Genomic DNA, 72,089 nt, shown 5'->3' on the forward strand with positions numbered 1-72,089 from the left:
CTTCTAGTTAGTAACTAGTACACTTATAGTGAGTATCTAGTACACTTATAGTGAGTATCTTGTAAACCTATAGTGAGTATCTAGTACACTAATAGTTAGTATCTAGTACATTTATAGTTATTATCTATTACACTTATAGTTGGTAATTGTACACTTATAGTGAGTATCTAGAACACTTACAGTTAGTATATAGTAAACTTACAGTAAGAATCTAGAACACTTATAGTAAGTATCTAGGACACTTATAGTGAATATCTAGTACACTTATAGTGAGTACCTACTGCACTTATAGTGAGTATCTAGTACACTTATAGTGAGTATCTAGTACACTTATAGTAAGAATCTAGAACACTTATAGTAAGTATCTAGTACACTTACAGTGAGTATCTAGTACACTTATAGTTAATACCTAATACACTTATAGTTAGTATCTAGTACACTTACAGTGAGTATCTAGTACACTTATAGTTAATACCTAATACACTTATAGTTAGTATCTAGTACACTTATAGTGAGTACCTACTGCACTTATAGTGAGTACCTACTGCACTTATAGTGAGTATCTAGTACACTTATACTGAGTATCTAGTACACTTATAGTGAGTATCTAGTACACTTACAGTAAGTATCTAGTACACTTACAGTTAGTATCTAGTACACTTATAATTAGTATCAAGTACACTTATAGTTAGTACCTAGTACACTTATAGTTAGTATCAAGTACACTTATAGTTAGTATATAGTACACTTATAGTAATTATCTAGTACACTTACAGTTAGTATCTAGTACACTTATAGTAAGTATCTAATACACTTATAGTTAGTACCTAATGCATATATAGTTAGTATCTAGAACACTTATAGTGAATACCTAGTACACTTATAGTGAGTATCTAGTACACTTATAGTGAGTATATAGTACACTTATAGTGAGTATATAGTACACTTATAGTGAGTATATAGTACACTTATAGCGAGTATCTAGTACACTTATAGTTAGTATCTAGTACACTTGTAGTGAGTATCTAGTACACTTATAGTGAGTATCTAGTACACTTACAGTAAGTATCTAGTACACTTACAGTTAGTATCTAGTAATAATTATCTAGTACTCTTATAGTTAGTACCAAGTTACACTTATAGTGAGTATCTAGTACTCTTATAGTTATTATCTAGTACTCTTATAGTAAGTATCTAGTACACTTATAGTGAGTATCTATTACACTTATAGTTAGTATCTAGTACACTTATAGTGAGTACCTAATACATATATAGTTAGTATCTAGTACACTTATAGTGAGTACCTACTGCACTTTTAGTGAGTATCCAGTACACTTACAGTAAGTATCTAGTACACTTATAGTAAGTATCTAGTACACTTATAGTGAGTATCTAGTACACTTATAGTTAGTATCTAGTACACTTATAGTTAGTATCTTGTACACTTAAAGTGAGTACCTAATACATATATAGTTAGTATATAGTACACTTATAGTGAGTATCTAAAACACTTATAGTGAGTATCTAGTACGCTTATAGTGAGTATCTAGTACACTTATAGTTAGTATATAGTACACTTATAGTGATTACCTTGTACACTTATAGTGAGTACCTAATACATATATAGTTAGTATCTAGTACACTTATAGTGAGTACCTAGTACACTTATAGTGAGTATCTAGTACACTTATAGTTAGTATCTAGTACATTTATAGTGAGTATCTATTACACTTTCTAAAATAGTGAGTCCGAGGTACACTTGCAGTAACCAATATATATATATATATTTATATATTGTATCTAGTGAACTTATAGTATTGAATACACATTTGATATATCGTACAGTTTGAGTGTCTACTAAACTTTAGAGTGAGGTTCTAGTACACGAATAGCATGTGGTACACATAAGTGAGTATCTAGTAAACTTTCAGTTCCCTTTGTATTAATGCTACCTCACTTAACTTGAGTTTCTGGTATACATATAATGAGCTTATGAATATTCAGCAAGTCTCTGGTACACTTCAAATTAGCTTCTTGTTGAACCTGACACTTCATTGTACCACAAACTTAGATAGTCTGGTGAGGTCTGATTTCACTTATTAATGAGTTTTATATGCATTTCTATCAACAAATCATTTGAGTTTATAATGTATAATTCTAGTAACTTCCAATATACTACCGGACTTCTCGTCCAATTTTATGAGCTTGCAGTACACACCTAGCGAAATCCTCATACGCTCTGCGGTTAGTGCTCTCCACTGAATGAGGCACTCTCTGTTATATGTTGGCCACAAGCGGTGTGGAAACTGGAAGTGACATAGTTCACTGACTTAAGTGAACATTTATCATCACTGAGTGTAAAAACGGAGACCTTAAAATGAAACCACGTGTGAGTTTGAGTTACTGTGGTAACATGTGACCAGGACACAACTTTTATAACACGTGGACCTCCCACATCAGTAGTACGTACCAGTGGGAGGGATCGTAAACAGTGTCAACGTTTACTTCATAAAACATGTGTCCGTTTTAACAAAGTATACACGATTAGGACTGAACTCCTGGGTTATAGTGTAGTTTCGTGTATGTCACTATTTGGTAGGCTGTGTGACAAGTCGTATGTTTAGACTGACACGTACACATGTCACAAGGGAAACCCACTTCTTGCAGGCAAGTCATGTCATGTAATTATATATTTAGTTCAGTTGATTCCTGGCATTATACTCTACCAAAAAAAAGATGGGCGCGTTCGGAATTGCAAAATGTCCTTTGTGTCAATTGACTTCCGGTTTCGCTGTTTTTCGCTTTAATTCTATTTCCACTGACTTAGATAGCAATCTAATTCCTTGCTTTTCCTACATTTTTTCTGTTAATACTTTATAGAGTGAAAATAGGTTAGCGTTTGGTACGACTATTCCAATGATAATTTGCAACATAATTACTACGAAAGCATTGCCGAGTCCGTCAGAGAATCCTAGCAAAGACTACTCCCGCACTCAACCACAATGTACGTGTAAATATCGTGCGCTCCGGAAACATTGTAGTACCCCTATAGGATAACGTTCTACTCCAATGTAAGTAAGACATGCAATGTTGTTGGTGTTTTTTGTCAACTCACTACTGACTACAAATCATTTGCAATTGCACAAAAAAAAATAAAGATCAAAATATCGAAACAATTTAGAGCGCATGTTCTGTAGTCCAAGAAAACAACTTAAAGAATTGACATAAAGTGATGCCGACATGTCATCTAAAATAATATAAGCTATGACATTCTTTTGTCTAAGACTGTGTACGTCATGACATTCTTTTGTCTAACTAAGACCGTGTACGTTATGACGATATGTTGTCTAAGACAGTGTACGTTATGACGATCTGTCGTCTAAGACTGTTTACGTTATGACGATCTGTCGTCTAAGACTGTGTACGTTATGACGATATGTTGTCTAAGACTGTGTACGTTATGACGATCTGTTGTCTAAGACTGTGTACGTTATGACGATCTGTCGTCTAAGACTGTGTACGTTAAGGCGATGTGTCGTCTAAGACTGTGTACGTTATGACGATCTGTCGTCTAAGACTGCGTACGTTATGACGATCTCTCGTCTAAGACAGTGTACGTTATGACGATCTGTCGTCTAAGACAGTGTACGTTATGACGATCTGTCGTCTAAGACAGTGTACGTTATGACAATCTGTCGTCTAAGACTGTGTACGTTATGACGATCTGTCGTCTAAGACTGTGTACGTTATGACGATCTGTCGTCTAAGACTGTGTACGTTATGACGATCTGTCGTCTAAGACTGTGTACGTTATGACGATCTGTCGTCTAAGACAGTGTACGTTATGACGATCTCTCGTCTAAGACAGTGTTCGTTATGACGATCTGTCGTCTAAGACAGTGTACGTTATGACGATCCCTCGTCTAAGACAGTGTTCGTTATGACGATCTGTCGTCTAAGACAGTGTGCGTTATGACGATCTGTCGTCTAAGACTGTGTACGTTATGACGATCTGTCGTCTAAGACTGCGTACGTTATGACGATCTGTCGTCTAAGACAGTGAACGTTTTCGAGATCAGTCGTTTTTTCAAAATTGAAGGTTGTTGTGGTGTTTCGTCTAACGAAAGGTCAGGACGGTTGTAGATCCGCTGGGTAATGAGTGACAGAGCCCAACGAAGTTGGAACATGTTTTAATGGCAATAAGAACAATTAGTTACAATGTCTTTGATATCTAGGTAAGTGATACAGACCCTTTGGGCATGTTGTTGAGATCTTGATCGAAATAGCAAGCGGGTTTTTACAAGTCTTACATAATTTTGATAAATTCTTATATAATTTTATTTTAATCGTCGAGACATCGCGGGAAAAAATAGTTTGTAAATAGTTTTCTCTTAACAAGTTTAATACTAGTCAAAGCTTTTGGTTTGTATTTCAACATAGAAATCAGAGAAATCAAAGAAAATGAGATAGACTGTACGTATTTTCTATTCACAAAAACTCAAATTTGACACTGGTGCTGTAGATCCTTATTTTGCAATGTCACACATTTGTACAACAGATTTGGCATTATTGTAGTAGATTATTATAATACAGTGTAAAATGTTTACGCTAAATTTGACATTAATGTAGTAGATCTTTATTTTACAATGCTACATGTTTTCGCTAAATTTGACATTAGCGTAGTAGATCTTTATTTTCAATGCTGCATTTTTTCGCTAAATTTGACATTAGCGTAGTAGATCTTTATTTTCAATGCTGCATTTTTCACACTAAATTTGACATTAGTGCAGTAGATCTTTATTTTACAATACCGCATTTTGACGCTAAATTTGACATAAGTGTAGTAGATCTTCATTTTCAGTGCTGCATTTTAACGCTAAATTTGACATAAGTGTAGTAGATCTCTATTATCAATGCTACATTTTTACGCTAGATTTGACATTAGCGTAGATAAATCTTTATTTTACAATGCTGCATTTTTACGCTAAAATTGTACAGTATTACACTATTGTTCGCTACACGTACATTCCCAGTAATTGTACAGTATTACATGTTTGTACACCACACGTACCTTCCCAGTAATTGTACAGTATTACATGTTTGTACAGTACACGTACATTTCCAGTTATTGTACAGTATTACACTTTTGTACACCACATGTACATTTCCATTAATTGTACAGTGTTACATTTCTGTACAGTACACTTACATTCCCAGTAATTGTACAGTGTAACACTTGTGTGCGCTACACGTACATTCCCAGTATTGTACAGTATTACCTTTTTGTACACCACACGTACATTCCCAGTACTTGTACAGTATTACATTTTTGTACACCACATGTACATTCCCAGTAATTGTACAGTATTACCCTTTTGTACACCACACGTAAATTCCCAGTAATTGTACAGTGTTACATTTCTGTACAGCACACGTGCATTCACAGTAATTGTACAGTATTACCCTTTTGTACACCACACGTAAATTCCAAGTAATTGTACAGTGTTACATTTTTGTACACCATATGTACATTTCCAGTAATTGTACAGTATTACACTTTTGTACACCACATGTACATTTCCAGTAATTGTACAGTGTTACACTTGTGTGCGCTACACGTACATTCCCAGTATTGTACAGTATTACCTTTTTGTACACTACACGTACATTCACAGTAATTGTACAGTATAACCCTTTTGTACACCACACGTACATTCCAAGTAATTGTACAGTGTTACATTTCTGTACAGCACACGTACATTCACAGTAATTGTACAGTATCACCCTTTTGTACACCACACGTACATTCCCAGTACTTGTACAGTATTACATTTTTGTACATCACATGTACATTCCCAGTAATTGTACAGTATTACCTTTTTGTACACCACACGTACATTCCAAGTAATTGTACAGTGTTACATTTCTGTACAGCACACTTACATTTCCAGTAATTGTACAGTATTACACTTTTATCACCATACGTACATTCCCAGTAATAGTACAGTGTTACATTTCTGTACAGCACACTTACATTTCCAGTAATTGTACAGTATTACACTTTTGTACACCATACGTACATTCCCAGTAATTGTACAGTATTACATTTTTGTACACCACACGTACATTACTAGTAATTGTACAGTATTGCATTTTTGTACACCACACGTACATTCCCAGTATTTGTACAGTATTACACTTTTGTACACCACACGTACATTCCCAGTAATTGTACAGTGTTACATTTTTGTACACCACAAGTACATTTCCAGTAATTGTACAGTATTACACTTTTGTACACCACACGTACATTCCCAGTAATTGTACAGTATAACATTTTTGTACACCACACGTACATTTCCAGTAATTGTACAGTATTACATTTTTGTACACCACACGTACATTCCCAGTAATTGTACAGTATCACATTTTTGTACACCACACGTACATTTCCAGTAATTGTACAGTATTACATTTTTGTACACCACACGTACATTCCCAGTAATTGTACAGTGTTACATTTTTGTACACCACACGTACATTTCCAGTAATTGTACAGTATTACACTTTTGTACACCACACGTACATTTCCAGTAATTGTACAGTGTAACATTTCTGTACACCACACGTACATTCCCAGTAATAGTACAGTATGACACTTTTTGTACAGTACACGTACATTCCCAGTAATTGTACAGTATTACATTTTTGTACACCACACGTACCTTCCCAGTAATTGAACAGTAATACACCTTTGTACGTTACACTTTTGCGTGTTTGTACTTTTGAACGTTATTAACTACAATTTGTTATCAACTGCAAGTACAATAGTGCACTTGTATGTTACACCACAGTGTTACGATATAGTGTTTCAGTATCTATAGAGCCGCATACTCAATTAAAACAGAAATACTATACCTGGCCGCTAATACAAATAGCATAAAGCTTTAATTAATTCAATATTTCGAATTTATTTTCAAACATATGATTTTATATAAAGTTTGAGTAAGAATTGACATCGGATCGAACTGTGAGTTTCCATTCTGTGTGTCACTTGGTCCCAATGAAACAAAGCCAGATACCCGCCCATTAGGCGTGTTGCCCGGTAAACCATTCATAATCCCCAAGGTATTGCATATATGCAACTTGTTTGACAATACAGGGATCGAATTTCGCCTCTGACGGGCAAAACTATGCGAGCGACCGGTTTGACGTTCGGAACTTAATTAAAATAGAGGAAACCTGATCGTTCCGGAATGTTAGTCAATTTCCCCTGCACCAATTGCACATCAAGGTTTCCGAAGTTTCGACAACATTACATTCCGGGCGTTGTAAATATCGCCGAAGAATGTCGGAGAGCCGTAACAACGTCCAATGTTCCAGGGCAAATTGTCTTTACTAGATTAATTCGTTACATTATTTTGAGAGACGGGACCGAAAAATTTAGGATTTTACGGACAATAAAATAAGCTTGGTAATGAAAGCCATCGGTGCTGCTAGAAGGGTCCCATTGGAGGGAGAAGGAGAGTACATGAGGGATCCCAGGGGAGGGGGAGGAGGGATGGGGGGGGGGGGGACGTACGTGTGGTACCTCATTCGTCACGGTCAGTATCACAAATCGGCCATGACCCCACATCTGTGGCAGCGCGTTCAGATTCCAGTGCTTACTTGCAATCTGTCATGGGGGACGGATGGATCTGAAAACGGACTTGCTTTACGTATTGAGAAGTTCAAGAAACTCGCCGGTGGTGAAGTAAGGGATGGACGAAGGAGGGGGGGGGGGGGTTTAATACATAAGATGTAATTAGTTATGGCACTGATCATACTGTGATGCATCACATAGCTGCGATTTATAATTATCCTTATTATCTAGACAGGAAATTCAAGTAAGAAAGGGAGGACATGACGAATTGGCACTTAATTTTAAATAAACATTCAATATTTCCTCCAAAAAACAAACCGCAAAACTAAAATAACACCGGATCAGAAGCAATCACGTTTATATCCAGTGAAAATTTCGTTTTAAAGATTGTTTCCAGCTATTGTGATTAAATTTCCAGTTATGGACATCGTGTGGTATCCAATGTAGCTTTTATTGTGATTGTTCTCGATATAGCATTTTAGTTTTGTATGCGGTATAATTTTCGCTTTTGAGATTCAGATCAATTTGCGATCAGATGTAACTTTTTATTCCGGAGATCATACAGTACAGTTTATTTTTTATTTTTTTTTGGGGGGGGGGGGGGGATACCTATTCGGAGTGGGTGAGTGGGGGATATACCCATCGCTAAATTGAAAGAAATTCCAGTTCCTGTGTCAAATTAATTCACTTAAACACTTACCATCGTAACCTTTGTTTTTCTTCAAATGAAATACAATTTCAAATAATGATATTTTTTACGAAGTATTCTCTATTGTATATCGGAAGAAGATTTATTTTACCAATTACGGGAAATGGGGATTTCGGCAATAACTCAACACGAAAATGATCCGTGTTTTAAGCGATATCCGTAGTAAGATCACCCAGGGATCAAATGTGATCCCTTATAAAATGGAAATTCACACGATACAAACTTGTTATCACGGACTTTCTTAGATAATAAATGCTTTTAACTCACAAGATATACTACCGCGCTGAACACGTGGTTGATTGTTATCGTTTGTCCCTGTTTTACACATTAATTGTGTAGTTGGTATAATCATCATCATCATCATCATCATCATCATCTCATCATCAACAGCATCACTATAATCATTCATATATAACACCATCATAATCATCCATATATATTATCGTCATCCGTAGTTTCTTTCCTGATACAATGAACTTATGGAACTTATTAGATTATTCTATAACATCTGCTAATTCCCTTACTTCGTTCAAATATAAACTTAACAACTATTATAATAATCAAGTAGATAATGTTCCCCTGATCTTTAAACAGTGCAATCCTAGGAATCTTAATATAATACCTTGTCAAATCAGGCACAAAGCTAGTGACTACTTCGGTAAATGTACTGAACACCTTATTTAAGATGGCAGTTGTTCTTGTGGAGCACCGCGTGAAGATGCTGATCATTTTCCTGTCCAAATTATTCTGATTTAATATACCTTAATATACCTTGTTATTCTGTGTATATATGTTGTACCGGTTCAGGAGAAGACTTATATAGGCACTGCCTGTTGTCTAATCCTTTTGTAAATACAATAAAGTTTCATCATCATCATCCATACATCATCATCATCATTATCATCTGAAATATACATGTACAATTGATACATTCAACAAAACACAAATGTTAGATACTTTCATACATAGAGAGACAGGACAAAGATAGAGCCATAACATGATAAAAGGAAGGCATAGTCCCACATGATATATATAATAGTTTCAGCCCCAGAATCACAAAGTATTAAGAGTGGAGATATAGCTAAACGAGTTTTAAATAAGAACGAGTTTGTTGTCAGAATATGGTGATTCACTCTATACCGAAACCATTTTGTGATTTTAGTTATAGCAAAGGGAAGTTTGAATATCTTATGCCAACTGGAACTATTTAAATCAAAGATATCATTCCATTTTTCTGTCCTGTTAGAACTATCATGGTGTTTTTTCATAAAAAAAATATTATAGAAGTGTTTGGAACCTTTAGGCTTTCTCATGCGTCATTCCAAGATTATAGGAATAATAGGGTATGTAACTTTTACATCAGGAAAGACTGGATTAGAATTTGATTTCTTTACTGCAGAGAGAACACTATGATAATGGAGAAAATTAGTCTGTATTTGATATTTTTGGGAGAATTCATGGAAAGTATAAAATTTACCAGAATGGTTATCATTAAATAGGTCATTTATGAGAGGTAATTAATCTAATAAGACTTTGTTTTGTATGTGGTGTCATGCAACTTAATGTGGAATAAAATAAAGTTAATATTAATCTTATAAGAATACAATTAATGTTTTTCTAAGAAAAAAAAGTTTTGTGGTTTTTTCCGCGAACAAGAATATTTTACATATATAAAAGAACTCATTCACTCATTCTCACATCCACACATTCATTAAAGTGAACTACAAAACACAAAACGCAGACACTTGCATCTTTTGATGACATGTTTCTGATCTCAGAACAAATCTCATGATTTCTGCGTCCTGACACTCACTCATACATCCCTATCTCAACAAAAATATCACATGTTTCTGTATTATTAAAACAAGATTTGTTTGTATAAAATTTGGGGAATAAATCCCTGGTTATCTCAATATTCATACAAAACTGAATTAACCAGCAAAGTAAATAGTTTTAATATACCATGAACGCCAGCTGTGATCTAATGTGTCATGGGAGATTAAATCTGACGTCCTTCTAATGGTAATGGTTTGTTTTTAAACGTTTTAACACGCAAATGACCAATTAAGGTCAAAGGTCTAGTCGAATCAAAAGGTCACATTAAATACAATGATAATTCATCTTTAATTGCGCATAAACAAAATATAACCGAAACAGATTTGGTGCCAAGAGAGTTACGGATTATAACTGTACACGTAATCCGGATTACCATTACACAGCGTAGAAACCTGTCTGTAGGTGTTAAACAGATCAACTCACTTCCCTGTCCACAGTCCCCTTCCTTATCCTTTTATTTGGGTAATAACAAACACTTAAACAAATTTCGTGTGCTTTTTTAGCGCCCGAGGGCGTGTCCTTACAACTGCCGTTTCCTCGCCATATCAATATTTATCTGCCGACGTCAATCAAATGGTTGACCCCTGATCAGACGGTACCTTTGATGTCCAGCAACACCTGTTCCGTGTGATTGAATTTGTAACTAACCGCAGTCGGACACAATTGAACAATACCGTAAACTAAGCTTCGTGAGGCAAGGATCCCATTGGAACTTTTTAAGAACGTGAACAGATATGCGAGTATTGTTTTGTGATTGATTTTGGGAAAATTTAGGATTTACATATTTTTTTTTATATATATATATACAATTATAACCACTGAAGCCAGAACGATATTATATGTTAGCTCACGGAATTAGATTAGCTATCTAAGATCAGACTTTAGATTCTTTACTATATTTTCATATATTTAACATGAGAATAAAAATAAAACAGCATAGGAATAGATTTCCGTCTTCGTCGTGTCTTCGTCGTGTGTACACTATATTAACATAGATGTGAACCAGGGGTACCGATTTCAGAATTATATGTCATACGTTCATGGAGTTGAACCACAGAATTCGATTTAAAACCCGAAGATTGATTAGCCGATGAATACTTAGAATTATTACATATAATATAACATTTGAGTAATGACCACTTCACGCTAGGCAGAGACGTAATATAAATACGTCTTAAACGTCTCTGCGCCAATTATACACAATCTACTTCCAATGAAAAAGGTTACAAAGGAGATAGTACGAACTCATCATGAGGCGTCATGTATTTTTTCTCACTTGTTCGTGTACATTTACGTCACTGCTTCACCATTGTGTATGATGTCACAACAATCAACCTATATTATATCAGTGACATATCGATGAATTTGAACTATCATTACTAATCCCTTTTGTCGTCTGTCCGTGTGACCTTGTCGCTTAGGTCAATATTGAACTTGGCGACACGGAGCACTCGGCTACTCAGCATTGCCTGTCATAGTCGAACACAGGCCCTGGTCCGGGTTAGTGCAAGTGCTTGACAGGGGAGCAAGTCTGTGAGAACGATGGGGAGGGTGGCGTGTGTCTGTTGTTGTTGTTGTTGTGTGTGTGTGTTGGGTGGGGGTGGGTTAAGGGTTACCCACGCATGTGTGATCATGGAGAGTTAAAATCATTATTTGCGTATTTTATGAGATAAGTGAATTCTTTTCACAGACGTTTAATAAAATATATATACTACAGTCGATTTTTTTCTAGTTCGTGCTCAGCAATACTTACCGTTTATTGCATTATAAGGCTTGTTGGAACCTTGACTGTAATGGATAAAAAAACTAATATACTTTCTTCAATTTGTTTCAATAAATCACTCATGGAAAAAATATTCATCAAAAGACAAAGTAGTTGCAACAAAACATCCTCATTTCAGATCTAAAATAAAACTGGACTCAGAATAAAAACGTTTGCATAACTGTTATTTTTGTCGTCACACACGCTTAGGAAAATCACAGACGCGACCTCAAGTAAACCCTCCGATAACTAATTCAACAAATTATACGCTGGTGTCCCTAATTCCTTTCTTACCTCTTTTGCTGTTACCTCATCTTTAACTTTAAAATGAACTATTTTCGCTATTGCGCGACACACTAGTTTTGTGTATATTTATTTGTTATGTAAAGGACGTCAGTATTAACTTTTGTCACATCCATTGGTCTTTTGTTTGCAATACAATTGATTTGAACTAAACAGACAATTATACCTGTATTAATGTCGTCAAACGGGCACGTGCTTGTATTTAGGATGTCACACAAGCATGCACTTGTATGTGTATGGTCCTGTGGGATCAAACATTTATATTGATTGGGGTCATTTTCGGATTTTTTTTTTACCAAACTTGTGGTCACAAAACACGTGTGAAATTTATATGATATCCACTAAAATATTTTAATTTAAAGAATACATATGTAGTTATTCATTTTATACCTTTTTTACGCCATATATTTTTTAAACCATATTTTTGTATGATATACATTATTATACACTATGCGTTACTTTACATCATTGATACTTTTCGAAAAGAAGTGTTTATAACTTGACATAGACTTACTAATTAGTACTGTATGATAGAATGTTGATAGACGATGACTCAAAGTGCTATGAAATTACTTATGTACCAATACAAATCTATCGGTAGCGGAGTTTAAATTTACAGATTTGATTGATGCTGAATAGACACCAAAGAAAGTTTATGACACAGGTGCCAATTGTGTTCCATGGCCTCCAAATTTTCGACAACCCTTTTCAGAATTTCGGAGACTAGTATAGCGTGCTGTAGATTTAATTGAGGACACGGATGAAAGTCTGTAAAAAAAAATCATTTATGAAAATAATACCTCACATCTTATTAATATTCATTATGTTATTTAGTTCAAATCCGTACATTTATGTTAATTTATTATACGGTAATCCTAAATCATAAGCATAGAAAGAGCGCGCTACAGCGTGATATATATATATATATGTCCATAACGGGCACCTGCTATGTCCAATTAAACTTTTTCGGTGAATATCATGTGTCTGTATGAAAGCGCATGTGCGACTAACACACGTTTAAACGTTTAAAGGTGAGTAAAATTATCTGGACTGCAGTGCAGTTTTGCAACTTGTAGCGCCCGCCGGTATGAGTCATACCTTACTAGCTCAGAACACAACAAACCGCGTAAAATGAAAACACATGCCACAAGTGTCCAGGGGGGAAAAATCACCTTGTGTGTTGGGAGAATTTAACATATGTGTGTCGCAATTTTCTAATATGTTTTCACTTGTTGAGGTAACAAACAGAAATATATAGAACGAACATCAAATATGTATTAATTTTTCATATACATTATCTTACATTGACACTTTTTATCACTTTGTATATATATAATGTTAAAACAAAGAAACCTGTGCATATATTTCTCCTGATTGATGCCTAGGTCCACCCCTGCGCGAAGTATATGCGCAGCTGTCACCTACGTTGTCTAGATTCTTTGTGCCATTCCACGCATACCACGGAGTGTGTCCTTTTTGAGTTTAAATTTTGAATTTTAACTTAAAAAGTATATTGAAAGTCTGGATAAGTTATAAACAGGTAAGTAATTGTGTGATTTGCCAGTGATTTGGCGAAATTCTGTCAAGTATGGCCGGTATTCGTACGGCATGGCTAAAATGTCGGTACGGGTTTTGAATCCCTCGAATATTTGTCATAGTTTTAGGAACAACTTCCGGCCAATGCAAAGTTTGCCAGGTGATTGGAGAATCATTTGAGAATCGTGCATATTGTCAACTGTGACAGTACAGCATGTCCAGGGAATTGTTGTTTCAACATGATAGAATTGTTATGGAGGGTGAGGGTGACCTACATTCGGCACCCAAAAACTATTCATGGCGCTACGGTACAGAGGTAAGCTTGTTGAATATGGCCACATTCAGGCACAGGAGGATATCAGCTCGAGCGGTTTGGGTCAGTCGGTCGGCTTCAAAACTAGGCAAAATCATGTTCGTTCTTTGGGTTTTTCTTATCATTTTAATGAGATATGATATACATAAGTTTGTGATTACATATTCGACATAACTAACGTTTCGAGTAAAGAGTGAACCAGGTAAACGGTGTGATAGTAACACGCCATTTTCGTCCCATATCACGGGATATCCTATAGGCCCGCGAGGAGGATCTAGAACTGGTATTTTGTTGAAGCAAGCTTCCAAAATACTTTTAAATTTAAATTCGATTTCGAGAAAGCTTGAGTAGAAATGGGGGTTTGAAATGATGTAGGTGTATATATTATTTTCCGTAGGCATATTTTAAGGCGGTGTTAGTGACATCAGATAAGATGGTTTATGTATCTGTCACACGCTACCTGCTTTGTTTACATAATTCACTTCTGTCTTGGTTGCAATAACAACAGATGTCATAGTCTGGGATGTCTGTCTGAGGTTTAAATATGACAAGATAGTCACCCAAATAATGAAAAATCTGAGTCTGGATATCCATTTTAAAACTAATCTTTAAGACGGAATTTAGCATATATATATATTTTTTAGAATAATCATGCCATAAGTTTTCTAATACTATAAATCAGAGAAATAAAAATTCTGGTACTTGCCCAAACTGACATAATAGAATGCTTACCATTTAAACTGTTTTATAATTATTAAATGCTAACAAATATTATGATCGATGTGCACTTTTGTATGATGTATGCTCCTGAAAATAGGGATCTGACAATATACAGTGTAGTGTTCCACTACAATAGTGTTACTAAAAACATGCTTATTTTTTATTCATTCTTATTCCAAGAAAATAAGTTACAATTGATTATCCAAGAAAATCATAATTAAATTATCTTTTGTCTTTTAACATTTACTTGGTACTATAACTGTGATGTATTATTATTTTCATTGGTGTATATTTTTAAGGACATAACAAAGTATACAATGATTCCAAGAAAGGGTTTCAATGTGTTCATTTTTGCAGTAGATTTAAAAGTTTAAAGTAAGGCGAAAGAAGTCACAATTTCTTCAGTATTTGGTCAAATTACATTTCATATCTAAAACTTCTAAATTACACTAGGAATTAGTTTTTAAGCCTTCAAATGTGCTCCGCAAGTATAACTGTTTTGTTGCTGTCGGTGAACTTTGTAAAATTGACAGCATATTCCAGAAAGTGCTTGATCATGAGCTACATGTTTTTATATATATATTGGAAGGTTGTGCCAGTCTTTCTGTACAATTATTACTCTTCATAGTTATTTGTATTGAAGTCTGATGTATCATGATGTTGTCATCCTGGTTTGCATTGTTGTAATGTAGAAAATGCCAAGCCATTGCATTGCCGGCCATAAATTGCTGTCAACAGTCTCAAATTATTGCAGAGCATTTGTTAGCAACTTCATAAACCAATGTCCCAACACCAGCGTAGACTTAATTTTATATCATGTCAGCAGATTTCTGATAAGAACCCAAAATTTGATAAATTATCATAATACAGGAAAAATGCTTTTTCAACAAGCTTCAGGGGATCCAAACTATTTTGATATGGATAAAAGTTGGATCTGTTTGATATCTTCAGACATATTTTCCTTGCCAAGGGACATAACTTTGTAGAAATTTAGCACAAATTTAAAGCAATCCTCTTTGGTTGTATGTATCTTGCCAAAGGCATGCTTAAATAATCGACTTTAACACTCATCTTGTATACTTCTGTAAATTAAGATCTGTTATATGACATGTACGTCCTCATCATTACAATATTGGATGCTGGCACTGACATTAGATATAGTAACTGTATGGACAGGCAGACCCACTGTCGCTGACATTTTCAATCACTTTGGTCATTATCTGTCAGCTGGAAATGTCACTGTTGCTCTGTCTTGTTGGCATAGCTATTATCAGGCTGAACAATATTTAACTGATTTATACAGAACTGTTGATGTCCGCTTTCTGTCTAAATCATCACAGCTTACATATAGGTCAAAATTGATGTGATGGCACCAAGGATGTAGAGGTTTACACAAAAAATGGATAATACATTTTTTTAGCAATTAGTTTAGCAGCCGTTTAGGGGTTTATCTCCCTTTAACAGGTCAAGATCCTTGATCCTTAATCCAGTTAGAAAGAAAGGGTTGAAACTTGGAACTAATGTTTAATTCAATCGGGAATTTTTAATAACAAACATTTCGTAGCTAGTACAACATAATAGTTCTACGACGACAATAATATTATGACATTCCAAGGATCCATAGCAACAGTTTAGGTCAGGATCCCAAATTTTAGCGGCAAGGTACAGTCAATCCTTGATCCAGTGCTTCATACAATGTTGAACTTTTTATGTATTGTATCTACAAATGTTATCATTTTCTCTTGTATTCAAGTGCATGCATGTCCATCTACAAAACATACAATTTTTCTGAATTTCATGATTTATGAAAATATTACAAATCAATGTTATAAAGCCATATATACAGTAGAAAACTTGTTATAAAGTCGGTTCTTATACAAAAGGTAACTGTGGATGCCTAAACTGACTGATACATTTATATATTTGTATTGACAGCGGCGCAAATATGTAACAATAAAGATGTATAGGAATAATTGAACAATTCAAACTACATAATATACATTTTTAATAAGCTATTATTCATAATATATATACTGATAACCTAACATTTCATTATCAGCATTACTTAATTAAAAGTGCTTTTCTACATGATATTGACAGTTGAAAATAATGATAATGACACCAGTAAAAATTTGATATTAATAGGCCTGGTTTTTAATTATTGTAGGTTAGAGGCAGATGACTTCCACATGGTCTAGTGATGACCTGTCCGCAGGAGCTAGCGGGATGACCAAGGCAGAAGAGGACCCTGATAGTCCAACCAATGATGATCTATCAAATGATGCGGAGGGAGTTTGGTCACCAGACATCGAACAGAGCTTCCAGGAGGCACTTGCCATTTACCCACCTTGTGGCAGAAGAAAAATCATCCTGTCAGATGAGGGCAAGATGTATGGTAAGGATCAATAGGGGCAAAATTCATATTAAAGCTCAGAGAAAAGAAAATGAATAGGGGTCAATGAGGGGTAGGTGCATGGTAGCTTTATATAAGGATCAAGGAGTTTGAGGGGCACAATGATAAGTATTAGTCCCACTGTCCCGTGTGAAGATTGTGGGTAGAAATTATCCTTGTGTTCCCTGCCTGCCTGCGCATTGAACCAAAAATAAGGATTGCTGTATAGGTCAATATAGTTAAGGAATCAGTTGGTAACTTTAACAACACATTTGGGAATATAACGAACATTTGTACCGATTCTTGTAAATTATTGATCGTAATATCCTTCTGAAACAAAACATTGAAACTTGGTGAAGCTGTCATCATTTTATGTCATACATAATCAAAGAAAATATCACTAGTAATTTGAAAGGTTGATTACCGGGCAAGTAACTAAGTTTTATCGAAAAGTTTTACTTCAAATATATTAGATATCAAATGCATTGGCATGATCAATAAATTACACAACAGTAGTCATATCTGTACATTCATGTTGCATTCCTGTGTTACTGACAATATCATATAGATGAAATATGAATAGAAGGGGCCATGGAGAAAATATGTATGGCAGAGGCCAATGCTTAAAGGAAATGTGATATAGGGATCATGGATTTGGCACCTTTTGTTCTGTCATTAAGGAAACATTCTACGTAGTAGATTATTTCAAGTCCAGTTTGTACAAGCTAGTAGTATTTTTTTTCTAAAGTGTAGAACTATTTAACTGGTTTGGTGGTAATATAGGTTAAAGCTGTAAAACTGCATCAAACTATGTTTGTGTGCAGTACTTGAAAAATAATGTGCGTAAAATAGTCAAAATTACATAATTTGTATTGATATTTCTTACCGGTAGACAAATACCAGTGTAATATGAAATGTAAACAAGGGTACCCTGTTGAAATATTCAAGTTATGTCAAAAATGATAATCATGAAGGAAGGGAAGGTTTGGCATTTTTGAAATTGTGACTATTGTAGTCTCTGCATGGGGAAGTATAGGTACACATATACTACTACAGGTACACAACATATCTGCCAGGTGAGATATATTTAACCTGAAATAAGGTTACCTACATGTACGTTCACAAAGCCTGTGTTCAAGGTAAATGTACCTGCTAAACATACACATCAGGATTACAGTAAATACACACCGCACTCACAGAATCACTGATCTGTAGCACAGAAAAGAACTTGACCTGGGGGCCGCAAATAGGGTAATACAAATGACTTGTCTTGTAAATCTGTTCTTATGTTTTTCTGCCGGGTGTGGCATAAATGCATAATTTATTGATGAGACTGTACTCCTTCAAAAGTGATGGTCATCACAGATGAATTTAATTATGTTTAGTTATTGGATAATCTAAGATTTTAAGTTCACATAAGAATAATTGTAAGTTGTATGATGTTTTGGCACTTAATTTATAATGTGTAAGTGATGCTAGTGCTTCAAATAGGATGGAGACTGAAAGATATTTATGTATTACATACACTGAATGTCTGCTGTGATCTGAAGATATCTATGTACAATTATACTCTAGATCTCTGCTGAGATCTGAAGATATCTATGTAAAATGTATTATACTCTGGATGTCTGCTGAGATCTGAAGATATCTATGTACAATGTATTATACTCTAGATCTCTACTGAGATCTGAAGATATCTATGTACAATATATTTTACTCTAGATCTCTGCTGGATCTGAAGATATCTATGTACTATGTATTATATTATGGATGTCTGCTGAGAGTTCAAGATATATGTGCACAATATATTATAAGGTGTATACTTGCTGAAACCTAGAAATCCATATATTACACTCTTGATATCTGCTGGCATGAAAACCTGATGATATCTTTAACAGACTCTAGGTGTATGTTGAGATAGAAATTTGAAGATATCTACATATTTTAGTCTAGAAGTCTGTTTTGATGGAAACTTGTAAATATTTAGAGTCTCTATGGTAGCTAAGGTCTAAAGATATCCATATGTGTTATACCTTATATGTTTGCTTAGACCTGAAGATATCTCCATGTGTGTATTTATCTTTTTGTCAGCTAAGCACATATTAATGGAAACATATAGAAAATATTGAATTTTCTGTATCTGCATTTACCCCAATTCAGAGAAAATAAGCTCCCAAGAGACAGACAGGCCTAGGTTTTTCCACTCAAAGGCAGACAGGTTTGGTCATTGTGTTATTTTCCTAATCTTAAGCCTGTTTTTTCCTTGACATTCAAGTGTATTATGGAAAGAACAGACCAGATTGCACCTCTGCCATATAAAGTTTATAAACCCAGTAGTAAATAGTCTATTGTGTTTTCATTGTTCAGAGTTCTACAATAAAACTTAAGAATGATATCATTGGGACTTATGCCTTTTATCAAGTTTTTCATATGTAGGCGTATTGATTGAATGTGTTATTTTTAGACATGATATAAGCCTGCCCACTCATTTGTCCACTGTCATCTTATATTACCTATACGTTTAACCACAGTATTTACATACATATATATATTAAAACTTAACTAAAACACTAACTTTCATAGATAAAAACCTGTGAAAATAAGGAATACCTGGTACGTGGGCACTTTAGGCACACCTTGCTATTTAAAAGTGAACACGTAGTGAACATTGAAAAATGTAAACTTTACCACAAAACTAATAAATAGTGACATTTAATTTTTTGAGAAAAGAGACATTGACAGAGTAATTGATTGGTTCTTTGAAAATATGTATAGTACGATTCCTACCTTTAGCTGAAAAGCAGTCAAGTTTTTTTTCTCAATTTCTAGAGGTAATGAGGGTGAAAGGTCAGCGTAACTTGATACGGTAAAGAGCAGAGAAGTAGTTTTATATATATCTAATCTAGATTAGGGCAGCGAGTACAAGACATTGGTAATTAAGTCCCCCAAACATGGTTTGGGGACTTGTTTTGAATTACAGTTCTTCTTTTTGTATACATATATGCAGAATAATAAATTTACAACTGAATGAAATACAAAGAAAGAAGACATGGCTGAACTGGATATTTGTATAGGGGTGTAAAATGTTCCAAATGCAGAGGATGAGTCATTTGTGTGACTAAGCTGAGCGGCCTACAGAGATAGGTTGTGTATGCTCAAGGTATACATACAGGGCCCTAGACACGTTACCTCTGACAAATTACCCCAGGCCACTATGTATCATAGGGTGACATTTTAGTCAACACTGAATTTTAAAAGGGATACACTTTAAAACTGCAGTCTATAAACCAAAAGATGGAGGTAATGGCCTAACAGTTGTAATCATCTTTTTTTCTTTTTCTTCTGTAAATTTTGTTAAAAGTTGTGTCGTTGACATGACTTCCTGTGCACAGCCAAATGTAAACATGTATTTAGCATAATCTTGCAGGATAATTACATTTAAATTTCATTTGAAGCTTTTTCTTGGTCAACTTTTACAAGTTCTTTGCCTTTAATTTGACAGCTGACAAGTTAAAGAGTGGTCATTACATATCATACTACAGCTTTATAGAAAAAATGTAGACAGCAAAGGAGATTGCTTACTGTGATTTCTTGGGTGAAAATACCTGGATAATATATCACCATTTCAATCAATGCTGACAAGACTTGTCAGAATAGACAGTTTTTAAAACAGATAGGGTGTGTCAATGGTTGTAGACCCAATGTGTCGCTCCGGTAACTATCAAGGTCCACTGGCAATCCCTGATAGGGAGGATTATGGACACAAGATAGGGTACGTGTACCCGGACAGGCATGGCAGGGTGTCACCTGTAATCGATGCAGACATAGTATTGTTACCAAACACCTCGCCAGGCTTCTCTTGTTTTTAAACCAAATCATTGATTACCTGTGTACCCTGGTCATCCGTGGTTGATAACTGTCCAGACTAGGGTGATCTTTCCTGTGACTGGTCATGTCTGTCACTTAAGCCGTGTACAGATAATACTTCATACTTGACCGTGTCAATCTAGAGTCTATAAATTAAGATTATTGGGGAATTTATTTTGACTTCAAAACATTTGCAGCAGTCATTTTTTTCTGGAAAAAATATTTATTGATCTTAACTATATATAAAAAGGTGTAATATCAAGGTTTTACTGTAGGTAACCTTTCCTGAGCATAAATTATTGCAATTTTGTCAACACTATGAGCAAAAAATAACAATGACACTCAAGTTTTACCATTAAGATAACGCAAGAAAATGAAGTCAAATACACATTTTTTTTATCCAAAACATGAAAGAAAAGAAATGTATTCAATGTAAGAAAGATGTATGCATTTTGAGATAAGAGTAACTGTCTTGCTTCATCATGTACATTTGTACTAGAATGTTGTATAATTGGAATTGGCTTTGGTGGAGATTATACCTGTACATCCAACAAGTTGATGTATGATCTAGATCGTCTATGCTACTGATGGGCTGTATCAGTGCTTCACTTCAAACCGGACCAGGTTTTACAAAAAGAATCTCTGAATTGATAACCAAATTCATTATAGATATCAGTTATGTAATTTTTTATCATCTCCTGTTTAAATTTTGGATCGTTGAATGTAAATGTTGGGGTTGTGTGTACATTTGTACCTCCCTCATTAATATCTATCATATGTACTGAGGGTAAGTGCAGAGGAGATGTGGGCAGAGAATGCTTCAGTGTTGGCTAGCTGCTGGCCCAGTTTTATGAACATAACATTCCTAGTAACTGAAGTTTTCCACCGGAAAGCATTATTTGTGATAGAAAGTTTTGTTAAGAAATACTCTTTAACCTAGCCTACGTATATTGAATTTATGTTATACATGTATGTTGGTTATGCCCTTGAACAAGACCAGTTTCCCCTGATCCCAGAACAAGAAATCCAGTGCCATCTCATATACAAGTGCTGGCTCGCCAAAATCCAAAGAGATTCAGGCACCTACCTGTATAATTATTACCACTATGATGAGAGCATTAAATATAATCCTGGTAAACACTGACAGTCATTGTCTCACGGTCATGAAAAAGTTAAAAATCTTCACTGCATTTTCTTCCGATTTTTGTTTTCAAATTATTTAACCTTGCTTACTCTATGTAGTCATTGTTATTATTTTGAAGGAAATAATAAATAACTATCACCTGGGAGTTAGTTTTATGAGACAGTGCATCTAATTCTTTTAATAGTATTAAGTCACCTGACAGCTGATTGACATTAGTGCACCATATGCCATATGCTGAAATCTGCATTTGTTATTGAATATTACAGATGCTAAAAGTACAAAATAAAAAAGGGGAAAATATGATACAATGCTATACATGATACTTTTGCTTTTTTTACAGGCCGAAATGAATTAATAGCCAGATATATCAAACTAAGAACTGGAAAAACCAGAACAAGGAAACAAGTGTCATCTCACATACAAGTGCTAGCCCGCCGAAAAGCCAAAGAGATTCAGGCGCAACTCAAGGTACCGCATGTACGGATCAAAGTGACTTATTTTTTTGGGGGAGATGGGAGACAACTCATCTAACTACACTAATATTTACTTTATATATTACTAAATAACTAATACTTTTGACCTTTGTTATTTAATCATCAAGGGTCTAAACAGAAGGTATTAACATGAAGACAATGATATTAACAACCGAATCTGCATTTAAAAGTAATTGGAATCTTCATTGAGATAAATTCTATTGTTTAGTGAAACCTGTCTAATCCAAACAACCCTGTGACCAATATTTTGTCAGATATTCTGATATAATACAAAGGATCTAGAAAGATGTACTAAAAACTGGTTTACAAATTCTGTTTAGACAGGTATACATAGTATGTTTAGACAGGTTTACAAATTCTGTTTAGACAGGTATACATAGTATGTTTAGACAAGTTTAAAAATGCTGTTTAGACAGGTATACAAATTCTGTTTAGATGGGTTTACATAGTCTGTTTAGACAAGTTTACAAATGCTGTTTAGCAGATTTAAAAATTATGTTAAGACTGGTTTATATATTCTTTTAAGACAGGTTTACAAGTTCTGTTTAGATAGCTATATATATAGGAATACAAATTCTATTTAGGTATGTTTCCTTTTTCTGCAATGTTTTAGAATCTTACATTGTTTAGGAATCATATAGTTTTATAAAATATGATATGTTTTTTATTAGCATGATCCATACTGAGGTGACAAAATTGCATGTTGTGTATGGTTTATATATATAGATCTTGGTATAATACAGGTAACCAGCTTACCTGACAGGTGTCAGTATTGTTGATTTTATTGATACACATTTCTTTAGTTACATTATATGCTTCTAATCAGAAACAATTTTCATCAGAAATTTCAGAATCATGGTAATCTATCTGCTGTACTGTGTATTGATAATTATTTGAGATTCATGCGTAAAAATTGTTTCGCTTAATGAATGAAAATATCAAATTTGACACCCATAAATGTTCCATGTTAAGATCAGTTGATAGAAACACTATGACAATGCCTGAATCACCTGTATTAGCATGACAAGAATAAAGTCTTAATTGTTCTACCTGTAATCAACTTGTTCATATTCAGTGCACGTCTGTATTTCCTGTGTTACCTGTCAAAGTAAAGCGTCATATGACCCACAAGTGACAGGTGCCTCGGGACTAAAATACATACCCCTTGTAACTCAACACATCAGGTGCTTTACAGCTCTCTGGAAAGTTAAAATCTTTAGAGCAAAAAGTTCATAAGACATATATTTGTACTAACATGCATCAAGTTGTGTGCAGATTCTACTCATGCATCTGTGGATATACGATGGCTAAATTAACAAAGATATATTTGTTTTCTGTTATACATATATATCTTTATTACTTGTATCAATAGAATATGTAACTTACTCTGAATTATATGTGCCAGTATACAAGATCGTATTCTGTAACAGGTGAAGTAATAATTTTATTTTGGGAATTCCAAATTGACAGCAATATGTTAAGATTTGAGAAATGTGACATTGTAATTTCACTATAAATATAAATCAATGTTTTCCTTTATAAGTAATTACTAGAATACATGTACATTTTGTATATGACGATATGTTCTGAAACCAACTATCTCTGAACTCATAAAGGTTCAATAGGTTTCAAGCTACAAGCATACATGTAGATAGAACCACAGAATTAGATTAGATTAGGTTATCTAAGTCCGTGATAGAACCAAAAAAACTAATTGAAATATTTTGAAGTTTTAAAAATTATTTTCTCACTTTAGTTAGGTTTTGATTTTGAGCACAGAATCCGAGATTGAGCATGACAGCAGTTTTACAAATACTTGCCATGTTTTACTTGTTTTATACTATAAGCTAGGAATACATCACATGTACAGTCACATATTGTTCATTGTGAGGTATATTGACTTGGCTGTATATATACTGTAGTCATAGTAGCATGTTTTATCCTAGGTGTAATATAATTTGTAGCATATTGTGTGGTACACTACACCAGCACTTCTACCAACTTCTCCTTCAGATATCAGCATTGAAATTATCTTCTTCTTTTTAGAAATAAATAAGATACAAATAAATGTTATTGAATTGTTGAAATTGCCTATTTTGTAATAGACTGACAGAAAGAATCACACTGAAAGTGATAAGTACTTTTGGAAATTTTATTGGATATTGTTAAATTAAAAGGAAAACTAGAAAATATACTCGCTGTTTATCGCAGTACTGGCCACAAAAAAAATGTAAAAAGACAATGCATGGACTTTTCTATATTGTAGAAAAGATAGATGATGAAATATTTGTCGGAGAGGTTGCTGAGGTTGGTATAATCTGTATGCTCACCCTTATGTGTATATATATATATGCCTCTTGGTTAACAATCTGCTTTAATGTGTTTACCAGACTATTCCTATGCAGGATCAGGCAGCGAAGGACAAAGCCCTACAAAGCATGGCCTCCATGTCTTCTGCCCAAATAGTGTCTGCTAGTGCTATACACAACAAGGCCTTGGCACAGGGGCTTGGAATCGTCCAAAATATGGGAGGGGTCAGGCCATCCTACCCCTCCCCCGGGGGACCACAGGTAACATATCCTTCCATCCTGGCCACATAGCACTCAACAGGTGTCTTATCTACCTCTCAGTACACTCAACAGGGCGGCTGTCTTATCTCATCCATAGGAGACTCAACAAGACTCCTGGTTTTAACATATCTCATGTACACTCAACAAGACTTCTTGCCTTAACCACCTTCAAAGTTGGCTCGAAAAGACTACTTGCTCACTTCTTGTCTTGTCTTTCTCCAAAGTAGACTCAGTGCGCTCTTGTCATTTCAAATCCAGAGTAGGCTCAATGATTTTTTTCCATTTCCAAGTAGAATATACATGGCTTTTTTCCTTTTTATCACTCTTCAAAGTAGACTTGACAAGGTTTCTTGTCATCCACCTTCAAATAAGACTTGGAAAAACTCCTTGTCTGATCCACCTCCAGAGTATGCTCAATCAAATTCCTTGTCTGATCCACCTCCTGAGTGTGCTCAATCAAATTCCTTGTCTGATCCACCTCCAGAGTACGCTCAATCAAATTCCTTGTCTTATCCACCTCCAGAGTATGCTCAATCAAATTCCTTATCTTATCCACCTCCAGAGTATGCTCAATCAAATTGCTTGTCTGATCCACCTCCAGAGTATGCTCAATCAAATTCCTTGTCTGATCCTCCTCCAGAGTACGCTCAATCAAATTCCTTGTCTCATCCCCCTCCAGAGTATGCTCAATCAAATTCCTTGTCTTATCCACCTTCAGAGTACGCTCAATCAAATTCCTTGTCTGATCCACCTCCAGAATACGCTCAATCAAATTCCTTATCTTATCCACCTCCAGAGTACACTCAATCAAATTCCTTGTCTGATCCACTTCCAGAGTATGCTCAATCAAATTCCTTGTCTGACCCACCTCCAGAGTATGCTCAATCAAATTCCTTGTCTTATCCACCTTCAGAGTACGCTCAATCAAATTCCTTGTCTGATCCACCTCCAGAGTACGCTCAATCAAATTCCTTATCTTATCCACCTCCAGAGTATGCTCAATCAAATTCCTTATCTTATCCACCTCCAGAGTACACTCAATCAAATTCCTTGTCTGATCCACTTCCAGAGTATGCTCAATCAAATTCCTTGTCTGATCCCCCTCCAGAGTATGCTCAATCAAATTCCTTGTCTTATCCACCTCCGGAGTATGCTCAATCAAATTCCTTGTCTGATCCACCTCGAGAGTATGCTCAATCAAATTCCTTGTCTTATCCACTTCCAGAGTATGCTCAATCAAATTCCTTGTCTGATCCCCCTCCAGAGTATGCTCAATCAAATTCCTTGTCTTATCCACTTCCAGAGTACGCTCAATAAAATTCCTTGTCTTATCACACCCAAGGTAGACTTCGTTAACTTTATCCACTTCTGAATAGACTGAACATGGATAAATGATTTTTTTATCTTCCTCCAAAGTAGACTTGACAAGGATCTTGCCTCATCCACCTTCAAAATAGTCTCAATAAGGTTCCTGGTCTATTTCATATGTCGGAGGTAGACTGCAACTTCTTATATTATCCACCTCCAAACTAGAATTGAAAAAGCTCTAAGGTCTTGCACTTCAAGTTGTTGTCAATCTTTAAAATAACAAGCTCTGATGATTAGTATTTAGTTTGAAATATATTTTGGTCTCAAAACAGTTAATGATATCTGTCAATTCTATCCATCTCTCTAAAAAAAAATTGGTTTCAACAAGATGTTTAATTTCATTTGAGTTTGTTTTGAGCTTTGATAGAATATTTACCTTCATCTAAGTAGTATTCAGTAAGTCGAGAGTAATGTCAGCTTGAGGCACTAAATTGTTTTGGTATATTTTTCTTGATAGATGGCAATGACTTGTCATGTATTGGGTAAAGCTTGGGACTAGTTTCGTTTTTCATATTATAAACGTACAGAAGTGTGAGAAAGAAAAATTGGAGAGTTGAGGCACTGCTGACTTGAGTGTGTACTTAAGGTACGTCAGACTACTGTTGGTGGTGTTTCGGCAGTAACAATGCTCTAGCGTAGCACTTCATTATTTAATGGTTTAAATTTCATTCTTTATGGTATCAAAACATTTTATGTTATCATTTCAATGTTATGTATTTTGTAATTTTTATGGTAGGTAACGCATGAATGATTTTCGTTGTAACTTATCTTTGATTTGACATTCAGCCAAGGGAGCTAACTAGGCATCAATAAGTACAGAAATTCCATATCGGATTTCCAAGATGAATTTTTACTTTTCATTGGAAACCGTTTCCTATCAGTTTCACTGAAGTTATAACGGAACAGAACTAGGTAGAAGTTATGATATGGATATTTTGTGAATAACAAACTTTAATTAATGTACTTAATTGTAACATGAAAAATAATTAATTAATCCTATTTTTGCATCAATGTTTTTTATTAAAGATCCATGTGTTGAGTTCAAACATATTTTCCTTCCTCCATCATGCATGACCGTATTGTCAACATTTCAGAGTATATTTTCACACCTTGTCATATACCTGTGTTTCAACCAAAATATTTCTGGCACAGCTGAGGTCCTCATTAGATAAAAAAAAAAATGTGAAAGTCTGCTTGCTGTCCGAGTAATTCCTGTGAAATGTAACAATAAAGGTGCACACCTTCAGTCCCAGCTTTGTCCTTCTGGAAATACTTGTAATATAGTTCACTTACTGGTGTTTGATAGATGTAATGTCCTAGTACAGATGTCTTTTCTGACTCTTACGATTAACATAACTGTAAAAGGTAACTGTGGATGAAAGATTGGTTGATGATTTCAGTATGACAAGTTTTGAAGTATAGACTGATATTATTGCATGTTTATTAAACAATTATGGTTTTGGAGATTAATTGTCAGTTATATGTGATTTTGAGTTTGAGTTTTTAGGTTTTAGTTTCCTTTATTATGTTGCTGTCCTTGATTTTTCAGTTTTGGCATCAGAATTCTCTGGGACCCCAAGCTGAGTAAGTAGCACCATTGTGACTAGGTGTGTCACATGTGTGTAACTGTGACATGTAGTCTTGACTGGTACAGTCATAACGTGTCTGTAGTTATCAGATATAGCACATTTAGAAGAATGGTGTGACATTTCACGGTATCTGTATGTTGTATCACTGTAAATGTAAAATTATCAAGACATACACAGCCAAATATCTCCACACTCTTTTGTGTGATCACACGTTTCTTAAATTTTGATAAGTAATATTCCTTAATTGTTATACATTCATTGTCAGATGGTCAAGGCTTTTACAGTACCAGGTCAGATAGTACATGATGATTAATGAAACATGTTGGTATTTTATGCACAGTCGGTTAGACTAAATACACATGCTTACCTCCCCTGTTATTATTCTAAGTGACATGACGGCCATCTGCTCCTAAATATGTACTATGATACTGTACGTATAATGACATCAGACACCCTTATCTAACCAGATCTAAGTTTAACAAGTGTTCCTTGATTTAACACCACCAATATTTATCAAGTTTCTTTTGAATGGCCGCAGAGTTAACACTCTTATGAAGAATAGGACTAGCCGGTTTAACTGGTTTGTGTCCTTTGGGAAAAAAGGCTATCCACTTTTACTGAGTTAATGACAACAGAACTAGGCAACTTTACTGATTTGTGACACAATACCTTGCACAGTGCACAAATCATGCACTAGTTTTTTTCACAATGTTGAAAGTAACAAACCTCATAAATGTATTTTTAAATGGACCAGTATCTGTTTATTTTCTATTGTCTGTTTGTACATACAGTTCACATTTCCATTTGTGATAATTATTTGAGGTTGCTTAAGTAAAGAAAATCTGTTACAAGGTCGGTCCATAAGTAGTGGAAACTGTCCTACGTTTGGTAGTGAAGAACCTTCCCGAGCTGGACATTTATACTGACATATTAGGCAGATATACATTGTAGCCCTTAGAGAAAGTCATTTTATTTCTGTATATGCTGATAAGACTGGTCACTAGATCTATCTGTTCCAATTAACTCATCTGCTAATCACTGAACTGGTAGATATGTTGTGACATTTCAAATTTGAATTTTCATGCACGAACTATAGATTTGTCAGTTGTGTATTTAAAGCATAGTTGCTAAAGCAACACTCCATCATTTCCTGTATCATCAAATAGTTATCGTCATTGACATTATTTAAGATGAAAACCAAATTGAAATTATGTATTAATAAAAGTGAAATATTAAAAAGATGGTGGTGAAAATAATAATTTTGTAAAAAAAAATAATGATTTAAGCAAATTTGAGGAGAAAAGAATATTTGGTAGTCTTTAAAGTCACAGGTGTAATACGATTCTCATATAGAAGTAATAAATGTAGTAATAACAGTTTATACAGTGACAGGTTTCAAAATTTGACCTGTCCCTCATTCTATATTGCAGTGTGAAGCCCCCTTTTGGTGCCTCAGGCTATATAGATGCCAAGCCACCAAACTCCATGAACAATGAGATGGTTGCCCCTGCGTGGCAAGGGCGCTCTATAGCTGGGCCTAAGGTTCGCCTCGTCGAGTTCTCCGCTTTCCTGGAACAGCAGAGAGATCCAGATTCGGTAAGACAAAGTTCAAACATACAAAAAACATTTTGACTTGGTTAACATAGTTCCTTGATATTGCTTTCTTGAAATTTATTTTGATAAACCAATTGATAGAGAGGTTCCATATTTTACATTAAAAATTTTGATATGATATTTTATGGTGTTACCTTTATCTGTGTTAATGGGGTGTGTAGGCAAAGTAGTCAGGATACTGGCCTAGCTATTTCTCTGATGGTCCGAGTCCCACTTCTTGTAATTGTCAAATAGTTGAATGCCAACCATAGAGCTGTACTTATAACTAGCATAGTCTATGGTATAAGACTCCAAGACATAGGTACTGGTTTTCAGTGCACATGACAAGTGTAGGTATGAATTGTAGCAAAAGTAGGCAACAGTTGTGTGATTAAGGAACTTATTTATTCATAAAGACCACCACATGGATTTATTAATTTTGCAACCAAAACCTTCTTTTTCTGTACTAATTCTCCGTTCAGTTCTGTACCAATTCTCTGTTTCATTTGCAGTACAATAAACATCTATTTGTCCACATTGGTTCCAACCCTACATATTCTGACCCCATGCTGGAGGCTATTGACATTCGACAGATTTACGACAAATTTCCGGAGAAAAAAGGTGGATTGAAAGAACTGTATGACAAAGGACCACAGTCAGCATTCTTCCTCGTTAAGTTCTGGGTGAGTTCACAAGCATGTTTTGGTTATATGCCTTAAACATCCTGACAATTTCAGGACTAGAAGTATCTATATTTTCCATCTTTTCCATCTCATCAAATTCTGGATGAATTTTCAGCGGAAGGTTTATGCGTCTTTTCTTTTGAAGATTATTCTTTTAAGAAGATGTTATAATGATATATTTGTAATGGATCTGAGTTTTAGTAACACTGTTGGGTCCCAGACTGACAGCCTGCTGACCTGGAAAAAACCTGGCTACCTGGTTTAGTGGACTTGTCTTCACTGTTTGATGATTTTGTGTTTCAGGCCGACATCAACACAAACGTTCAGGATGAGGCTGGAGCGTTTTATGGGGTTACGAGTCAGTATGAGAGTAATGAAAATATGACCATCACATGTTCAACCAAAGTGTGTTCATTTGGGAAACAGGTCGTAGAAAAGGTGGAGGTAGGTGAACCAATCTTTGTTAGGATATTTTACATCATCCTTGTGTAAACGCTTACAGTATGTTTTAAATAAAATGTAGATCAAGAAATTGTCCTTTCCATCTATTTTGTTCCAAGAAAATTGCTCCTTTGAACATGAATGGCTCTTTACTAGCTCAAATTGGACATATTTACGTATTTTGTATGGTGTACATAATCTACAGATAATCCTTCCATCAGTATATTTAATTCTTTATTTCTTTAACGAGGATTGCATACAGCCAGGAGGCTACTAGATGCTTTCCTCAAATATAAGTGTTAAAGGTTTACCAATGCTTCCTCTCATTGACACTGGGAGTTACTTATGTCGGCCTGTGTTGTGTTTCAGACGGAATATCCACGGTTTGAGAGTGGTCGTTTTGTATACAGAATCCACAGATCTCCCATGTGTGAATACATGATCAATTTCATCCACAAACTTAAACACCTACCTGAAAAATACATGATGAACAGTGTCCTTGAAAACTTCACAATTCTACAGGTGAGTTACCCAAGTAACTAAATTGTGCAGTTGATTATAATGTGGTGAATACTTTCTTTCACGGTTTAAATTGATGCACAAGCAATCTTACAGCTAATGGCACCATGTGAAATTAAGTGGTTTACAAGTTTACTGAATAACATTTGTAATTTGATTGTTTCAGCTAAAAACACACACACAAATAGTTTAATGTTATTAAGTAAGTGAATTCATTAAAGAGTAATTATAAACAGATTGTTCATGTTGCTATTTTTTTCTTGTGTAGGTGGTCAGCAACAGAGAGACTCAAGAGACACTGTTATGTACAGCCTATGTGTTTGAGGTGTCGACTAGTGAACATGGCGCCCAACACCACATATACAGACTGGTCAAGGACTGACCTCCTCAAGTGATACTGACACTTAGTGAACATTTCACTTTAACTACAGCATTTAAGTGCAACAGTCTGCAATGACTGCTTCAGAGTTGTCTCCTCTTGACTTCCTGTTGAGAAACATATCTGGAAAACATTGCCTCAGAGTTATTTCCTCGTTACTTCCTGTAGCTTTGAGAAACACAGTTATCTGTCCTTAAAGAAGGGTCACATGTGAGTGAAAGGTCACACAAGAGTGACATGTGTTCATACATACCTTGTGCCCTCTGGGACATAATAGGAAGAGAAATTTGGGTTGTATCTCTGATCCAAAGTCCAACATCTGGACACTGTCGGAGCTCTTCAAACACCTGGAACAAAAAGCTACATGGAGTTGTATAAAGAAATATTTTATCAAAGGTTGTAAAATGTAAGCTGCAAGCAAAGTAGTTTTTTATAGACATACAGTTACACAAGTCTAGTTCTTGTGTAGGGATATGTTATCAGTGAGGAAGTTCCTGCTTAGGGATATCTGACCCATGATGAAGTTCCTGTGTACGGATATCTGACCCATGATGGAAGTTCTTGTGTAAGGATATCTGACCAATGATCAAGTTCCTGTGTAAAGATATCTGACCTATGATGAAGTTCCTGTGTAAAGATATCTGACCTATGATGAATTTCCTGCATAAGGATATCTGACCGTGATGAAGTTCCTGAGTAAAGATATCTGACTGTAATGAAGTTCCTGCGTAAGGATATCTGACCGTGATGAAGTTCCTGAGTAAAGATGTCTGACCGTGATGAAGTTCCTGCATAAGGATATCTGACCCATGATAAAGTTCCTGTGTAAGGATATCTGATGGTGATGAAGTTTCTGCATATGGATATCTGACCCATGAGGAAGTTCCTGCGTAAGGATATCTGACGGTGATGAAGTTCCTGCGTAAGGATATCTGACCCATGAGGAAGTTCCTACATAAGGATATCTGACCGTGATGAAGTTCCTGCATAAAGATATCTGACTGTAATGAAGTTCCTGCGTAATGATGTCTGACCAAGATGAAGTTCCTGCGTAAGGATATCTGACCGTGATGAAGTTCCTGCGTAAGGATATCTGACCGTGATGACGTTTCTGCATTGGGTGATAGCTCTGATGAGGATCCAATAGTTATGTTGTGATGCAATAATATTACGCACATGTAATGTGTAATGTCGCAAGAAGGCAACATCTTTTTATAACATATGGGCCCTGGTTGTTCAAAACATTGCTCACTTAACTATTTTTCCTATTTCTATAAAATATCATTTTTATTTCTACGAAACAAAATTAATTATATTGAAAGGATACCTTAAGCAATAACGATTTATTTTGTTAACTTAGATATTGTATTTATAAATTTATAAATTCATGTTTTTTGTGTTGTGAGGAAAGATTTACTGCAATATTTCTGTTATTCATAAAGATAGCCAGAGACCTTTTACTTCGAGTGAGTGATGTTTTGAACAACTTGGCTCAGGTGAATTATAGACCTCCCACCAATTTTATAAAATCAAATATATATTTTTGTTAGCAGTGATTGTATAGACGGCATCAGAGGCCCATGTTATTGTAGTTTATTTGTTATTATGAGAATTATTGCGTGAATTATAAATACATCATTTGAAATCATAAATAATAATGGTTACTTATGCATATTGAGCAGTCACAATGGGTTATTGTTATTTGATTTGTTTATGAGAGAGAAAAATGTTATTTTTAACAAAATACGTTGGATGTCGGTGCTTTAAAAAGAGGACTATGTAATGGTGAGAAATATTCACCTGTTATTGATCTCAGATTTATCATAATGTATCGGATCATACCCCTAGTGTAGTAGATTAAAGGTATGGTATACCGGACCACAACTTCCCATCTCATGGAATTTTAATAGGAAAATGCAAATACCTTTTTTCATTGTATTCAATTGATTGAAATAGTAATTTCTATTATTATATGTAGAGGAATACATTAAAAAACATAAGATACATATATAGTTGATTGACCGTACTTAAATACAAAAAAGTGAATAATAAGGGAGTTGTGTTTTATGCATGAAATGGGTTAACACTGGATTGAATGATCGTTTTGTAGACATGCATATGTTATGAAATGAATATCACAATGATAATGCATTTATTGTAAAAAACGGATTGATGTGTTTAAATACTGTCATAATAAGGTGAGTTTGTGGTCAGGTATATATACTGTTAATCACATTGATATAGGTGTTCCAGTGCTGATACAGGCAATAAAGTCGTACACAAAATACACATTATTTAGTGTATTTAATAAATCATTTACATTTCTTAAAAAAAGCAAAGTAAAGATCCTGTGATTGATATTTCTCACAAGAAAATAGAGTTATTTTGTCTCCTCACTAGTCTGCACTGGTACTTTTTAACATGACTTAAATGTACATGTATATCATTCATAATATTTAGTGGTTTCAGTAGACAGTGAAAGTTTGTTTGAGATAAAAGTTTGTAAACAGAACATTGTTAAGTCATGGATGCTATATATAGTACCCACAATTCTTTCATATTGTACAGTATTATAGCTAAAAACTTGTTACGAACCTCCTGGTCAGAAATTCATTGTTCAGTCATAGTTCATGAAAACAGAATTAATTCCTCCTTTTTTCAGTGTGGTGAATGTTTTAATCAATGGTGTGGTGAATAATGAGGCTACACTGTAGCAGGGTATGATAACTGAGGACGTGAGACATTTTTTATAGTGAAACATACATTTTATGCAAAAACCTTAATATTTTGAAAAAACCTTGATGATCTGATTTTAAAATGTTGAAAAAACCGACATTATGAACTAAAAATGTTTTTTTAGTATCATAGTTTTGTTCAGCTCTGCCATTGTTATATAACATCATTTTACCACTACATGTCTGTCTTAATCATCCTGTATTATTCCTAATGTAATCCATTTTAAATTTGCTTGTCTTAAGGTGGGGTTTTTTATTAATCATGATTATTATGGAGATCAAGCCAAAGGTGTCTTTTATTTTAAATTGTAATTTTTGTTTCAAGGAAATCTATGACATGAAGGATATCGATGAAGTACTGCTTATACCAATATCATATATATGCACTTTTTACTGGCTAAACCTGTTCTAAATGTTTATTCTTAAATGAACATAACTGATGGAAATTTTACCTTTCCTTTTGATCTGTGTCTTACAACTGATGAATGCAACCCAACTTGATACATATAGGTGTTGTGTGTGTACTGAGGAATATTGTAACTGCCTTATGAATAATCCGCCCACCTGATCACCCAGTAAATATATAGCCTATATATTTTAGAAAAAAGCTTTTTCATAGCTATATGAGAAAAATAGCATTTTACATTGTGTTGTCACTTAAATAACCAATTGATACATAGCATGCATTTTAACTTGATAATTGATCAATACACTACATGTATTGTAACTTGATCATTGATCAATACACTACATGTATTGTAACTTGATCATTGATCAATACACTACATGTGTTATAACTTGATCATTGATCAATACACCACATGTATTGTAACTTGATCATTGATCAATACACCACATGTATTGTAACTTGATCATTGATCAATACACTACATGTATTGTAACTTGATCATTGATCAATACACTACATGTGTTGTAACTTGTTAATTGATCAATACACTACATGTATTGTTACTTGATCATTGATCAATACACCACATGTATTGTAACATGTTAATTGATCAATACACCACATGTATTGTAACTTGATCATTGATCAATACACCACATGTGTTGTAACTTGATCATTGATCAATACACTACCTATATTGTAACTTGATCATTGATCAATACACTACATGTGTTGTAACTTGTTAACTGATAGATACATGTATTTTAACTTGATGAACTTATTGACCCCAAAACCCTGGCCACTAGAATTAATTCTTTTTCTTGAAGGTTGATTTCTCAGAAGGTTTATATATTTACTTATTCACCCCTGAAGACACATTTGAACCCTTCCAGTTCAAAGGTTTGAATAGTTCATTATGAAAAACGTGGGGTGATTGAGTTAATGATTGGTATAACACGAGGGCTTTCTGTTGGCGTACTTTATACTATACAAGGTTGTAACCTGATGTGTAATATTCTACATATCATCTTAATCTGATTCTGACTACACAGACCTTTACCTCCAAAGTTGTATATACATTTATTAATAATCTGTTGTTGTGTTTTCCCTGCTTTTGAGTGATTCTAGATTGCATGTTTCCCTATCGGTAGATAAAAAGTTCTCACTTTCACAGAAGGATGTAAACAAATAGACAACAACATCTTAGAGAAATGAAACATTATAGGTCAAGGTCAGGAAAAAAATAAAATACAATACAAGTTATGGAATGTTATTTAATGAGATCATCTGACAATGTTGTAGTTGTTTATCTTAATATTGAAATGTTATTTTGTTAATGATGTCACAGGAAATGTTTGTCCAGTCTTTGTATGAATGAGGTTCGTAATGATCCCATTAGAAGAGTTATTTTCCCCTGTACATATTGACTCTCATTATTGACTAGCTATGAATTGGAATTTTTGTCAGATTGTTAATATATTATGATACAATGATCGTTGTTTGGTGCATTTCACTCATTTTCATGGTTAATCTTCATAAGGAATATGTGTTTCACATCTCTATTGATTCATTTTATTTATGCAAAATTTTGAGGAAAGTTCAAATTATTTTCAAGACAAATTTTTGCATCATTATGTATTTGAGACACCAGATGACTACATTATCAAAAGGACATTTAGAATGAAATGTAGATTAAACAATTCTAATAAACTAAATTGAGGAAACAGAAGGGAATGGCAGAAATATGCAAACCGTTACAAACAGAACTTTTTTATCCATAAATGATACCTAGAGAAAAATACCTGGTATGATAATTGAAAATTGTTTTATGCTTACCATGTGTTTATCATGGCCCAAGTTGTTGTGATCATCTAGTGCCTTGTTTCACGGCCCTCCATCCCGACGAGCTACAGTCACAATACACTTTTCACCACTGTAGATCATAATGGAATCATCCAAAGCAATGCATGGCAGAGTCTACTAAAGTTACATTGGTGTGAAAGGTATAAGTACCACAATGTCCAGTGGTGGTAGTCAAAGTCTCAAATATTCTCAATAAGTTGATAATGCATGATTTCATTAAGAAGATTGGTGTAATAGGGGTGGGTATGCGTATCCTATTTCACCCAGAATACTTTACTGAGAAAAATAATGACAAAGTAGCACAAATGAAATGTACAATTTTACAGAATGAAAATGCTATGTAAATGTGAGGGAAATTTGTAGTTTTTGTAAGGTTGACAAGAGATGTTTTATGTATTTTGATTACATATATGCAATAGTTTTCACAGAGGCCAAATACAAGAGTTTATAATCTATTAACTGCTAACAGATGAGAGAATTATAAAAATAGTCTTACCATTGAAATATTTATAAGGAATTACAGTGTATTTAATATTTTGCTGTGAAAATAAGCAATACATCCTTAGTTTCTTTCTGTATAATGCAATTTTAATGGTTTAAGTTGTAGAAGAAGAAAAGGTTTTGTATGTGGACGTTTTTTAACAAACATTGATTTTAAAGTAAGTTGATAACCGTTTTAATATGTTACTTATGTGTTCTTATTTCATGGTTTCATTTATCTTAACATACAAGTATCTAATGTAAAATTGATTTTGCATGCTCTCTGAACTGCATTGCAGTGTAAACCATTATTGAAGGGAAGTGACTCTAATATTAGAAATGTCTTTAGGAAAATAATCTGTAATCAAGACTTTTCTGAAACAGAACAAAGTTTTAGTGCTATGGGAAGACATGTGATATACAACCTTAAATTGATGCAGATTTTCTTGCCTGTCTTTGTGAGCTACATCTTTCTTTTATTGAAAGTAATGATCACAGATATAACTTTGTTTTTTGTTTCCATGGATAGATTTATCTTTGTCTTTGATATAGGATTCCAAATTTGAATGTCATTTTGAAGAAGTCTGGCATAGAGTTACATTTCTGACGAGTACATTGTTTAATGCAGGGAAATTTATTTGTAGAACTAGGAACTGACATTAAAGATTTTTCTGTTTAAAGGATAATGTCAGATAGAAACATGAGGAATTGACAAAACTGTCGGTGCTGAATAAGAATATGCAAATTGCTGTTTTGTATTTCTGCTGTAAACCCAATGCATCTTTGTTTTTAAGATACTGTTACCTGGATATTTTACTGGTTCATGTATAGATAATTCTTTGACATTGAGAAATGTTATTCTTGAATCATTTATTTAAGTAATTTTAGAGTTCACTAGTGCAGACAAAACAATAGATACATATTTTTAGATTGCTGGAAATGGAATTGGTTTAATTTCAAGGGATTTATTATTGCATTCCCTTGAGATTTCGTCTTTGTTGCATCTGTATTGACATAAAAAGAAAAGATTTTTATACACGAATAAAACAGTAACCATTGTACTACTGATAATACCATCTTATCTATATATTTTTAACCAATGTATATTTCCTTGTGTGAAGTGGGGGTATCTCTTTAAGAACTCTTCAAGAGCACACCTCGATTCAGATTTACTTTTAATTAAAGAATTAGAACTTTGCTTTTTTATATCTTAAAACAAACTTTTGTAACACTTTTCCTTGCAAAATTTGTTCCCCTCTTAACCACTTTGGTTAAATCAATTGGTTTTTGGTTAAATCAATTGGTTTTTAATATGTTTAGCTGAGGTTTACACTTGTTCATTTCACTGTCAATCTACTAAATAATATGTACATACCTATCTGAGGTATAAACACTGCTTATGACACCTGTTTCCACAAGAATGTGTGGATTTCTCTGTTTATGGTTGGATAAAGTTTATTTTTTAATATTTGATGTTAGCTATGAGTTTGTACATTAGATTTGAGATGGCTTTGATGCAGTTACCTCCCCTTAATATTCCCGGTTATCTCCCCTGATGTACCTGGTTGCCCCAATTGTCCCCATAGTCTATTGTACAGGTCCAACTGATCACCTTATACTTTTTGAATGGAGCTTTGTTTTTCTGCTATACTTTTGTATGAAAAACAAAAGAAGGTAAACTAAAGTATTAAAAATGAAATAATTTTATTGATTTTGTTGTTTTCTTTGTTGGTTAATTATACACAATTGTAATTACTCTTTATCATATTATTATCACTGATTACCTGTAAAGAGTGTATATAATATTTATCGTAATCATTGACACCTTTTTTCAGTGTAATAATGCTGGGTGGATTACTGTGTTGGGTTCCTTCTGCATGGTATTTTAGTGAGATAGCACTCCTAAACTGGCATCAGATCCATGATATCACAGGAGGCAAATACTCAAACATACCACCTTCACCACACGATGCATTACACACATGATGGCACGTCTTTAAATGACCCTATCTCTAAAAAGACCTTACCTGGTATTACCAAACCAGACAATTATATTCCACCTGTTAACACTTCCTATACTAGATGTTGGTGTGACTGTCACATCTATCAGTTAAGGTCATGTTGGGGTTAACTTTATATTTGTGAATGTAGGTCATGTAAGGATATCCTTCACATCAATGAAGGTCATGTGTGTATGACCTTTCAATCAATGTTGGTCATGTGTGTGTGACCTTTCAATCAGTAAAGTGCACGGATGACCTTAACATCAGACCAAAAGGTCATGTGTGGCATCAGACAATTTAGGTCATGTGTGTGACCTTTACATCAATAAAGGTCATGGATGACCTTAACATCAGACCAAAAGGACATGTGTGGCATCAGACGATGTAATGTGTGTGTGACCTTTACATAAAATAAGTGATTGTGATACCTTTACATCAGCCTAAGTAGGTCATGTGAGTGACTTTTACAGCAGCCCATGTAGGTCATGTGTGTGACTTTAACATCTGCCTAATTATGTCATCTGTGTACCCTTTACATCAGCCTAAGTAGGTCATGTGTGTGACTTACAGCAGCCTATGTAGGTCATGTGTGTAACTTGTACAGCAGCCTATGTAGTTCATGTGTATGATTTTTACATCAGCCTAATTAGGTCATGTGTGTGACTTTAACATCTGCCTAATTAGGTCATATGTGTGCCCTTTACATTAGCCTAAGTAGGTCATATGTGTGACTTACTCAAGTGTGTGACTTTAATAGCAGCCTGTGTAAGTCATATGTGTGACTTACATCAGCCTATGTAGGTCATGTGTGTGACTTTAACAGCAGCCTATGTAGGTTATGTGTGTACCCTTTATATCAGCCTATGTAGGTCATGTGTGTGACTTTACAGCAGACTAAGTAGGTCACGTGTGTGACTTTTACGGCAGCCTATGTAGGTCATGTGTGTGACTTTAACATCAGCCTATGTAGGTCATGTGTGTGACTTTTACGGCAGCCTATGTAGGTCATGTGTTTGACTTTTACAGCAGTCTATGTTGATCATGGGTGTGACTTTAACATCAGCCTATGTAGGTCATGTGTGTGACGTTTACAGCAGTCTATGTTGGTCATGGGTGTGACTTTAACATCAGCCTATGTAGGTCATGTGTGTGACTTTAACGGCAGCCTATGTTGGTCATATGTGTGACCTTACAGCAGACTAAGTAGGTCACGTGTGTGACTTTAACGGCAGCCTATGTAGGTCATGTGTCTGACTTTTACGGCAGCCTATTTAGGTCATGTGTCTGACTTTTTACAGCAGTCTATGTTGGTCATGTGTGTGACTTTAACATCAGCCTATGAAGGTCATGTGTCTGACTTTTACAGCAGACTAAGTAGGTCACGTGTGTGACTTTTACGGCAGTCTATGTANGGTTTTAACATGAACAGAAATATTGTTCAAAGTGACAAAAAACAATANCATGTGTGTGACTTTAACATTTGCGTAAGTAGGTCATGTGTATGACTTTTACAGCAGCCAATGCAGGTCATAGGTCAATGTGCCAAAGGAAATTCATCTTTAAGAAAATATAGACCTTGGGGAAGGGCTGGCTCAAAATTTCAAAGTATCAAACCGTCAACTCAGGGTTATAATTCCAATCAAGTTAGTAACATGTAATATGCAAAGTATCATTTGCTATTATAAACCATAATAATGTTTGCCCCCTCCTTCCCAAGGGGGTAAACGTGAGACCCTAGGGTCATAAACCTGAAGACCCCTCCATCTATGAAGAGTGTTTGATTCTACCATATCTGGGTCTTTGAGAAGAAGATTTTTGAAATTTCAGTTAATTCAACCATTTTTGGCCCCTCACATCAGCCCCGAGGGGTCAGTCATGGCTGATATGTGTATACCATCAAACTGCTATCCAATACTGATAATGCTAACCTAAATTGAATTACTTCCAATGGAAATTAAACAAATTTTGGTCCAAAATATGATTTCCCTATATAAACTATAGTAAAGTTTATCCCCTCCCAAGGGGGAAACGTAAGACCCCAGGGTCAAGAAATTCACAATTTGGTAGAGCACCTAAAGACCCTTCCATCTATGAAGAGTAATTGATTCGACCATATCTGGGTCTTGAGAAGAAGTTTTTTGAGATTTTAGTCAATTTGACCCTTTTTGTCCCCGCCCCTCAGGCCCCTGAGGGCTGGGGGACAAACCGGCCACTATTTTTGTTGACCTTTGGCCATGGAAGGTTTCTGCAAGATTTCATTGAAATTGGTTCAGGGGTTTTGGAGAAGAAGTCGAAAATGTAAATTATTTACGGACGCACGACGGACGACGCCGGACAAAAGGCGATCTCAATAGGTCACTTGAGACTTTGTCTCAGGTGACCTAAGTACCAATCAGTTACAATAAACTTGAGGTTTGTGCCATTTTTCAGGTGGAATGACGTCGTATTATCATCAGTAGCTTCATGTTATACTATTTTACTGTTGGTATTACCTTATAATTTATTATATAACTTCAATATATATCAAAAGGGACTGTCAAATCTTTCTTTGGGGGGATATATATTTTTACACAAATGCTTGTGAATTATACGAAAACAATAGTTCTTGCACTAGATAAATTCTGAGAATTTTTTACAAATTAGTTATCGAAATTTAGGAAGGGAGTTAACTCTGTTATCTCTAATATTTATACCGCTGTGCTTGTATGGAATGGTGAAACCTTCTCATAAACAAATCAATCTGGATTCGCCCCTGTATATAAAGTGCATTTAAGGTTATATTAGCTGAGTCTATGAAGAATGCTAGTATACTTTTGCATCATTAAACAGTCATTACCATCACTATAGACTAATCGTCGTCAGGGGAGGGTACTCATCCTACTCTCTTAAATAACCTACTCAAAATGTCAGGGGAGAGTACTCGTCCTATCCTATTCAATAATTCGCTCGTTGATACTATAAAGTTTTCATCTATGTGGTAGGATGTGCGTGTGTCCTGGATGTGTGTGACCACATGTACGTGTAACTACGTCACACGTCAGCTTCAGCGCCACAACATAGTAGAATACTATAACGGTATCCTCTAAATTCTGTTTTACGAAGCTTCGTCGGGTTGATGTCTGTTTATAGATAACACTTACACTCTTTGGTTTGAAATTATAGCCATCAGACAAACATTTGGAAAGTTAAAATCCCAATTTGGGAAATTTCCGGTTTTAACAATCGACTTGACGTAGAGTCCTATATAAAAACCTCTATGATATATCGCCTGAAGCACAATTACTGTTTTTCCGTTGTAGAAACTGATTGGAATAGGCAATATCACCAATCCAGGTGTTATGATTGGAGGATTGGTACCAATAGGTCATGACACTGATTAGACCTTTTGAATTGGTGGATTCAGCTATTGGAATAAGTGACGTCACCAAAAATAATTATTTAAACTTTATTTATTTTACAGCAATTGCGAAACAAGTTCTATCAACTTAAATGAATCACTCTTGTTTGCCCGGATGGTAGAGCAAATGGATTCTTCATGTAGGAGGAAACCGGAGTACCCAGAGAAAACCCCGTGATCCGGCAGGTAACCCATACCTTTCCATGTCCGACCGGGGATTCGGACTCCGGCCGTCTTGGTGAATGGCGAGTGTGTTATCAACTGTACCACCAAAATAGCCATGTAATTACTCTATAATACAATCTGATTAAAATACAGCTCCTCTCTACTATCGTACGATAGTAAAGAGGAGCTGTATTTTAATCAGATTGTATATGATATCACGTTTGTTATAGGATTTGTCATGTGAGGCCTACCCTTGGTGGTGCTGTTCCGTTTGTTATAGGTGAGGCCTACCCTTGGCGGTGCTGTTCCGTTCGTTATAGGATTTGTCACGTGAGGCCTACCCTTGGTGGTGTGCATGCTGTTCCGTTTGTTATAGGTGAGGCCTACCCTTGGCGGTGCTGTTCCGTTTGTTATAGGATTTGTCACGTGAGGCCTACCATTGGTGGTGCTGTTTCGTTTGTTATAGGTGAGGCCTACACTTGGCGGTGCTGTTCCGTTCGTTATAGGATTTGTCACGTGAGTCCTACCCTTGGTGGTGCTGTTTCGTTTGTTATAGGTGAGGCCTACCCGTGGCGGTGCTGTTCCGTTTGTTATAGGATTTGTCTCGTGAGGCCTACCCTTGGCGGTGCTGTTCCGTTTGTTATAGGATTTGTCACATGAGGCCTACCCTTGGCGGTGCTGTTCCGTTTGTTATAGGATTTGTCTCGGCAGGCCCACACTTGGTGGTGCTGTTCCGTTTGTTATAGGAATCGTCACGTGAGGCCCAACCTTGGTGCAGCTGTTCCGTTTGCTATACGTGAGGCCTACCCTTGTTGGTGGTGTTCCGTTTGTTATAGGATTTGTCACATGAGGCCTACCCTTGGTGGTGCTGTTCCGTTTGTTATACGTGAGGCCTACCCTTGATGGTGCTGTTCCGTTTGTAATACGTGAGGCCTACCCTTGGTGGTGCTGTTCCGTTTGTTATATTTGAGGCCTACCCTTGTTGGTGGTGTTCCGTTTGTTATAGGTGAGGCCTACCCTTGGCGGAGCTGTTCCGTTTGTTAAAGGATTTGTCTCGTGAGGCCTACACTTGGTGGTGCTGTTCCGTTTGTTATAGGAATCGTCACGTGAGGCCCACCCTTTGTGCAGCTGTTCCGTTTGCTATACGTGAGGCCTACCCTTGTTGGTGGTGTTCCGTTTGTAATAGGATTTGTCACGTAAAGCCTACCTTGGTGGTGCTGTTCCGTTTGTTCTACGTGAGGCCTACCCTTGGCGGTGCTGTTCCGTTTGTTATATCTGAGGCCTACCCTTTGCGGTGCTGTTCCGTTTGTTGTACGTGAGGCCCATCCTTGGTGGTGCTGTTCCGTTTGTTATACGTGAGGCCTACCCTTGGCGGTGCTGTTCCTTTTTTATAGGATTTGTCACGTGAGGCCTACCCTTGGTGGTGCTGTTCCGTTTGTTATAGGATTTATCACGTGAGGCCCACCCTTGGTGGTGCTGTTGTAGGATTTGACGATACCAATCATTTCTATATGTGATTTTTGCAGCAAGAAAGTTAGGTGTGGTCAAATTTCCGAAACGGCGGGCTCCACTCCCTCTATTATTATTTTACCCTCAGTTGATCTAAACCTCTAACACCTCACATAACACCCCTTACCATGATAGGTCCAAACAGACACATTGTAGATAATTCTAGAGTTCCTGTGAAATAACCTATTTTCAGACATGAGATTTTATTTTGAGATCTGTATTGACTCACTAAGATATATCGGAAATGGATGCTTCAAATGGAACAATGATATACGCAAACACGGGGTAGTGTCCTCAGGGTTTGTGGTCACCTGTTGTCCGTACTGTCCAGTACCCGGTCTGAGATTGTTTCCTGTTTGTCCAGTCCGTACTTCACCGGTCACTGTACTGGTCAGTCACATGGCACGCTCACACTCCATGCAGCCAACGTTTTGAAAATCAGGATGAAATTCTATAGCCGACGTCCTGTAGGAAATGATCTGCAGGACACGTGCCGTAAATGACCTGCAGGACACGTGCCGTAAATGACCGATCCTTATTTATTTTCCTAAAGTTGGGACAAGAACCTGATACGTCGCGGTATATTTAAGAAACGGCCAACGACTGTGTGTGGATAGGTAATAACTGAAAATAACTAAGGAAGGTTGAATGGCCAGCGTTAATTGTTTTTTCCTCCCAACATTTCCATATTAATATATCGTAATAAACTGACAGAAACTTGTGTATTTTTGTTTTATCAAGGAACTCGTATCAACTTATACTAAAATGTTCACAAGTCAAGACGTCACGTCGACATAATTATCCGACCACCATCACTTTTTGTGTCGTGTACTGGCCGCAGTCAACAAAAACGTGGTATGTATGTTATGCACGTGCAAGATTCTGCAGTGTTTTGAGAGACAATATGGCATTACATCTGCTGTAGAAATCCGTCAGCTTACATCGGCTGGCCGACGTTTTGTCTGTAAACAACACGAAAGGGTGGCGACTGTCCGGTAGCCAGGAGGTATCTGACATAGCTAACATTCCTTAGATCTACTTAACATTTACTTAGCCAATCACGCAAGTCATTTCAAAAGTCCTTTGTCTAAAACAAAGATATACGAAGTTGAGAAAATTGATTTCCAAATTGCATATTTAAGGGGTAAATATGGGAGATTAATATCTATGTAAATTCCGCACGATTATGTTGTCAGTTTCGTGAAATGTGCGGAAAGTATCGTTTTCACATGGACGTGAATAGAATATATATCAGGGACGTTTAGGAAACAATAGTTATTTACGGACAATAAGGATGGAATGATAAGAAAGAAAGATTAATATCACTCAAAATTCCATGCCCGATCTAAACAAAGTTGGAAGTAGTCTTGGGACATTCCAGGGATTCCAGCGGCCCCGAACTTCACCAGTCACATACATACAGTGTCTTCACTAATTCATTGGAAGTTTTACGTTCCGGTATTTAATCTCCCCGAGTCATGAACAATATTCAATTATTCAGATGGTTGCCCACATTCAATTACACAGATATGTCTTCATAGTTTTTTAACTGAAAAATCAATGTTTAGACGGTACAAATCAACTTACTATTCTCGACACGACGCTACCACCTTCCCGACACCACGTTACCACATCCCCGGCACCACCTTACCACATCTCCGACACCACGTTACCACCTTCCCGACACCACGTTACCACATCCCCGGCACCACCTCACCACATCTCCGACACGACGCTACCACCTTCCCGAAACCACGTTACCACATCCCCGGCACCACCTAACCACATCTCCGACACGACGCTACCACCTTCCCGACACCACGTTACCACATCCCCGGCACCACATAACCACATCCCCGACACCACGTTACCACATCCCCGACGCCACGTTACCCCCTTCCCGACCCCATGTTACCACCTTCCCGACACTACGTTACCACATCCCCGACACCACGTTACCCCCTTCCCGACACCACGTTATCACCTTCCCGACACCACGTTACCACCTTCCCGACACCACGTTACCACATCCCCGACACCACGTTGACACATCCCCGGCACCACCTAACCCCCTTCCCGACACCACGTTACCACATCCTCGACACCACGCTACCACATCCCCGGCACCACCTTGCCACCTTCCCGACACCACGTTACCACGTCCCCGGCACCACCGAACCCCCTCTTTGACACCACGTTACCACATCCTCGACACCACGTTACCACATCCCCGGCATCACCTTGCCACCTTCCCGACACCACGTTACCACATCCCCGACACCACGCTGACACATCCCCGACACCACGTTACCACATCCCCGACACCACGTTGACACATCCCCGGCACCACCTAACCCCCTTCCCGACACCACGTTACCACATCCTCGACACCACGCTACCACATCCCCGGCACCACCTTGCCACCTTCCCGACACCACGTTACCACATCCCCGACACCATCTACCACCTTCCCGACATAACCTTACCACATCCCCGACAACACCTTTCCATTTCCCCGCCACCTTACAACATCCTCGACACCACCTAACCCCCCTTCCGACACCACCTTATCACATCCCCGACACCACCCTGCCACATCCCCGACACACCTTACCTCACTCCGGACCCCACGTATAACGACATCCCCGACACCACGTTTCCACATCTCCGACACCACGTTTCTACATCCCCGACACCACCTTCCACATCCCCGACACCACCTTACCACATCCCCGACACACCTTACCTCCTTCCCAAAACCACCTTACCACATCCCCGACACCACGTTTCCACATCTCCGACACCACGTTTCTACATCCCCGACACCACGTTTCCACATCCCCGACACCACGTTTCTACATCCCCGACAGCACCTTACCACATCCCCGACACACCTTACCCCTTCCAAACACCACGTATAACCACATCCCCGACACCACGTTTCTACATGCCCGACACCACCTTACCACATCTCCGACACCACCTTACCACATCCCCGAAACATCTACTTATAACCACATCCCCGACACCACCTAACCCCTTCTCGACACCACATTACCACCTCCCCTACACCAGCTTCCCTTCAGCAATCACTTTCTCGACAGCATAGTACCTTCCTAGCTCTATCTGTTCCCCACGATCTTCCCTAACCACCTTCCCCACATAACCTACCCCAAAACACCTACCGCACACCACCTTTCCCACAACACTATCCTCACACAACCTTCCATACACAACTGTCCCGACGGGACCTTCCCGCATCACCATCCCACATTACCTTCCCACATCACCTTACCCACAACACCTTACCCACAACACTTTCCCCACACAACCTTCCACACACAACTGTCCCGACGGGACCTTCTCCACATCACCTTCCCATATCACCTTCCCACATCACCTTCCTACACAACCTTCCCCAAAACACCTACCCCACAAAACCTTCCCCACGCAACCTTCCCCATACAACTTTACACACACCACCTACCCCACAACACCTTCCTCACAACACCTTCCCCACACCACCTTCCACATACCACCTTCCCCACACAACGTTCCCCACACCACCTTTCCCACAACACATACCCCACATAACCTTCCCAATACCACCTTCCCCACACAACCTTCCCCATACCACTTTCCCCACACAACCTTCCCCACAACACCTATCCCACACAACCTTCCCCACACAATCTTCCCCACACAACCTTCCCTACAACACCTTCCCCACAACACCTTCCCCACAACACATTCCCTACAACACCTTCCCCACCTTCCCCAGAACATCTTCCCCAAAACACCTTCCCCACCTTCCCCACCACACCTTCCCCACAACACCTACCCCACAACACCTTCCCCACAACACCTTCCCCACAACACCTTCCCCACCTTCCCTACAACACCTTCCACACCTTCCCCACACAACCTTCCCTACAACACCTTCCCCACAACTCCTTCCCCACAACACCTTCCCAACAACACCTTCTCCACAACACCTTCCCCACAACCCCTTCCCCACCTTCCCCACAACACCTTCCCTACAACACCTGCCCAACCTTCCCCAGAACACCTTCCCCATAACACCTTCCCCACCTTCCCTACAACACCTTCCACACCTTCCCCACACAACCTTCCCTACAACACCTTCCCCACACCACCTTCCCCACAACACCTTCCCAACAACACCTTCTCCACAACACCTTCCCCACAACCCCTTCCCCACCTTCCCCACCTTCCCCACAACACCTTCCCAACAACACCTTCTCCACAACACCTTCCCCACAACACCTTCCCCCCCTTCCCCACCTTCCCCACCTTCCCCACAACACCTTCCCAACAACACCTTCCCCACAACACCTTCCCCATCTTCCCCACCTTCCCCACAACACCTTCCCAACAACACCTTCTCCACAACACCTTCCCCACAACCCCTTCCCCACCTTCCCCACGACACCTTCCCCACCTTCCCCACCACACCTTCCCCACAACACCTACCCCACAACACCTTCCCCACAACACCTTCCCCACAACCCCTACCCCACAACACCTTCCCCACAACACCTTCCCCACAACACATTCCCTACAACACCTTCCCCACCTTCCCCAGAACACCTTCCCCATAACACCTTCCCCACCTTCCCTACAACACCTTCCACACCTTCCCCACACAACCTTCCCTACAACACCTTCCCCACAACTCCTTCCCCACAACACCTTCCCAACAACACCTTCCCCACAACACCTTCCCCCCCTTCCCCACCTTCCCCACCTTCCCCACAACACCTTCCCAACACAACCTTCCCTACAACACCTTCCCCACAACACCTTCCCCACAACACCTTCCCTACAACACCTTCCCCACCTTCCCCAGAACATCTTCCCCAAAACACCTTCCCCACCTTCCCCACAACACCTTCCCTACAACCCCTTCCCCACCTTCCCCAGAACACCTTCCCCATAACACCTTCCCCACCTTCCCTACAACACCTTCCACACCTTCCCCACACAACCTTCCCTACAACACCTTCCCCACAACACCTTCCCCACAACACATTCCCTACAACACCTTCCCCACCTTCCCCAGAACACCTTCCCCAAAACACCTTCCCTACCTTCCCCACAACACCTTCCCCACCTTCCCCACGACACCTTCCCCCCCTTCCCCCCCCACCTTCCCCACAACACCTTCCCTACAACCCCTTCCCCACCTTCCCCAGAACACCTTCCCCAAAACACCTTCCCCACCTTCCCCACCACACCTTCCCCACAACACCTACCCCACAACACCTTTCCCACCTTCCCGACAACACCTTCCCCACCTTCCCCACAACACCTTCCCTACAACACCTTCCCCACCTTCCCCAGAACACCTTCCCCAAAACACCTTCCCTACCTTCCCCACAACACCTTCCCCACCTTCCCCACGACACCTTCCCCACCTTCCCCACAACACCTTCCCCACCTTCCCCACGACACCTTCCCCACCTTCCCCACAACACCTTCCCCACAACACCTTCCCCACCTTCCCTACAACACCTTCCACACCTTCCCCACACAACCTTCCCTACAACACCTTCCCCACAACACCTTCCCCACAACACATACCCCACAATACATACCCCACACAACCTTCCCTACACAACCTTCCCCACGCAACTTTCCCCACACAACCTTCCCCACAACACATACCCCACAACACATACCCCACAACACCTTCCACACAACAATACCCCACACAACCCTCCCCACAACACATACCCCACACAACCTTTCCCGAGCAACCTTTCCCACACCACCTTCCCCACAATACATACCCCACACAACCCTCCCCACAACACCTACACCACACAACCTTCCCCTTAACACATACCCACACAACACATACCCCACAACACCTTCCCCACAACACATACCCCACACAACACATACCCTACACAACCTTCCCCCAACACCTTTCCCTACAACACATACTCCACACAACCTTCCCCACAACACATACCCCACACAACCTTCCCCACAACACATACCCCACAACACATACCCCACAACACATATCCCACAAAACCTTCCCCACACAACCTTCCCCACACAACCTTCCCAACACAACCTTCCCCACATCACCTTCCTCACCACACCTACCCCACACCACCTTCCCCACAACACATACCTCACATAACCTTCCCCACAACATCTTCCCCACAACAACCTACCCCACACAGCCTTAGCTACAACACCTTCCCTACAACACATACTCCATACAACCTTCCCTACAACACCTTCCCTACAACACATACTCCACACAACCTTCCCCACAACACATACCCCACACAACCTTCCTCACAACACCTTCCCCACAACACATACCCCACACAATCTTCCCCATTCAACCTTGCCCAAGCAACCTTTCTCACCACACCTACCCCACACCACCTTCCCCACAACACATACCCCACAAAGCACATACCCCACACAACCTTACCCACAACACCTTCCCCTCAACATCTTCCTCACAACACCTTACCTACAACACCTTCCCTACAACACCTTCCCCACAACACCTTCCCCACAACACCTTCCCAACAACATCATCCTCACAACACCTTCCCCACAACACCTTCCCAACAACATCTTCCTCACAACACCTTCCCTACAACACCTTCCCCACAACACCTTTCCTACAACATCTTCCCTACAACACCTTCCCCATACCACCTTCCTCACAACACCTTCCCACAACACCTTCCCCACACCACCTTCCCCACACGACCTTCCTCACAACACCTTCCCCACACCACCTTCCTCACAACACCTTCTCCACATGAATTTCCCACAATACCTTCCCCACAACTACTTCGCCACTACACCTTCCTCACGGCACTTCTCCCCACAATACTTTCCCCACACCACCTTCCCCACAACACCTTCCCACACACCTACCCCACACCACCTTCCCACATCACCTACCTCACACCACCTTCCCCACAACACCTTCCCACACCACCTACCCCACACCACCTTCCCACACCACCTTCCCCACAACACCTACCCCACATAACCTTCCCCACACAATCTTCCTTAAACAACCTTCCCACACCACTTTTCCTCATAATACCTTTCCCACACTACTTCTCTCCACAACATCTTCCCCACACCACTTTCCCCACGCCCCAGTACCTTCTCGGCACATTCTTCCAATAGTCTAATACGAACTATGTAATATACATGCTCAAGACCATTGTGCCAAATTGGGATCGATTATCCATCCGTCGGGACATTCTCATGGACGGTTGTCATCCGAAACCTTCTTTGGCAGGGGGAGAAAGAGGGGAATTGGACGCTATCGGGGGAGGCATTCCGTACTGACACCATATCGTTTCCAGCAACATCAATTTGACATTCAAAAATGTTTCTGGCATGATGATATTTGTAAAATAAAATTTGTAATATTCTGCACTTAGATATACAACAGTGCAATGAACACCACTTATGCTGGTGTCTATAACATCTAAAAAAAATATTTTTTCATCTATTTTCAACAAAGTCGAGTTTCAGCAGCCCTTTACCTGTAAGCAAAATACCAAATACCCTTTTGGAAATCATCATGTTTACACCCTTTGACCTTGAAATGTGGTGGGGCAAATGCAATTTTTCCTTACTCCAAAAAGCCTATTTTCAGGTAGGATTACTCTAAGTTGTTTGAATCTTTAGAAAAAGCAATAGACGCCACGCCACGACTTAAGCACACGGGCGTTTAGTGCCAGGCAAAGATTTAAAACGAGGCAAAACCAAGTGCTTCATAAGGGTAAGCGTTTTCGGAACCACATGTGGCACCCATCACGATGTCTTCCTTTATAATCAATAAAGTATGCAGGCCACATACTACGAACGGGTCTTTGATAAAGGTAAAAACTGATTACGTCACCATGACGACCACAATCGCCTTCATTGTATCCTCTCCGATAGTAAACCCTGGGTACGTAGCATAACAGGCTAACACAACGCACATTAATAAGAAAGACATTAAGCTTGGTTGATGGGGGATAATTGTCGTAATCAAGAGATGAACATTGCAAAGAATAGTATTTGGTGTCCTTACTTGATTGAAGGTTAAATGAGACTAAAGTAGTTCTCGAAAATCTTGTAATTCGAGGACAAAACATAATAAATTCAGCCGGTAAACGTCCTTTGATAACATGTGTTCATCCAGGATACGTTCATTGACAAACATAACTTATTCGGATAATACATTCCATTAGTTATACAGTAAATGTTCGCCGATAAACCTAATTTATTCATCAAGTAAACGGTCTTGATCAACATGACCCATATAGCTAGATTCATCTAGTAAAAATTCTTTTCCACGACTTATTGGCTTGTAAACGTTAATATATAGAACCTATTTAGCTAGTAACATTTATGGACATACGTTCCCGCTTACAGCATGAAGGGGTAAAACGCGGAACCATTACAACAGTAAGTCCAATTGTTTTTCATGGCTATGATTTGTTGTTTGATTTATTCATAAAAATATTCATTTTTCATGATTATTTCAATGGATATTTAATTCCGTAGCTAGAGAAGTGCTTGATCTGCTTAATAAAAATGCGAATGTTGCTACAATTTGCGGGGAAAATGAAGAGGGTGATTGTAACTTTTTAACAGTAAACCGGAAGCGCGATTTTCCGGAATTCTAACCAACCCCCTCCAGCAGAAGTACTTTTACTATAATTAATCATGCAAGATTGTTTCAATGGCCCGGAATAATCTCTTAAGGAGGACAAGTAAGTATGTGGACAATGACTTCCTCTGGCCGCCTTTGTTTGTAAAGAACTGAAGAGTATTTTAGTGGGAAAGGAACAGCGCAATAGACATACAAAGATTCTATCTAAAGATAACAAACGGCGAGCTACAGGCATTTAAAGTATGAAACACAATTACTGATAAAGGAATGCCCGTACTTGTATTAATTTGGATTCCAAACATTATGCGATTATACAGATTACTATGTGGACACTTGACTTGGAGCCTGTAATGAGGGACTCGTGGCTGGACTCATTAAATATAAGTGTAAACTCAACACTGTAAACGAATTCCAATGTCATTGACATTTGTGAGGCTCCAGCCGATTCAGCGGTCCCACTGGTAACCTTATCAATCACGCGTGGAATACAATGTTAAGGTTTCGCTTGCTTCATTAGAATTTAAAAAAAAAGTATTTTCCAAATGATGGTGATTGATTAAGACCGAGCTATACTGCTATCATCTAGCGCCGGAAACAATATGACGTCTCGGAACTGTCAGACTGCCAGCGCTGCATACAGCGTTTCGCAATATGATCGGTCGAGTTTCAAGTCCAGTTCCGGCACATTGGTCAGCACGGACATATACTTGCGCAGAAAAGGGTTATTTGATAAAACAGTCAATTCGAACCATAGTAACGATATTTTATACACACAGGTATCTTTAATGATAACAAGTTTAACTCAAGAAACACATAGACATTCAACAACATAGGGCATACATAACTACATTGGTCAAAGATACTCAACAACATAGGGCATACAGAACTACATTCGTCAAAGATATTCAACAACATATGACATACAGAACTACATTCGTCAAAGATATTCAACAACATAGGGCATTCAACAGCATAGGGCATACAGAACTACATTCGTCAAAGATGATAACGCCACGGCCGGTCCCGATCAAAACAGGAGCCTCTACAATGCATAAAGTTCAATGTTTTGGAATGAGGTTACCGATTTCCCTCCACGCGTTTGACTTTTCAACACAGTACCCCACATCTTGATTTTAATTAAAATTTGGTGAGTTTATTAATTGCGTTCAATAGTAAAGCTGTGGTCTTTTATGTTATTGTCTTAATATGACACAATGAGTGTTATTGAAAATACAGTATGTAAATAGTTTCTGGTCCCGGGCTATTTCATCTGTACAGACTGAAAGACATAGCTCCTGGTCCCGATCTAGACCATCTGCTCAGACAAAGACATAGTTCCTGGTCCCGAACTAGTCGATCTGCTCAGACAAAGACATAGTTCCAGGTCCCAAGCTAGTCTATCTGTACAGACAAAGATATAGTTACGGGTCCCGGGCTAGTCTATCTGTACAGACAAAAACATAGTCCCTGGTCCCGAACTTGTCATTCTGTACAGACAAAAACATAGTCCTTGATCCCGGGCTAGTCTATCTGTACAGACAAAGATATAGATACTGGTCCCGAGCTAGTCCACCTGTACAGACAAAGATATAGTTCCTGACAAAGACATAGTTCCAGGTCCCAAGCTAGTCTATCTGTACAGACAAAGACATAGTTCCTGGTCCCAAGCTAGTCTATCTGTACAGACAAAGACATAGTTCCAGGTCCCAAGCTAGTCTATCTGTACAGACAAAGACATAGTTCCTGGTCCCGAGCTAGTCTATCTGTACAGACAAAGACATAATTTCTGGTCCCGGACTGGTTTTCTGTACAGACAAAGACATTGTTCCTGGTCCCGAACTTGTCATTCTGTACAGACAAAGACATAGTCCCTGGTCTCTAGCTAATCCATCTGTACAGATAAAGGCATAGTCCCTAGTCCCGGGCTAGTCCGTATGAACAGACAAAGACATCGCCATTGGTCCCGGGCTAGTCCATCTGTACAAACAAAGACACAGTTCCTGGGAGTTTTGTTCTTCAATAAGATTCATCAGTTTGGGAAATATGTGATAGCACTCAGTCATAGCTTGACAAAGGGACCAGTCGGTCTTGAAACGTTGCGAAACGTTTAATTGTTTGTGTAAAAAGTAAAACTTAGAGGCTTAATCTTTATAATTTATTGACATTTAAGAATTAAAGTTATTGAAAATCCCTATACATACCCGAGAGTGTTATGCTGATAGTTTAAGGCCGGTATAACGTTTTTGCCCCTCGTCATTCCTTCTTTCTTTTTTTAAGTCATGATTTGACCATTATATAGCTGAAAGTGCTAACTGTCTCATGCAAGGCGTACGAATAATCACTGCATTTTTTCTGTGATTTCTAAAATTGCATAGTAATCATAAATGGGCGTGTCCAGCTGTGTGATTGATGGACAAACCATTGAAAGTATGGTTCTTCGCCGTGACCTGACAGCACCTCGCCACCCCGCCGCGCACACGTGGTCGCACAGGTGCGTGTGTACCTAATTAGCGTCAGGCGGTCACGGAGGCCGTCCCTCGTATGGCGGTCTCCTCTCCTCCACGGTCATTGATTCGTGAAGACCGACTGCATCATCACCTGTGACCGTCAATGGAGACTAAACAAACTAAAAATCTCAAATCAATAAATCTGGAGTGAACAAATTCTGGTGTCTTTATATATAAGAATATGAAACTAATTTTTATGTCCCAAATGATAATAACTCGTGTTATGCAGATATGTGCATTTATTCTCCTATAATAAACGAAATCTACATAATAACAGATTTTTTACATATCGGCTACCGTATATAATACCCGGGGGTGTTTGTGACTTACTGACCTACTTTTCAGCGTATGTATATGTAAGTGATGATAGCGAAACTTGCAATCTAAATAGACCGATACCTGGCTATTCCGTCGATAAGTATTTCACCTAAAGCTACGATTCACATTTCAGTATACAGGTGTTCTCTGTCTATAACATCGCTCTAAAACACTGACGTTTTATCTTTATTTTCCTACTTTCGTCGAAGTTGTTCAAAAAATAACTCTATGTTTACTTGGCTACTGCCTTGTTGATCTGCAAACTGATCCATTTGGCGAGATCTTTCTGATATTATAAATAGCCTTTGTTTTATTGAGTGTACGGCCTGTATTATCACGTCACGTGATCACTGAGGAATGTCAACAATGTAGCAAATGGGCGTAGCGTATGTCAATCATACACAGCACTTGGCATCTAGGACTATGCTATCATGCTGTGTATTTGTAGGGGTGCAGGTATTTTCCGCAATCTCCGTACTACATTGTTTAATTTGAACATTGTGCGTAACGGAATCACATTAATTGTTCTTAATTGGTTTAAATTAAACATAATTCGAGATTGAAAACAACGGAATGGTTTTATATGGTTTCTTTACTCAAATAGCATTTAGGTCACAATTTGTGACTTGCCCTCCCCTTCACTCAAATTCCAACATTCGCACCCCGATCGTGGTATTCAAATTTAGAGGAGTCCTACGGACAAAATGAGACAGATTTTCGGGTAAGTTTTGACATTTAATGTAATTTTATATCATCATATTGTTGATTGAAATTGTGAGTATCTTAGCTTTGTCTGAAGCTGGCCCAGGTGCACTGCCGCGACGTCGTCTACTCTCGATAACGTACCACTGTACATCGAAACTTACTTAGTGAAGCAACATGGCGGCGGCTCTGACACACACCGATTGTAAATACATACTTACTTTATGTCAAGTACACGTTGTTATTGATTGTATAAACAAAGACTTATGTAATTTAGTGTATTCTCGTTGGGGACTGCATGACTATCAACAAGTGTTAGCCCACATACATTATAACTTGGGTAGCAACATGTTGCCGTGTCTCGTACAGTGTCCGAAAAAAGTAGGAGTCTAAATAAATCTCAGATTAGTACCTCTGGAAGTTGTCAAATATATATGACACGTTGGAAGTCAATAATATTATTTAATAAAAATCGTATATGTGTGTGTTTGTGTGCATGTCCTGCTTTTGTTGACGTTTTCTACTTGTGTATCCTATACAGAATACTCGGTCAAGGTCATCGAGGAATATCCAGAGAGGACCAAAGTTTCGGATTATTTTGAAGACCGGTTTGGATTAATTACTCCTACTACATTTTCGCCAGTTTGAAATTGAATCCAATTTGATTGAATCACAGCAAAAGGATTTATTATAAATTCAAACATGTAATAAATAATTGATTGGTGGTGATTCTCAATATTGGGATCTACATTGTATTATATGGTCACTGTGGATACCTAATAATGTAAGGAATAATTGTGATTTTCTACTCCTGTGATTGGGATTACGACAAATGTGTGTGTATTTTCCCATACCAGGTGGATAATACTAGAGTATTGAAGTTATCACACATGTGCATCCATTCTTATGATGCAAAGGGACAAAAATACCGTGGGAGGTGGTACCAATGTCAGCCGGTCCGGGGCAACTCCTGGGCGCCGACCCTTCCTCCCCGATCAAGATGGTCGGCATATGCTGATCAAAATTAGGGACACTTTACATAATCGTTTCAAAAGTGACGACTCTGGTAAGGAAATGTCGCCTAACATACCTTTAAAGCCGGATATCAACCAGAGTGGTTCTGGAACTCCTACAGGAGCCCCTAATAAAATCACAAGGAGCGTCTACCACCAGATCGCTCTACAGAATATCAAAGAGCGCCTTCGTCCATTTCAAAATTCGCCAAATTCGGATGGAAGTGAACTCCAGCAGGGTAGTGCCAGTACATCATCTCAGGGTAGTGAAGATGGAGACAGCATTGGCAAGCACCTCAACGACGAAACCACACTCGTAAGTAACACATGCAGGTCATTCAGCCTTATGTGAACATTATTTTCTTCAATGTAAATATTTTAGATTGTATATTGTTTATGATACAAGGTTTTGTGAGCTAAGTGACTTTGTACTATATAGCTCAAGTCCTTCTGTATTATCTCATTATTTTCTTAATCTCTTTCCACAGGGGCGATGTGCCTTAATTTATCAGTTTGGGGGTGGGGTGGGGTATTGTGGCATTTTCTCAATATTGAAAAATATATATTTTCACAGGAAATACAACCAGAAGAAGGTTTGTCAGTTCCTATCTCTTCACAATGAAAAATTGTATTCATGACCCTATGTGATTTTCTCAAATTTTTCTGGTTTTTTTTTTATATAATATTTGTATTTTTAGGTAGTGTGTGTGTGTGTGTGTGTGTATGTGTGGGGGGGGGATATTTCTTGATTTTGGGAAAATACAGCTTAATTCCAAATTCTCCAGGGGGAAAAATACTCTAGGCAATTGTCATGGAAGTGTTCAGCTATAGAGATCTGAAGGTGTCTTGAGTTTCCAGGTTGTCTCATAATAGACGATGGACTTAAATAAAAAAAAAATGTTTTCACATATATTTCAATTAAGGACTAAAATAATAAGTGCAGAGAAGAAAGGTCATCACATTTGTAACAAAATAATCCATTGAAGTGTTTTAACCTGCATTCCGAATCGCTTTTAGCCAGGATTTCAAATGTCCCTGTCCAAAACATTGATATTATAACAAATTATAAAAAACTGCCTTCAAAATTGATAAACAATAGTAAGGTTATATAGTGGAAAGTTGTCTTGTCAAAATAGGTCCCTTTCATAAACTGCCTGTCAAAAAGACAGGTGGATGGGTGGCTGTGGTATGGGCAAGTTTCTGATTGCTAGATCCATATTTAACTCATTCACCCCTACATACCTAAACTGGACTTGCCTAGTATTTGATTTGGTAAGGTTCATATGTGACTTTAGGGGTGAATGGGTTAATGTTTGAGTTAATTCAGTCAACATCCTTTTTTTTCAAATTTATAATTATTTGTAAAGCCCACATAGAATGTAAATATTCTTAACTTAAAACTGTACATGTCAGAATAGTTTTAAAAGCTTAATTTGAATGTGTAAAGTTATGCATATAGGTAAAAAGATAAGCATAAAATAACATATATATAATATAAGATATTTTCATTGTTTGTTTTTTGCCGTCCAATAAATTCCATTGAAAAGATGAATGAAAATTAAATTAAAAATAATGATAGCAGATCTATCAAATAAAGTCAAGCTTTATGTAAGTCATGTTAGAATATATATTGTGGAGAAACACTTGGATTAAAATAGACTAATTTGTCTTCCTCTGACATTGACACTTAATTTATTTAGGTGAATTTAATGAGTTTTAAAGTGTTTAGCTGGTAAAGCCATGGTCAGTATAATCAGTGAAGCATGTGTCCAGTTTGACCACCTAGTGCCATATCTGGATAGTGTATATACATACCAGACACTGTTTGGCCACTGGCTATAAAGCCAGATTTTCACCTTTCTCTTGTGTAAATCGGTGGAATGCCAAGAATTTTAAAGATTTGTATCTTATATAAGGTTTGTCAACATTGCTAAACAATGTTCAACTTTGTTTGAATCTAGACCAATGTAGGTAAGTGTAGGTATATGTAGGACTTTGTTTGAATCTAGACCAATGTAGGTAAGGGTAGGTATATGTAGGTCTAAAACTAGACCAATGTAGGGAAGTGAAGGTATATATAGGTCTTTGTTTGAATTGAATCTAGACCAATAGAGGTAAGTGTAGGTATATGTAGGGCTTTGTTTGAATCTAGACCAATGTAGGTAAGTGTAGGTATATATAGGTCCTTGTTTGCATCTAGACCAATGTAGATAAGTGTAGGTATATGTAGGTCTGAATCTAGACCAATGTAGATAAGTGTAGGTATATGTAGGTCTGAAACTAGACCAATGTAGGTAAGTGTAGGTATATGTAGGTCTTTGTTTGAATCTAGACCAATGTAGGGAAGTGTAGGTATATATAGGTCTTTGTTTGAATTGAATCTAGACCAATGTAGGTAAGTGTAGGTATATATAGGTCTCTGTTTGAATCTAGACCAATGTAGGGAAGTGTAGGTATATATAGGTCCTTGTTTGAATCTAGACCCATGTAGGGAAGTGTAGGTATATATAGGTCCTTGTTTGCATCTAGACCAATGTAGTTAAGTGTAGGTATATGTAGGGCTCTGTTTGAATCTAGACCAATATAGGTAAGTGTAGGTATAGGTAGGTCTTTGTTTGAATTGAATCTAGACCAATGTAGATAAGTGTAGGTATATGTAGGACTTTGTTTGAATCTAGACCAATGTAGGGAATTGTAGGTATATATAGGTCTCTGTTTGAATCTAGACCAATATAGGTAAGTGTAGGTATAGGTAGGTCTTTGTTTGAATTGAATCTAGACCAATGTAGGTAAGTGTAGGTATATGTAGGTCTTCATTTGAATCTAGACCAATGTAGGTAAGTGTAGGTATATGTAGGTCTTTGTTTGAATCTAGACCAATGTAGGTAAGTGTAGGTATATGTAGGTCTTTGTTTGAATCTAGACCAATGTAGGTAAGTGTAGGTATATGTAGGTCTTTGTTTGAATCTAGACCAATGTAGGTAAGTATAGGTATATATGTAGGTCTTTGTTCAGGTTGCATTATGTATGACATTCCATTAATGCTGTAAAGTGAAAGTTTTTGTCAGATCCATGAGAAGATATAAAATTGGGGGATGGGGAGATTAATATATATTTATTTCCTGTAAATCTCTGAAAATCAGTGTATTGTTTTAATGTAAAAGAAGGACTTGAGACAACAGTTCGTTTTTAAAAAAGGAGAAAAAATGTTTCAGATACTTAAATATGCCATATAATGATATATATTTCCCAAGCCTAAAGAAAATGGAGGTTTCCAAAATAACAGAAAAAACCCTAAAAAATAGACACAAGATTTACATAATACATATATTTATATCATACAGTTGTATTGTGTATTTATATATGTGTATATGGACTTTTTTATGTAATTCACTTTGACTTCATTAATTTTAGCATTTTATACAATAATAAATGTATGTGTACAGTACTGTTGCTTAATGTCCTTGTTAAAACCGGAACAGGGATGTAAAGCTATCAGCTTTTTAAATATTACATCCTGCAGAAATATATATACGTACGGTACAGGTATTTGTTTAATTTATGAAATCATCATATAACTGAAACTAAAATTAATCATTAAATTCTCATTGCTATCACCATAATGTACTTGGGATTCTAATTCTAGTTATTAATAGAAACATAGGTATAACCTACATAATTAACGCTATTAGACTTATTTTATGATCGATCATTAGACCATTTTCCACTCTTTTAAAAAAAAGGTTGTTCACAAGTTTTTACAAATTCAGAAAATGAAAATGCTGTCATGAATATGAAATGGTAACTTTTAAACAATATATTTAGTGTATTTGTTGAGGTATGAATTTGTCATGGTACAGCTGTACCTATTAACTCATTTACCCCTGAAATTTCATAATGAACTGTTCCAATCTTTGGATTGGAGGAGTTCAAATGTGTCTTCAGGGGTGAGCGAGTTAATTAAGGAAATCATTTTTGGGGCTATACTGTAACACTGAAACAACTGCACTTTACATGATTCTGTGCAGTATTTCATGCCCAAAAGTACACACAGTTTTTTCGGGTACCCTGTAACCCAAAAATATACTCCTAGATATTTCATACCGTATTCAACCTAATAAGTGCACTTTGCACTTAAGAAAACATGAAGGGTATATATGCTTAATCAATTCCTTTTGTGCTCAAACCGTGTTCAAACTGGCCTCCACGACTTGTTCCTAGTTGCCAAATAGTGCTTCAGTGAAGAATGACAATGTTGTGGGAGTTTTTCCCAGACAATCGTAACCGTCAACGTAATCACTGAAAAAAATGGCGAATGGCACAGTCTCAAGCTGTGATGAAAGTTTTAAAGTTGATTTAGATGATAATAGCTAGGTTAGTAACAGGAAAAAGAATGTGAAACGACTAAAACTTCTTGAACTTAATAATGGAACTGATGTTTTGAACAGACAGATCTATCTATTGGATGATTATGTGACGGTCAATGAAAACGATCGTGTTTGGTCATCAGTTGGCTTGAAACATTTAATTTTGTGTAAGGGACAAATCATATAATTTGTCAGAGACAATTAGCTTATGTTGAATCAGAAACGCATGTTAGACCACTGGCTTATATATATATATAGCACAGTAATTTGTAAACACTAAAAGGTACAATGTCTTTGGTGAAAAGACGGAAGATTATATATTGGCAGGTCTGCAGTGAAGTAGCCTTTTGACATGTTTTCATTAAGCGCTCCCATCTTCTTTCCCAGGTAAAAAAAGGTTGGGTGCGCTTATTAGGTGGATGACTGTTATTGAATTTAAAAAGACATACAACTCTTTAAGTCAATAGGTAATGCACATTTATTCATTTCGATCAAAATTAATTTTACACAAAACACAACAATGGACTGTAATTTCATGCCAAGTGCTTTTAACAATTTAGAAGTAAGAATTACAAATACTGCATCAAACAGCAGTATATAACATCACAACTTAATGTATTTTTTTTCTAAGGCTAAATGATATAACATGAAAAAGTCTATCTGGGGAATAGCAAAAAGTAAATGATCATGTTTTGGTATTTAGAGAGGGCAGCTATAAAAGCTATGATTCACCACTGCTTGACCTGCTCTTTTAAACCATAATTATAATATTTAAAAAAAAGGTAGTTGATTTAAAATGCCGATTGCTTATAAATGTGAATGCAGTCTGCTCTATAAATCAAATGTTCATATTTTTTTTAACCGATATGTATATAGTATACAGTATATTATATTATGACAGAAAAACATTTTGTTGGTCAGTGATTTTCTAGAACTTTTTAGACACGTCACATCCTGACTATCTTTTTCATTTGTTTTATAGGAGTCCCATTACTAAGAGATATGTAACTGGTCCTCAAAAAGTTAGCGAGTCTCAAATATTTGAGTCCCAAAAATCAATGGTTGTTATTGACGTTTTTACTGTCATCAAAAATACTCCACTGTACATAAAATGTATGATTTATATGGTTTGATTGTGATCAGTGTAGATATTCAATTTAATGTTTTTTTATATTAAGTATTTTTAATATTATTTCAGTTGAAGATAGTTGCTGAATTCTATTGACAGTACGCTAATGTGTAGTGCTATATATATATAGCTACAAACAGTACAACTTATAACATGCTGAAGGTGTTTTAAGTTTGTCATGCCATTTAATATTGTAAGCTGGTCAATATAAACAAAGAATATATATAATGCAGCAATAATTAATGCAACAACAAACAGCATTGCTGGTAGATTTTGTGATCTTAAATGAAATGTGTATAAAGTTAATTTGGTCATGTCTGTCAGCCCTTGATTTTAAGATATTTATGTTCATGTTGGTATTTTTGGTATTTTTCAATGTTACCGACATATAGCTTTCTTGTTGTTAGGCATTAAAAATGGATATTTTATCATATATCACAAAAAGTATATGATGTACAAAGCATTTTCATTGTGCTTTGATATGTACTTGTATATATATATAATAATAATATATATCATGACAGGGCTGTATAATTATAAGTTATTTATATTATAATCAGTGACAAGCGACACAAGCAGTTTCTTTTTGTTTTATAAAACAGGTCTAGCTATGTTTACATGTACTGTACATGTGTGAAATCCCTGGATTTCCTATCTAGGGTTGACCTTGCTTTGACATAAACTCGGTGGAAAAAAAGCCTACACAACCTTTACACTCCTTACCTGACGATAACCTCTACTTAACCTACTGGTGAAAATAATGTTTTTGAAGTACACTTATAAATAAAAGAATTTGGGTGTTATGGATCATTTTTGGCCTCATAAAAAGTTAAATTTGAATTTATTTACCAATTTCTGTTATCAACACCATATTGGTTAAAAAAAATCTTTTGAAATTTTACACATTTTTAAAATCCTACAAAAAATCTATTCATACTTATACTGTTAAAACCATTTGTCTCAATAATACACCCCATTAGGATACCACCACAAATACTACCCCAGATGCCACTACAACCAAAACGTAAACCATCCCATTCAACCACAGCAATTTCCAAATTTTTGCATGTTTTCGTAATTGGGGCTATCTTTCTTGATGCAGATTTTTTTCAATGTGCATGCATAGATTACCCTACCATAGCAACAAAGTAGCATCACTATGCAAAAATGGACAAAATATGATGTTTTGGACAGTTAGCATGCAGAAATGAAAGCCTCTGCATGTGACAAACATAAATTCCTTTATACGAGAGAACACTGGTAAGACAATGGTTTAAGCATGTCAAATATTTGTTTGATGCATGCGGAGGCTTTCAATATTTGAAGAGTGTTTAGTTGATTTCCTTCAAAATGGCCAATTGTCAACCTTGTAGCGCACAACAGACGATATTCAGACATTTTATTACAAAATGCGGGTTTATGTCTCTCTTCATAATGCCATATCTCCAGTAAACCAGTTGTGGTATGAATTTGAAATTTCATATTTGTGTACTTCATTTGTTCCAGATTACGAATATAACAACTAATTCTAAATCCCCAATGAGGCCAGAAATGACCCTTAACGCCGCTTAACCGGTAGTCCTTTGGTAAGGAAATAATACCAATCAGCATTTTATGGAAAAAAAGTGTCCCAAGGTCTCTAGCGGCTTTTTCGCAAATAATTTGCCAGTTACAGAAGTGACTGGTCTAAACTGATCTAGACTTCTTCTTTATTCCATGTTGAGGGAAAACTCATAAAAACAATGGAACCATTACAAATTTTAATGATGGTGTATATATATATAGCTGGTTACAAGTTCTGAAGGAAAGGTCTGTTTTCATGCTCCATGTGGGAGTGTCACAAAGTCAATGCAAGTAAGTGAAGTTGTACTTACAACTTGGTTGCATTGTTAAAACCAATAACATTTTTGTGCAGTTGTTTGAATCAAACTAGATTGACATTCAGCGAGGTGGCAGACCTTGTGTAGTTATATATAATGACTGTTGGAATATACGGCTGCTGCAAATGTGAAGTTGCTTTGTTCCTGCAAGTGATATCGCTAGGGTATTGTGTTGGTGCCCTTACTTTTTGAAGCCTTTTGAAATTGCCCAATCAATAGCGTGGCACACTTGCACAGGGCCAATTTTTGCATTTTTCGTAACAATTACCTGAAATCGGTCTGTACACAATGTAGTTGGATGAGTATGCTAATTATGGAGCAATGTCCTTTTCACGGATCCATATTCGGATTGTCACATGGTGATGAGAGGCATAGAGCCTGGAGACGTAAATGTAGGTGTACATGTAATAAACTCTGTGGGAATTGCTGAGGTTGAATGGGATGGTTTACGTTTTGGTTGTAGTGGCATCTGGGGTAGTATTTGTGGTGGTATCTGGGGTAGTATTTGTGGTGGTATCCTAATGGGGTGTATTAATGGGACAAATGGTTTTAACAGTATAAGTATGAATAGATTTTTTGTAGGATTTTAGAATTTTTTATATCCTGAAAGAATTTCATCAATTTCTAAAACATGATAAATTTGCAAGTGTGTATTTATAGAAGAATTTGTTAAAAGAATTCAACAGATTATCAGACAATCTGCCAATACACTTTGTCTTACCCTTACCCTCTCAACCCCCAGCCCCGCACTGGTGACATCACTGTCCCCCTACATTTCACACCCAGTCCTACTGGTGACTCTTCCTCCCCCATCCCTCTCCCCCTACAATACACACCCAGTCCTACCTGTGACTCTTCCTCCCCCATCACTCTCCCCCTACATTACACACCCAGTCCTACTGGTGACTCTTCTCCCCCATCACTCTCCCCCTACAATACACACCCAGTCCTACTGGTGACTCTTCTCCCCCATCACTCTCCCCCTACAATACACACCCACTCCTACTGGTGACTCTTCCTCCCCCATCACTCTCCCCTCACAATACACACCCAGTCCTACTGGTGACTCTTCCCCCCCCACCACTCTCCCCTCACAATACACACCCAGTCCTACTGGTGACTCTTCCTCCCCCATCCCTCTCCCCCTACCTTACACACCCAGTCCTACCGGTGACTCTTCCTCCCCCATCACTCTCCCACTACATTTCACACCCAGTCCTACTGGTGACTCTTCCTCCCCCATCCCTCTCCCCCTACAATACACACCCAGTCCTACTGGTGACTCTTCTCCCCCATCACTCTCACCCTACAATACACACCCAGTCCTACTGGTGACTCTTCTCCCCCATCACTCTCCCCCTACAATACACACCCACTCCTACTGGTGACTCTTCCTCCCCCATCACTCTCCCCCTACATTACACACCCAGTCCTACTGGTGACTTGTCTCCCCCATCACTCTCCCCCTACAATACACACCCAGTCCTACCTGTGACTCTTCCTCCCCCATCACTCTCCCCCCTACAATACACACCCAGTCCTACTGGTGACTCTTCCTCCCCCATCTCTCTCCCCCTACAATACACACCCAGTCCTACCTGTGACTCTTCCCCCCCCATCACTCTCCCCCCTACAATACACACCCAGTCCTACTGGCGACTCTTCCTCCCCCATCACTCTCCCCTCACAATACACACCCAGTCCTACTGGTGACTCTTCCTCCCCCATCACTCTCCCCTCACAATACACACCCAGTCCTACTGGTGACTCTTCCTCCCCCATCACTCCCCCCCCTACAATACACACCCAGTCCTACTGGTGACTCTTCTCCCCCATCACTGTCCCCCTACAATACACACCCAGTCCTACTGATGACTCTTCCTCCCCCATCACTCTCCCCCTACAATACACCCCCAGTCCTACTGGTGACTCTTCCTCCCCCATTACTCTCCCCCTACAATACACACCCAGTCCTACAGGTGACTCTTCCTCCCCCATCACTCTCCCCCCACAATACACACCCAGTCCTACTGGTGACTCTTCTTCCCCCATCACTCTCCCCCTACATTACACACCCAGTCCTACCGGTGACTCTTCCTCCCCCATCACTCTCCCCCCACAATACACACCCAGTCCTACTGGTGCCTCTTCCTCCCCCATCACTCTCCCCCTACAATACACCCCCAGTCCTACTGGTGACTCTTCCTCCCCCATTACTCTCCCCCTACAATACACACCCAGTCCTACTGGTGACTGTTCCTCCCCCATCACTCTCCCCCTACAATACACACCCAGTCCTCCTGGTGACTCTTCCTCCCCCATCACTCTCCCCCCACAATACACACCCAGTCCTACTGGTGCCTCTTCCTCCCCTATCACTCTCCCCCCACATTACACACCCAGTCCTACTGGTGACTCTTCTCCCCCATCACTGTCCCCCTACAATACACACCCAGTCCTACTGATGACTCTTCCTCCCCCATCACTCTCCCCCTACACTACACACCCAGTCCTACTGGTGACTCTTCCTCCCCCCTCACTCTCCCCCTACAATACACACCCAGTCCTCCTGGTGACTCTTCCTCCCCCATCACTCTCCCCTCACAATACACACCCAGTCCTCCTGGTGACTCTTCCTCCCCCATCACTCTCCCCCTACATTACACACCCAGTCCTACCGGTGACTCTTCCTCCCCCATCACTCTCTCCCTACAATACACACCCAGTCCTACTGGTGACTCTTCCTCCCCTATCACTCTCCCCCTACATTACACACCCAGTCCTACCGGTGACTCTTCCTCCCCCATCACTCTCCCCCCACAATACACACCCAGTCCTACTGGTGCCTCTTCCTCCCCTATCACTCTCCCCCCACATTACACACCCAGTCCTACTGGTGACTCTTCCTCCCCCATTACTCTCCCCCTACAATACACACCCAGTCCTACTGATGACTCTTCCTCCCCCATCACTCTCCCCCTACATTACACACCCAGTCCTACCGGTGACTCTTCCTCCCCCATCACTCTCCCCCCACAATACACACCCAGTCCTACTGGTGCCTCTTCCTCCCCCATCACTCTCCCCCTACAATACACACCCAGTCCTACAGGTGACTCTTCCTCCCCCATCACTCTCCCCCTACAATACACATCCAGTCCTACTGGTGACTCTTCCTCCCCCATTACTCTCCCCCTACAATACACACCCAGTCCTACTGGTGACTCTTCCTCCCCCATCACTCTCCCCCTACAATACACACCCAGTCCTACTGGTGACTCTTCCTCCCCCATCACTCTCCCCCTACAATACACACCCAGTCCTACCGGTGACTCGTCTCCCCCATCACTCTACCCCCTACATTGCACACCCAGTGCTACTGGTGAGCCTACTGAACATGTCTATTTTGAGGTGAACATAGAATAAGCCACAGTCTTGAGTCACTTGTTATCAGATTGATAGATTATCAGTCAACAATAAACTTGCCATATATGGAGAATTTACTCAATGAAATCTTATAACAAAAGGCCTTTGTTTGACATATGTGGCCTGATGTATTTGGGCAATGAATCATGCAGTACAGGTATTTTCAAGGAGGGGGATTGAAGCGGGGAGGTAAACTTGTGAATAATGTGTTGAATCTGTTGGCTGGCTTACTATTGGCTGCACAAGATTGGATTTGAAATAAGTGTTACATACAAAATATCAATGTATATATTTGAATTCCATTAATTTACATGTAACATAGTTCTAAGTTTCAGATAAAATACTGTCATGATCTTTCAGATATAAAGAGAATTAAAGCATGAATTTTGTTCTTGCAGTATAAAGGTGACAAATATGCATGAGGCAGAGGCCTACATTAATACAGTTGTAGACTGTCGGGTAAGCTTGGTTATAGTGGTTAGTGTTGTAGACTGTCTGTAAAGCTTGGTTAGTGGTTAGTGTTGTAGACTGTCGGGTAAGCTTGGTTAGTGTTGTAGACTGTCGGGTAAGCTTGGTAAGTGTTGTAGACTGTTTGGTAAGCGTGGTTAGTGTTGTAGACTGTCGGGTAAGCTTGGTAAGTGTTGTAGACTGTTTGGTAAGCGTGGTTAGTGTTGTAGACTGTCGGGGAAGCTTGGTTACAGTGGTTAGTGTTGTAGATTGTCGGATAAGCTTGGTTAATGGTTAGTGTTGAAGATTGTCGGTTAAGCTTTGTTAGTGGTAAGTGTTGAAGATTGTCGGGTAAGCTTAGTTACAGTGGTTAGTGTTGTAGATTGTCGGGTAAGCTTGGTTACAGTGGTTAGTGTTGTAGATTGTCGGGTAAGCTTGGTTACAGTGGTTAGTGTTGAAGATTGTCGGTTAAGCTTGGTTAGTGGTAAGTGTTGAAGATTGTCGGGTAAGCTTGGTTACAGTGGTTAGTGTTGTAGACTGTCAGGTAAGCTTGGGTACAGTGGTTAGTGTTGTAGACTGTCGGGGAAGCTTGGTAAGTGGTAAGTGTTGTAGACTTTCGGGTAAGCTTGGGTAGTGGTTAGTGTTGTAGACTGTCGGGGAAGCTTGGTTAGTGGTTAGTGTTGTAGACTGTCGGGTAAGCTTGGTAAGTGGTAAGTGTTGTAGACTGTCAGGTAAGCTTGGTTACAGTGGTTAGTGTTGTAGACTGTCGGGGAAGCGTGGGTAGTGGTTAGTGTTGTAGACTGTCGGGTAAGCTTGGTTAGTGGTTAGTGTTGTAGACTGTCGGGTAAGTGGTTATTGTTGTCGACTGTCGGGTAAACTTGGTAAGTGGTAAGTGTTGTAGACTGTCGGGTAAGCTTGGTTAGTGGTTAGTGTTGTAGACTGTCGGGTAAACTTGGTAAGTGGTTAGTGTTGTAGACTGTCGGGTAAGCTTGGTTAGTGGTTAGGGTTGTAGACTGTGGGGAAGCTTGGTTAGTGGTTAGTGTTGTAGACTGTAGGGTAAGCTTGGTTAGTGGTTAGTGTTGTAGACTGTGGGTAAGCTTGGTTAGTGGTTAGGGTTGTAGACTGTGGGGAAGCTTGGTTAGTGGTTAGTGTTGTAGACTGTCGGGTAAGCTTGGTAAGTGGTTAGTGTTGTAGTGATTATGCTGAATACTAAAAAACTCTTATTGAGAAAGTGAATAACGTGAATCACACACATTCTATTGTGAAAAATAACTATAAACCAATAATTGTTTGACTTTGTTTCCTGATTGTGAACTCAAATATTTACATATTATAAATTTTCCAAAGGGTTGATCTATGTTTAATTATCTTTATAGGCAGGAAGTGGTTGTTATTCTAATACTTATATAAATCATAAAGGCATCAGATATGACAATGATGATTAAGTTTAGAGAGGAAGTAGTGTTGCCTGTTTTATCTAAATTTACAGTTTTGTCTATGAAGATTGAAGAAGGATTGCTGATTTTATATAGACAACAGGAAGTAGGTTAGGTGGTTGTGGTCGTGAAGAATGGAAAATCTTTTGCTTATCTGATGAGGACAGAAATTATGGCTGTTGTGTCTATGAAGACAAGAAGTAGTTTTGATTGTTGATTTTATCTAGACAGGAAAAGTTATGACAGAGTTTCTATTTGTAGACAGGAAGTAGTATTGGATGTTGGTTCTATCTAGACAGGAAAAAGCTATGGCTGTTGTGTATATATGTAGACAGGACATAACTTTAGCTGTTTGTGTAGACAGGAAGTGGTTTTGACTATTGGCTGTTTACTTTCCTTTCTTTTGCATGTTGAGTATGTAGATAGTAAGTAGTTTTGACTGTAGAATATATGTAGATATCGACTCATTTTGATTATGTACTTGTCTGTCTTGACAATAAGTTGCTTTGGCTGTTGTGTTTTAATATGTAGACAGGAAATGATGTAGACATCTTTTAAATTTTGGCTTTGGAGTATATATGTAGACCTAAAGTAAGATTTATTGCTGAGTCTATCGAGACAAGAAGAAGCTTAGCTATCAAGACTTTATAGACAGGAAGAAGGTGAGGCTGTTCAGTCTATTTGGACAGGAAGTAACTTTCGTATGAGTATGTCTGCTTTTGAGTCACTGGAAACAGGAAATAGTTTTGGTTGTGTCCATGTTGACAGAAAGTAACTTTGAATTTGAGTCTACTTATACAGTAATTATAGGTAGCTTAGCTGAGTTTGAAAAGAAATAGTTTTAAATGTTGAGCCTGTTGAGTTTATGAACACAGGAATTAACATGGTTTGAGTTTATGAAGACAGGAAGTCGTTTTGGCTGTAAAGTCTATATACGTCACTGTGTAGGTTTACAAAAAGTTGTTTAAATCATGAATACAGAATCAGGATTCAGAATGAAAGATGAGATTGGTTTCTTTGTTTACATAGTTGATACTATCTCGCTGTAAACAGGATATTAGCCAAACAAAAAGCAAAGAAAATTGTGCAAGAATAATCAGTATACATATGGGTGCAGTATATATATAAGTGATGTATTGAGACATAGATTACTCTCTCTGAGTCTCCCATTTTTAGTGGAATTTTATATATATGTCATTCTTGATGGAGTGAAGAAAATGTTTAGGATTCTCCCCAGGGTTTAGAATATACCCCCCCCATGACCTATGATCATGACCTGTTATGAAAGTCACCCCCTCACACACCTTGCCAAGAAGAGGAGCTGATAATTGGTCCCTCACGATCCTGTAGCCCTACAGGTGTGTTGGGATGTATTTGGTGGAAGGTTATGTGTAGCCACTCACGTGTATAGAGATCTGTTTTAGTACACGCTGACTCAGTCCCTTACACTGCCACCACTAATTAATAGGGCAGACTAGGGAGATGGCCATTGTTTTCTCATGCACCTACAGGTATACATGTTTATATACTTGTGTTATGGAGGTGTACTTCGAAGAATGCTACAGATGTAACAGTCTTAAGTGTGTTCATTTCAAGACCACGTGCATTTTATTTATTCCCAACTCTCTTCTCTTAGAGTGAACAGATTTTAACAGCATTTTCCAATTAACATTAAGACATTGTGAAAGTTTACTTCAACATCTAAATCGTGTGTATCAGAAAGTGTGTACAACCAAAACCTGTGTCTGTGTGTTTGCCAACAG

At 38.0% G+C, this 72,089-nt stretch overlaps 3 protein-coding genes across 8 annotated transcripts in view; all 3 read left to right on the top strand.

The window, feature by feature from the left end:
- The first annotated feature begins 13,672 nt into the window (after positions 1–13,672).
- LOC110463391 (transcriptional enhancer factor TEF-1-like) lies at positions 13,673–39,054 on the top strand. 6 transcript variants are annotated; one of them, XM_021517937.1, is made up of 10 exons: positions 13,673–13,792; positions 16,989–17,216; positions 22,565–22,701; positions 25,109–25,288; positions 28,206–28,240; positions 29,676–29,841; positions 30,351–30,521; positions 30,825–30,965; positions 31,332–31,484; positions 31,750–39,054. In XM_021517937.1, the coding sequence occupies exons 2-10, from the start codon at positions 17,000–17,002 to the stop codon at positions 31,861–31,863; spliced, it is 1,314 nt and encodes a 437-aa protein (XP_021373612.1). In that variant the 5' UTR covers positions 13,673–13,792; positions 16,989–16,999; the 3' UTR covers positions 31,864–39,054. The 6 variants fall into 6 exon arrangements, with proteins under 6 accessions (XP_021373612.1, XP_021373611.1, XP_021373615.1 ...); XM_021517936.1 differs by lacking the exon at positions 13,673–13,792 and adding an exon at positions 13,868–14,104; XM_021517940.1 differs by lacking the exon at positions 13,673–13,792 and adding an exon at positions 13,869–14,104 and having other exon boundaries at positions 22,565–22,692.
- A 1,337-nt stretch (positions 39,055–40,391) lies between these two features.
- LOC110463410 (extensin-like) lies at positions 40,392–49,381 on the top strand. Its single transcript, XM_021517988.1, has 2 exons — positions 40,392–40,418; positions 48,203–49,381. Exons 1-2 carry the CDS (start codon positions 40,392–40,394, stop codon positions 49,379–49,381), a joined length of 1,206 nt encoding a protein of 401 aa, XP_021373663.1.
- Positions 49,382–56,560: 7,179 nt separating this feature from the next.
- LOC110463404 (serine/threonine-protein kinase LATS2-like) overlaps positions 56,561–72,089 on the top strand; it is a 55,678-nt gene continuing 40,149 nt past the window's right edge. Inside the window, exons 1-2 of the mRNA XM_021517978.1 lie at positions 56,561–56,647; positions 57,170–57,957. Of these exons, the coding sequence (XP_021373653.1) occupies positions 57,535–57,957 (423 nt within the window). The 5' untranslated portion in view covers positions 56,561–56,647; positions 57,170–57,534. The remainder of the gene's footprint in view (positions 56,648–57,169; positions 57,958–72,089) is intronic.

This window comes from Mizuhopecten yessoensis, unplaced genomic scaffold (assembly GCF_002113885.1).
Source record: "Mizuhopecten yessoensis strain PY_sf001 unplaced genomic scaffold, ASM211388v2 scaffold10901, whole genome shotgun sequence".
In the NCBI taxonomy this organism is placed as follows: Eukaryota; Metazoa; Mollusca; class Bivalvia; order Pectinida; family Pectinidae; genus Mizuhopecten; species Mizuhopecten yessoensis.

Bases quoted from the DNA above. Each gene is read 5' to 3' on its own strand.
- LOC110463391 (XM_021517937.1), top strand. From the start codon at position 17,000: ATGACTTCCACATGGTCTAGTGATGACCTGTCCGCAGGAGCTAGCGGG. The intron at 22,702-25,108 runs GTACGGATCAAA...TGTGTTTACCAG, and splicing joins CGCAACTCAAGGTACCGCAT to ACTATTCCTATGCAGGATCA. The intron at 30,522-30,824 runs GTGAGTTCACAA...TTTGTGTTTCAG, and splicing joins TCTTCCTCGTTAAGTTCTGG to GCCGACATCAACACAAACGT.
- LOC110463410 (XM_021517988.1), top strand. From the start codon at position 40,392: ATGGGTGTGACTTTAACATCAGCCTAT. The intron at 40,419-48,202 runs GTAGGTCATGTG...CACCTTCCCCAG, and splicing joins TGACTTTAACATCAGCCTAT to AACATCTTCCCCAAAACACC.